We start from the raw sequence: 70,728 nt of genomic DNA on the forward strand, positions 1-70,728 counted from the left end.
CCCCAGACCTGCCAACAACAAATCGAAACTATCCAAGGTGAGTTTTCCACAAAATATAGAAAAGTCTGAATCATCCATCTTCCAGGTAGAAACACTTCGCCAAGCTGCTCAATACATTCGCCAACTTCAAGGCCAACTTGGAATCATGCCAACGGGAACTCCAGTGGATTTTCCAACACCAGAACATTCACCAATCTTTCCATCAGTCATGTATCCAATGATGGCCCAGACGCCATCTCCAACCTACCTCTCTCCATACTATCCACAGCCGACTCCCATCACTTTCGAAATGAATCCATACTACCTTGCTGAGAGCTGCTCGTCGGTTTCTCCAGCTGCATCTGGATCTGGAGACAACAGCTTCTATTCGCACGCCGATATTAATTAAATGGTAATTTCCGCATTTTAAATTTCTCTTTAAAGTCGCTTTTATCCCATACGGGTTCCCTCAAATACTTACCGTTTTTCGTTACTAGGTTCCTATGGTTTACACATCTTTATTTCTTTAATTCGCTTTTTGTAGCCGTCCGATCTCGTTTATTTATAATTGTCAAATATATAAAGTTAAATATGCACAAATAAACCTCCTTTGTATAGTTTCCATATTCTCTTTTCTCAAGTAATCGGTCCTCGCAACCTAATCCTTCTGTTTCCTTCCCTTTTCGGCATCAGCTAGAAACTGTAAAGTCTCAATTTACACCCCTTGACCTCATCTAACCCATCGCACACGATTCGCACAAAAAAAGGGCTGCTCGGAAAAAATGTGGGTCAGTAGGGGAAAATGGACACTCAATCAAATGCAAATCCAAGAAACGGCTTTTTTCCTTTTTTTTGTCGTTTCGTTCGACTGGTCCGTCGCTGGTCTTCTGTGTCCATGTTCTCCTTTTTTGCGAATTTCTAATTGACACCCGCAAAAGGGCATGAAAGCACTACAACGTGCTCATTAGTCAAGCAGTCCGTTGGCGAAAAATGGAAATAGTATTGAGAAGCGAGAGAGAAATAGAGATTGACGAATTGCATGGTAAATGCGGAAAAAAAAAACAGTTGAAGGGGCCTGAAGAGATCTGCCATGTCTTGATACAGGTGTCAATTTGAAGTGGAACATAAGAATTGTGGAAGGATCATCATCAATTGATACCGTAACGCATAATCCAAGTTGCATCATTGGCTTGTTGGGAATTAGGAATCATGTTATTTTTTGGGAGGATACCTTTGGGATGTTCGAATGGCTAATTCGCTCAACAGAAGGCTTCAAAAAACCTGGGAGGAAGTTTGCAATAAACAATGCTGACCATAAATTTATGAAAAACGTGTTTTTCAGTTTATTTTTACCATTTCAGAAGTCTGGAGCTCGGCTGTCAAGTGACGGATCACTTTGGAAATTCTGGAGGTTATAAAACAGATATAGATTGAAAACTTTTCCTTCACAGAATTTTTTGAAAATTCCTAGTTTTTCAGTTATTTGCCGATTCCTGAAGAGCACCTGCTTTTTTCACGTCTTCAATAAGGAAAAGGCTGTCCTTCAAAAATCGGAATATAACTAGGATTTTTCAAAAAAAATCTATAAATGCAAAGTTTTCAATATAGGTCTATTTTATAACCTCCCAATTTTTCAACGTGGTCCGCCACTTGACAGAATACTAGAACTAATTGTAAATAAACTATCTCGAAACCCTTTGTATACCATCTGTGGACCTAAGAAACAAGCCTGAATGAATACATAAGTGTAGAGCAATTTTCAAATCATTGTTCATTTGCTACATCTCTCCTCCCTTCCCTCCGAATCTCGCATAAATTAATCAAATAGCAGGTGTGGACCGTATTGTATGTTCATGTACACGTGCGGGCTTCCCGTATGATTTTTTGAGGGTTCTCCTCCCCCCATACAGCTTCCGTTCGGTTCCATATGCACATTAGGGAGGAAATGAACGAAGCAGATAGAGAGTTGCACAACACCAATTAGTGGGTTGGACCACACATACACACACTCATACGCTCTTTTGCATTCTAGAAGCGGATTTCGGGATTTACCGGAGATGGAATTGTGCGAGTGCAGGCACATACACACACGTTGAAAGGTATAATTTTGATAGGGAAGGAATATAGAAAAAGTAGTCATAAAAGCATAGGATTAGTTGTAGACTAGGAGAGATGGGGGGAGGTATGTTGAGAAAACAAAAATGTTTTGACTTGAGGAAAAGACAAGGTCGTTAGATGGGAGGTATATGTTTTGGGAATGTTTGTAAAAAACAAAAAAGTTGTTTTTGGAGAGGCTATGAGAATAATAAAGCTTTCGTGGAAATTTAGGGGAGATGGAGATGATGATGATACGGCTTGGAGAGCTTTACAACCTCTAATAAGAATCAACCAGCATTTGAATCAATAACCGGATGCGGGCCGACACTTACTGTAATAGACATGCCCCAACACTGCCAATTTTAAGTTCAATTTTCTCGATTCCTATACTAAATATCAAAAATTTTCTAACTGATAAAATGTTTGTGAAATTATGATAAACAATTTATTAGTTGACAACTTTTTTATAACTTTAACAGGAACCGAGATATATAGACTTAAAGTTGGAAGTGAGGGGCCCTACTATTACAGGATTTACGGAAGCCGGACAAAAATCGTCGGCTCGGACCAAAATGCCGTTTACAAGACCGGTCGATTGTTATTGGAGATTGTTTTGCTTTTCGAGCTCTATCTTCTAGTATGATGTTTTGCTCATAATTTCAATTTTAAAGCGAGTTATCAGCAGGCTCGGACCGTCGACAAGTATGATTCCAGCCCTTTCGTATTCGAAAGTACGTTGATTTTTTAAAAAATTCTTCTGATTGAGTCCTTCTTTTTCTCGAAACCCAACTTCCAGATTCTCAAATTGTCAAATATTTCTTGACTTCTCCCCATCTTGACTCCATTCTTCCAACACCTCACACCAACATCTATAATTACAGTGTCCACTTGACTCATCGCAATCATCAAACTTCTATTGAATTGAGCATCTTTTCCATCGCCTCCCAATTGTATATTCCTAAACCTCAAGTGATCACTTCCTCTCTATTTCTCTTCACAATAAGTTGATTATCTATTGTTTTCTCTCTAATTGCTAGTTTCAAATCGTCGCACTTTCCGTTGTTGCAGGTGTGAGTCTATGAAAAGAGACACTAACAAAAAGAGAAGAGAGAGAGAGAGAGAGACTATAATGGCTGTGTAGATGAACAAAGTTTTTTTCGCGTTCTACGAATAGAAAAACGACACTACTAGCAGATAGAGAGGAGAGCACCAAATGGACATCTATTACCATTTCATTAGAAATCTCGCGGAATAAGGTCACGAACGGATTAGGCACAGGCAAGGAGGAGGAGAACATAAAATTTTTTCTTGTCTCGAATGTAAAAGAAAAGCATAAATCATGCTCTCTCGGGTGCTTTATATGTTATAATTAGAAGTAGATGAATAATTACTCAGATTTCTGGATAGCTGGTGGTAGCGGTGCAGATCAAAGTGTGCCGACTGTCACACGAAAGAGAGGGGGATAACATCATAACGAGAAGGAGATTATCCGGCAGAAGAAAGAGGTTGGAGACAATAGAAAAAAAAATGTTAGAATGTGTAGACAATTTACTGTTCAAATTTTGAATTGTATTCCGATTGTCGGAAGGGCTTCAATATACCGATAATTTTTCCGTTTGAAAAAAAAACTGGAAGTAGTTAGAATCCGGTGGATTTATGTCAATTTCCAGACACGATCTTCTGCGGAGATCTCAGTTTACTAAGAACGTTACCAAGACTCTCAAAATAAAAAGTTGTGTTTGGAATCCAAACTATGGACCGTGTTTGTGTCTATAAAAATAGAAATACCGTATATCCCGTATTAGAATCCTTTAAACAGTAGGACCCCTCTAATAGTAGGGGCACATAATTTGGAGGGTACAAAAATTAGTGGGTAAAGTTATTTAGGGGTACAAAACCCACAATTCGGAGGTAAAAAACTACAATTTTTCAGATATTTCCCATTTTTAGGTATTATTTTGGTTTACCCCAAAATCGATTTGTACCCTAATGGCCCCAAAAGTTTTCGCACCCTCCGTATTATTTGCCTTTGAAGTGCCTTTCGGAGAAATATTGAAACAATAAAATGGCCTGCCCTTCTAATAGGGGTTTTTTGGTAGTCTTCTCAAGTATAGGAGAAACATCTGAAGTCCTCATTCAAGCCTCATTTTGTATTTTCAAAGAATTTAAACGAAGGCCAATCTAAACAAAAACGCGGGGGCTACTAGCTTGTTTTTCTTCAAACTTTTAGTGTCAAGCATTGTCGGATTAGTGCCTAATTATGTGATTGATGATGATGAAGAACTAATATTCTTCGTCCCCGCAAAGTTGACCTAACCTTATACTTGACTTGCTTCTATGCAAACAACCAAAACGACTCATGCCAGTACATTTGAATCGACTATCCATTATGAATAGGTAATAAGGGATTGGTTGTTCAGATAACATGAATTTAAAACAAATGATTGAAATGAAAACTATTTATTCCAAACACAACTGGTTAATTGATTTTGATTTTTCTCGAACTCAAATCTTCGGACTAGCAGAAGTTGATCCACAGATTTTGCACGTTTTTGGGCATTGTCTGAAATCATAAGATATACTATTGAAACTATCATCCAATTCTTACTCGGCAATGTTTTCATCGTGGCACTGCGGAGCATAGTTTGGACAGAATCCAAGTTTATCTTCGCATACGAATGGAGTATCAGTGACACAGACTCCGCAGGTTTTTGGACATCCTCTGAAATTTTGAGGTATTTTTGAATGAACTCATCATAAACAAACCTTCTAACATCAGCTTGATTACATGAATCTTTGACGGATGGACAAGTAGGTCTGGTATCCTGACAGGATTCAGAAGCAACGAATGCAACAAGAACAACAGTGATAAAAACGAGACCACGCATCTTGAAGTCTTGCTTCTTGGAGTCTGTAGCCAAGTTTATATATAGAGTTCTTATCTAGAAAGACCAAATAATTAAATACTAATTTCAGATAAAGACCGATGTGGGTGTGTATGATATCACTCGCGTTTCATGGACAGTCGCAGTGCAAAATGCTCTGAAAATGTCAAAGATTATTTTTTCGCTTATGAGATTTCTGGAAAAAAATTTTGTCGACGAAAAATTGTTTACGACAAGGAATCAATGTGAGGGCAGACGTCAGAGTTTCAAGATACAGTATGCCAAAAAATAGTTCGGACAGTTCATAAAGTACCTAAACCTGGAATTTCTTCACTGTTATGCATTCTTCATTCAACCAAATTTTGGTTTTATGGTGCATTTCCGATTTGTCATTCTGGAACATAAAGTTCATATCACGCATTAGAAAGGTGTTCATCTACGAGAGTTGCAGATTTGCCGCCAAGTGTGACTTGAGTGGCTCAGTGAATCGAACGAACGGAGAAGGTCTCGAAGACAATGGACAAACAAATCGGGGCCATGTTTGGAGGTATTTGTACTATCCGACAGTCTTTTCTCTCCCGCAATACCTGACCGTCACATTATGCTGTACCTTGAAACTTTTTTCAATCAATTCTATTCGTTATTTCAGCTATTCAACTTTCTTGTTTTTTTTTCTATTTTTTTTCTTTTTCGGTAAATTCAGCTGAAAATGAAAATGCCCGAATGATCTCAAGTCGCTTGAAATCCTGGTAGCATTTTCTCCATTTCTCTCTCAATCTGTACTCACTAGTCCGAAGTCATTCATATTAAATTTCCTACCCCAATAGTCGACAAATTTTCCACTCAAAAAACATCAACATCCTTCGGGAGAAGTAAATCACACTATTACCCACAATACCCAAAGTCTACTAGTCATATTATTAGCTTATATCGTGAAGAATTGCATAACAGATAATCTGATTGTTCAATTATCTAATGGTAGTTTCCAATTTTTTCTCTGTTCAGCAGTTTCTGGAAAGTCTTACTATTAGATCTGTGAGTTTCAATATAAAATTACTTCACAGTGAAACCGGAGTTCAATTTTCTTCTACACAGCTACGTTCTTGGTTTTATCTGATCTTAGACCATACATCCGTTCGAAATTTCCAGAACCTTCGTCGCTTAGACGGAAGCTACCGTGAATACTCAATAGACGGCCTCTCAAACCGTATATCTCCATTTCTATGAAAGATAATTATGTCTTCAACTGACAAAATGTTTACCATAATATCAAAAATATTTTGTCAGGGATCACTTTCTTATATCTTTCACAGGAATCGAGATATACGTGCTCAAGGTTGGCGGTTCAGGTGGCCTTCTATTAGAGTGTTCAAGGTACCCCATTACCGCAAACCACAAAACCTATAAATGTTTCTAGCTTTGTTCCCGCTGTTTCAATTTAGTTGCACTCTGTCTTCTGAGTATCTTTTTATCATCCCACCTGTTCACCTTGTGCCCTCACCTTATTCTAATCTTCCCCTTAACTTTTTCCACGCGGCAAATCTGCCGCGATTCGAATTTTCTTGAAACGAGCGGCGCGGAAGCCCCTTCTCCGTCTCGTCAAGTGTCCCCTCCCGTGAGGTTGAGGCTTTCCCCTACCGTCCATAAACTGTGCTCATGAGAGAGAAAATTTACAAAAGAAATGCTCCAGGAGCCTCAACTCATTTTTCAATAATAACAAGCAAATAGACATGCTCAAACACGCATTTGCACCCATCCAGGAGACACCGAGAGAGAGACTGTTATTAAAATGTATGGGAAGCCTTCAGTGTTGAAATGACAAAAAAGAGTGAAGAGAGAAAGGGTAAATCTAGTCAACAAGAACACTTGTCGCCGTCGTTTTCCGCCATTCTAAACTGCGTCTAATCCAGCGACATGCACTTGTTCGAAACTTGAGAATAAGTCAACTGTATGGCATAACGAAAGTGACGAAAATTGGTCTAGAGGAGATTTTCACTTAATTGGAGATGTTCTTATTTTTCGAGGAACACCTTAATTTTCCCATAATGTTCCCTATTCTTCATGTTTCGTTTTCTTTGTCGTCTTAGATTTTGTTCTGCTCTTCGACCTCTTTTCGCCCTGTGTTCTGTGTTTGCATTCCCGATTATTTTTGATGAATTAACTGAACTATTTGATGAGTTGTGTGGAAGAGAGAAGAAACGAAAGTGAAAGAAAAAAAGATAGGAAGAGCAGGAATTGATCATTCGGCTGGTTCCATCTGTGTTTTTTTCCTCATACAAACTCCCACGAACAGCTGATTTGATATTGTTTCCGGTCGCAGTTGACATGAAAAGCTCAAGCTGGAATCGTTTTTTTTTTTGATAAAAAGGAATCTAGACAGTTGGTGGATTTAAAAATAGCTAATCTGTGTCTTGATTCCATTTTATCAAGACACAGAGATATAAGAAAGACCTTGGGAAAAATCCAAAGTTTGTTTCGATATATAAAGTACGGAAACCGTAAAACCTGTAATAGAAGGGCTCCCTAACTTTAAACTTTGAGCTCAATCATCTCGGTTCTTGTCAAAGATATGAGAAAGTAATCAATTAATACATTTTTTATCATAATGTCATCAATATTTCATTAGTGTAAAGATTTTTGATATCTCTTATAGCAACTGACAAGGGAAGGCTTTTTAGACAACGGTTGAGAATTTTGGTTGATTACGACTGTTGATTTTCACATTTCTCAACTTCCGATTTGCAGAATTTGAAAAGTTAGAAAAGATTGAAAAATAAGGTAAGCTGTATTTGAAGTTTACATTCTTACTGTAGTTTCTATAATTGCCCACTGCTCAGTAAAACTCCAGTTTTCAAGATTTCAACTTGTTATCCATGTTCCGATCTCCATCTTTCTGCCTTCTGAATTTTCACATTCCTTTCCCCTGTTAAGTAAGAAATCATGCGAAAAAATAATTATGCGTCGAAAAAAGTGTTTATGAAAAACAAACGGCTTGTTGCAAAACGCTTCTCAAAACGCTTCTCCTTCTTCTGGCAATTGATACCCAAAGTGCAGATAGTCATCTTCTTTTTTCGCTTCCGACAGTTGGATTCTGATGTCTTTCTTCCGACAATTCACCGGTTATCTCGGTCTCCACATCGGAATTCGACGTACGCCCTTCACAGCTTTTTGCTTCCGAATCGCGGCTTCTTCTCTTTCCACACTCAATTCATATTCGGTTTTTCAAGTTTTGACCTTTCTCTATTCCTATTTTCCAATTCGCTTTCTGATTCATTACTATTCTCGTTCCTACTATAATTTTCTCGTTCCGATACAGGCGTCGACAGTTACCTTTTAACTCACATTTATCTTCTTTTTTTCTTCTACTTCTTCCCCTCATATATTCAATTGAATTCAATACCGACCATTAGACCTCCCGGTTAAAGAATGAGTAGGCAAGGCCGCAAAACTATTTGGGTCACGGTTCTTTTTTGGTCCTCCATTTTCTCTTTTTCTCGAACTGTAGTCGTTCTCCTTCTTATTTCTCTTCTTCCCTCTTTTCGTCGTCGTCTTTCTTTTTTAAGACCTGAAAATATTTTTCTCCTTCTTCTGATTTCTATGGATTGTTTCTTTTTCCGTCCTCTATGTTTCTGATGACGCACAAAGCTTGATGATGCTTCATCTATTTCTTGTATTTTTTCGAGGAGAAGAAGCCAATGCTTTTACAGTCAAATCGATTCGAGAATTCTGAAACTGTGCAGTTGCTATGGGGGAATTTTTATTCTCTCAAAGTCTCTGCGCTCATCAGAATCTGATTCATTTTTTACAGTGACCCAATTACCGTAAAACCTGTAAAAGAAAAACCTCCTAACTTTGAAATTTGAACCAATTTTTCTGGGTTCCCGTTTAAGATACTGAAACGCTGTCCACTGATAAATTGTTAATCAATATATCAGAAATTTTTTGTCAGTTAAAACATTTCTGAAATCTTGTATAGGCATTGAGGTAATTGAGCTCGGACTTGGCTATGTGGGGGTTCTTCTATTACAGGTTTTACAGTATATCGTTCAAGAATCGGTATCTACCGTATTTCCTTTAATAGAAGTCCACCCAAAGCGTCAACTTTGAGCTCAATTATCTTGATTCCTGTGAAAGGTATCATCATTTTGTTAACTGATAAAATATCGGTGATATTTTGATAAAAAATTTACAAGTTGACAAGTTTTTGATATCTTTCACAGGAATCGAGATAATTGAGCTCAAAGTTGACGGTTAGGTATGATTCTCTCATCACCATTCACTTCTTTCTATCGCAACTTCCGATCTTCTCAGCTGATATCTCTGAAACTGACCTTCTCTGACAAGGCGGATAGTCTCTCAATTTTCGAAGTAAAAAACGTGCGGTGTAAACAGTGCGGAGGAGTGAATCTCTCTCCTCCCGTACATATGTAAATATGCTTCTTCAGCTGCTTCTTTTTTTTCTCCTCCACCTCCTATCTTCGCAATTACCGGTTGCGTTATTTGCGCCTCGAGAAACAGCAAAAAATGACTTTTCACATTTCGACCCATTTTTTTTCAAAAATCTTTTTTCCTTTCTGTTTTTGCTGGAAGAAGAAAACCTAAATGAAGTGATCACTTCTGAGAGTGTGGGAGGATCTTCTTGATTAGAGAGAGAGAGAAATATCTCTAGAACACCTGTTCAGGTCAGGAGGTTATATGATTTTTGATTTCGAGAGAAAAAGGTGGAGTGACGACAGGATGGGATCTCTTGTTGTCTCTGACGATAGGTTTTTGTGACAAGCTCATCGAGCTATTTATCTGTTTTCTCTAGCTTTTGACTTGGTTGTTTTTCCAAATCATTTCATTGGTTGATCTAGTTTTGTGTGTGGGAGTGCAGCTCGGGTTTTGGAATGTTTTATTAGTTCAATTTTCTTGCTCCTGGTATTTGAGTTTTGTTTCTATTTACCGTGAAACCTGTAATAGAAGGGCCTCAACATTTTTAAGTTTGAGCTGAATTATATCGATTATGCAAGATATCAAAAATGTGTCAACTAACAAAACACTTCTGTTTCATCAGTGAACAGATTTTATGCCTCTGCTAGGAACCGAAAAAAATTGGCTCAAAGTTGAAAATTAGAGGGCCCTTCTATTACAGGTTTTACGGTAACTTGATCCTATAAGATTTGAAGGTTCTCAGGCTTCACTTGTGCTGATGATCTAGGACTAGTGGCACTGAATTGTGAACTGCGATCTATCTGGGTTTCGGAAACATTTTTTAATAATTTGATTGCAAACTTTATTCAGTTGTTAATTTTTTCCGGTCTGTTACTTTGGAAAAAATAGAGCTCTGAAAGGAGAAATCTAATGAATGGCATACTTGTCAAATTCTGGGCCGACCCGTGTAGCTAATTTTTGAAAATTCTTGAAAAATCTTTCTTGAAAAGTTATTAAACTTAACATCAAAGACATTTTCCTGAGATATTCCACCCTTACAAAAACATCGAAACTTTGAAAATTTTCGAATACCTCCAATTTTTTAAGTTTGAGAATCTGACCCGGGCTGACAGAGCCTGCCGGGCTAGACCAGAGAGTTTTCATTTTGGTTCGGCCCGGTCTGTGACAAATATGGTGAATGGTAATTGCTCACGATCTGAAACTAACATTACCTTTGATAATTGGTTAGAAGATATTTCAAGATCGTTCGACCTTGCAAACATCATTGTTAAATCTGTACCTCCTCTGCACCCATCTTCCGCTATCAGAGCAGCATATTTATGCTCCATGTTCTTCAACGAAAATAGCGTTTGCTCCTCCTAATCTGCTCGGTGGGGGTATTCCCCCCAATACTGTCAAAATGAGTCACTCTCTTCTCCCTCTCTACAACACTCTTTCTCCCTCTCTTTTTTCAACACCTGATACGTACACATATCGGGGGGCCAGGACGAGGTGTCATTCATACATACCTGTTGACTGATTCATCCATTTTTCGCCCCCTTTTCCACAGCATCATGTAATATTTCTTTTTTGTCTGTATATTATTTTTAATTCCCATTGTTTTTTTTCTGTTGAAAACAATTGGAAAGCACTGCTATTGCTGCCATCAGGCATCACACCCGAACCGGTCGAATTCCGACAAAAAATTCGGCGCACCATTTATGATAATCTGTTCGCATTTTTGGGTTTCGTTTCCAAATAAACCGTCTCTCTGTTGAAAAAAAAGAGAGAGACTGGTCACTATGTGAGAGAAATAGAAGTGAGGAGATTACGGTAGAGGCGGTTGGACTGAAGTAATGCGATCCTTCCCTTCTTTCTTCAAGTCAAGTGCCCTTTCAAGCTCTCGCCTGGCACAACCAGTTGGAATCTTTCAGAGTAAATCGTCTCATCTAATAATGTTATTTTCTTTTTCTTCTTTTTCTTCAATACTTTTTATTTTCCTCTACTTGATCCTTTCTTTTCTTTATGAACACATGTTGCCGGCGCGGCTGGCGGGTCGCCTGCTGATAACGGGGCGCACTGGTGTCTTCTTCGGAGGATCCCTTCTTCTTTTTCTTCTTCTTATTCTACTTTCTTTCATTATCATGTTTCTTGTACAATCCCGCATTTACTATCATCCCGTGTTCGTGTGTTCCTTCGATTACGTAACTCTTCTTTTTCAGATAGTTCCCCCCTATTTGGGTCTCAAATATTGTTCGTTTACGGTCTTATTCTATTTGCTCAAGAAGGCGAGGAAAAACGGTGAGTTTTTTGCTTTTTTTGGTTTGCAGAAAAATGTTAGTATTTCAATATTTTACCATTCAATCTAGAGCTGATAACCTTTCAAAGAGTTTCCTATTCTCTTATTTGTTTTTTGCATCACTTCTTCTTCTCTTGATAGAAAAGTTCTTCCAAACAGCTGTAAAAAAAGACGACAAGAAAAAGCGTATATTGGAATCAGAAGAATGTGACATTCGGATCAGAAAGAGATAAAGCAAGAGAAAGAGGCATCTGGTGTAGAAAAAAAAGAAACGTCACATTGAAAATAGGATCAGGCTTTACGATGCACCTGGGAACAGTTCCAAACAAATGTTTTGAAATTTAGGATTTGAAATAGGTCAAATTTCAAAATTTTTTAAATTGGTTTGGAGCTTAGATCCAGCTTTCTCTGTGAAAACCCAAACCGAAAATAACGTAGATCCTCTAATTGAAACGCCACCCGAACCGGCAACTTTGAGCTCAATTATCTCGATTCCTGTGAAAAATGTGAAAAACTTGTCAACTGATCAGTTATTTATCATAATGTCACAAATATTTTCTCAGTTGATCTCTTTTTGATATTTCTCATAAGAACATAGATATTGGGCTCAAAGTAGACGGTTTGCGTGGGCTTATATTAGATGGTTTCGTTAATTTAAAGCATAACTTTTCTAGTTGCCTTCAAACATTATTTTGAAAATCTGTCACAAAGACTACCGTAATCCATTCAAACCATTTCCAGAAGCTTCCTATCTTCTCTTCTCTTTTTTGCTCCTTTCAATATGACATAATACGAAACTCCTCCCTTTTTTCCAATGACTCAATTTCTATTTTGATAAAAACAAACTTCTTCTTTCCATATTTCATTTTTCAGTCATTTTTTTCCTTTTTTTCCATTTCGAAACTTCTGGTTAAAACTGTCACTCTCTATTTTGTCGGAATTCTAGTTGTTTGCTCTATTTTCGAAGTAATCCTGAATAATTTGAGTCTGCGTCTTCTTTTCAATGCCTTTCGCTCGGTGTTTCAACATGATCGCTGGAAAAAAACCCCCAAAAATTGTCTGTATACTGTACTCGAAACTGTTGACGCTATTGTTTTTTATTCATCTCTCCTCAAATCGCTCCTTTTCGGGATTTCTTCCATTTTCTAATTGCCATATCTTCAACTCAATTACCTAACTTTGACACGTGCCAGGTGAATTCATGGAGGGTCGGCGACCTCGTCGGAATTCCGTAATTACTCTCTCCTTCCTTCTTCTTCTGCTTCCTTCAGAATAATTTTCTCTTCTTCTTCTTCCAACCTGCTTTTCCATCATTCCTACAAGGACACCCATGGAAGCCAATTTCACAATGTTCTTTAATAATAAGAGAGATTTAGTGAAGAAGGAAAATGAGCGACGATGGTATGCATGCGCGCATATATACAGTCGAGTGGAAGGCACTCTTTTCTTCCGTCTGCCATTCAAATTATATGGAGAAGGCGTTGGGAAAATAAGGAAGAAGGAGAAGCCTACAGAATGACTATTTTTGTACTTTTTCCGGAGACCGGACAGTCGAAATTATAGGAATTTACGATTTTAGTACTGTATAATCGGAAGCTTCTAGGAGTCTAGTTCTAGGAGGTGTGGTTTTGAAAACATCTAGATACCAACTTGGCATTGCCAAGTACCAAACTCAGTGTCTAGGATGATGCTTCTAAGAGCCAAGACTTCTGAAACTTTTTCTTTTTCATCTCTCTTCGAATTTCTATTTTTTTTATAAGACCAGATGACGATGGTGCAACATGTAGAAACATTTCAAACAATCGTTTACCGAAACGAACTGCAACATGGACAAAAAATTGGTGAAGCGATTTGATGACTGACTTGTCTAGTTTTTTGGAGAAATAGGGTGGAGATTCGTCTCAATTCGGCAGGCAAACAGTATACCATCCCGACCCGTACAGGAGTACATGTTTGTTCTCCGAACACCGCCTCTCTGAAAGAGAGAAATAGAGAGGTCATGCCACTTGGATGGGATTCCTTCCGGGAGAAGGAGAGAGACACTTCATTTAAATTACTTTGTTCTTTTCTTACCTTTACACCCAATTCTCACATCTGTACAGTGTTCGACACCTTCTTTTTCTGGAATTCTTTTTGTTTCCAAATCGTTTCCTGATAGGAATGGCTTATTGTTCAGAGTTCCAATAAATTTTCTCTGCAATTGTTTCTTTTGGCATGAGTTGGGTTTTGTATTTCTTTGACTCTAAAACTTAATAAAAGAGAATAGAATGCTTTAATTACGAGAAACCCTGTGTTCAAAAACCACATTTTTAGCAAATAGGTACTCTTATAGCTCTTGTAGCTTACCGTGAACACTTGAATAGAAGGCCGCTCTATACTTGCACTCTGAGCTTAATTATCTCAATTACCATAAGAGATAACAAAAATCTGTATATTATCAGTTGACTATTTTCTGATACCTTTTACCGGAATTGAGATAAATCGGCTCAAAGTTGACAGTCATGGAGCCGCCGACGGCCCGTCGTTCAAGCTTCTCTGCTCCCTCCCTTTATGGCGAGAAACTTGGGCGGCGACCTCACACAACTCCACATATCTCAATTCCTGTAGAAGATATCAAAAAGTGATAAACTGACAAAATATTAATTATAATATTACCAGCATTTTACCAGTTGATACATTTTTAATATCTCTTTTAAAAATTCAGATAATTGGCCTCGAAGTGCAAGAATAGGGTGACCTTCTATTACAGTGTTTCCAGTAATTTCCTTTCCCAAAATCCACTATCCATGTGTTTATGATTTCACTTTCTCTATCGAAAATGTCAACTCCTAATGTTTAGGCCCTAAATAAAACTTTTTGTTTACCCTGACCTGCCATGATGTATCTAAATCAGCGCTGCTCCATTCACAAGAATCTAGATTTTCCGCATGTGTGTGTGGTTAGGTTCAACTTCATGGATCTACTAGTTGACGGGCGGTACGAACATACACGAACACAGAGTCATTCGGTAAACAGATGAGAACTTACTTATCTTAACAGTCCTGGAAGAGTTCTTCTTCTCTCCACTCGTTCCTGATTCTATCGACATTGGATTAGATTTCCATTCAAATCTCGCATTTATGTCTTAAGAAGAATTCTTCTAAAAACATGTGTCGAAGAAAAAGAAGTAGAAGTTGTGAAGAAATGCAAAAGCCAATCTATAAATCAACGGTATATCACTTTCACTCAACTGCCAGTCGACCGTTGCCTCTACCAATTATCAAAGCACTCCCCCTTTTCGTCGTTTTTTTCCATCAGACATCTCCCTCCTCAATTTCTCCGAACACGAAGAACGCTTATGACCAGAATCAATCATAGTTATGGTCGTTTTGGTGACCTACCTTTCCGGTCACAATTGGGGTCCCTTTGGGGCTTTTCAGTTTCTTCAACACTTTTTTTCTCACTTCACTTTACACTGTCCATCTTTTTTTCTTCTTCGATCCGTTGACTCTTTTTCATTCGGCGCCACGAGTGTCTATGAGTGCTCAAAACGAGAGAAGAAGAGCAACAAGATGGAGAAAGAAAAAGATCAGCTCCCGTGAGAGTGAATCTAAAGAAAAGAAAGAGCGCATCACTTTTGATATTATATCCATCTCCTTTCATATATTCAATGGACTTTTTTACGCACCTTTTTCTCTTTTTATTAGGGTTTCCATTTGGGGGGCGATTCACCCGCCCGCACCCGCCCGGGGGGCTCACCCCCCCGCGGCCCCCCGTTGGCCCCCCGCGATTATTTACGTGAAGAAAATTTTATCTTTTTCGCTGTTTTTTGATTTCAGAAACTCTTTATTCTTGGATAATACGTGATTATCATTAAATATTAAATAAAAATTCACACGCAAATAATCGCGGGGGGCCTCGGGGGGCCGTGGGCGGTAGCCCCCCGGCGTGTGGCGGGTGGCTCTTTTTTCAACCCGCCCAAAAGGAAACCCTACTTTTTATATAGTTCCTTAATTTCAACCTCCCGAAGGAACTAAAGTAAACACATAATAATAATGGAACACCTTTTTGCTATTTAACAAGCAACTTTTCTTCAATTTCTCGAACAAATACCATGCGTAACATTTATGAAAAGAGGAGAAAAAGAGACCCCCGCCCCACTCAAATTGAGTCACTCAGGGAGAGATTCATGTAAGGGAAAACAGAAGAAGAAGAAGAAGAAGTTTCTTGATTTATTCCGAATTTTGTAATTTCTTGGATTTGAACTTTCTATTCCTCCTTGAAGCGTACTAAAAATCTTTTTAGTTTATTCTATAAAATCCAGAAAATCCTCACATTGCAAGATTACTGCAAAACCTGTAATAGAAGTCCCCCTTAACTTTTAACTTTGAATCATTTTATCTCGGTTTCTGTAAAAGATATGAAGTAGTTGTCAACTGATAAATTGTTTATTATAATACCAGTAATACTTTATCAGTCGACACATTTTTGATGTCTTGCACAGGAACCGAGATAAATTGGCTCAAGCTTGACAGTGTGCGGTCCATTTTATTATATTAGGTTGGCGGGAAAGTCTTTGTCACTCTGTTTGTTTAATCACTGTTCTCGTATATGGAGGCTGTGTATGATATCGACTCTAGTGAATAACAAGGTGATAAGAACCTTCCATATAAACAAGTCCCCATCTCCTTCCCTGCTCCTCATCTGTAATTGAAACGATATGTTTGTTCCCACTGCTATTCACATCAGACATGTTTTGATTTACCTCTTCCTATCTCACACCACGATGAAGGATTCGGAAACTTTCTTGAAGAATGTGTACAACACACATGCCCCTCACTACAATACTATTCGCAATTGGTTCCATCGTTTCGAAAAAGATGACTTCTCGCTCGATGAAAAGGATCGCTCTGGGAGACCCCGTGAGTTGGATTTGGACAAGCTGAAGCACGCATTGCAATCGGATCCATTTCAATCTAGCCGTGAACTAGCTGTCACATTCGGAGTTCACCATAGCACAGTCCTTGAAGGTTTGAAGTCTCTTGGAATGAGAAAACTTTTTGGTCGATTCATACCTCATCACCTGACTCAAGCCAACCTTGACCGCCGAGTCGACGATTCGATTACTCTTCTCACTCTCCACGCGGGCGATCGATGGCTGGACCGGCTAATAACCGGAGATGAGAAGTGGGTCTTCTACGATAATCACCACAGGAAATCCCAGTGGGTTGGAGAAGGAGAGAGCCCACAGGATGTCCCAAAACCCGACCTTCATCCGAAAAAAGTTATGCTCTCTGTGTGGTGGGGAGTGGACGGCCCCATCTACTGGGAACTTCTGCCCGAGGGCAAAACAATAACTGGAGACCTCTACACTACTCAACTACGAAACCTCAAGAAAGCAGTCGACCGTTCGGCCCTGAAAGACAAGAAAGTGTACTATCAACATGATAACGCTCGCCCACATGTTTCGAAACAAGTGAAGCAGGAGCTGATGGGATATGGATGGAATGTTCTCCCTCACCCCCCGTATTCTCCTGATCTTGCTCCTTCCGACTATTGGTTATTTGGCGATATGACACGTGCCTTCGAAGGAAGAAGCTTCAATTCCCGTGGAGCGGTCGAAGCGGCACTCAAACAATACGTTGCCTCACGCCCGGCTGGATTCTACCGCAATGGAATCCATAAATTGAGGGAACGTTGGAGACATGTTGTTGATAATGATGGACAATATAATTAATTATTCGGTTATTTTTTCTTTGAGAAATAAACTATTGAAAAAGTGACAAAGACTTTCCCGCAACCTAATAGGTTCTACGGTATTCAAAGTTTGAGTTATCTGGAGGTCCGAATACAATTTTTTTTTTCTTTATCCAACCACTAGTTTGCCTTATCTCATTTCATATCACCAACCTTCAGATTCATCCATCCACACTTTTTTTCGAATTCTCCTTGTCAGATCTTTATCTGGTGTCTGAATTGTTTCAATCACACTGACCTAGAAAACGACTGATTCGATATCAGAATACGATATCAGAGTATCCGAACAGTTTTTTGTTCTTTCTCTTCATTCCAGCAACATAGACACAACAGAAACAATAAACTTCCTATTCTCCTTCTTTCCTCCTAATCACAGAAATTCCTTCATTACGCAACTCGTTTGTTTCATTCAATTCATTTCCAGCCAGCTAGTAGTTTTTTTTCCGATGATCATGATATGATAGTCTCTCTAAAGTGTAAGCAAGCTTTTTTCTTTTTCTGTTTGTATGTGTTACACCCTCAGCTTTGATTCATTATCAGCGAACGAAGGTCGTATCTCCCTCCCGATTCATAAGTTAGAAGGTAGACAGGTTTCATGGGGGAGAGTAATTTTTCGATTTGTCCCTCCATCTGATCCCCTGATCCAATTAGCTGAGCACGATATTTATGTGTATGTTTTTTTTTGTCTCCTGAAGCTTCACGATGTGTAACAATCTTCTTTTCCTCTCAGACTATTTCTTGCTGTCTCGTTTCAAAATGAAAATCAATTTTCCGTCTTGTTTTCATGATCCATCATAATTCTGTCTCTTTTTTCCAGGAACTTCGATCTATTGGCCGGGAGCCGACGAGCCAAGAAGTCGAGAAGTAAACCATGTTTTCAGGACACCCCATTCTTGATGTGAGTTTTTGACGACTGTTTTTGGAAACTCTAAAAAGATGAAGATTTCTTGGAAATTTGAATTTCCAAATGAATTTAAAGATTAAATGTGATTTACCGTAAAACCAATAGAAATAGAAGAACAAAAAAAATAGAAGGACCTCCACACTGTCAACTTTGACCGCAATTATCTCGGCTCCTATAAGAGATATGAAAAATGTATCAACTGATAAAATGTTTCTGATATTATGATAAAAATTTTGTCAATTGACAATTTTCGGATATCTTTTACAGGAACCGAGATATAAATTGTTTCAAATTTTACGATTTGGGTAACTTTCTATTAGAGTGTTTAATTCTTCAAATTTTTTTTTAACTTTTTGCAACAATTTTGATTAGAGCATGACTCACTACTTGTTATCACTGAATGTTTCAAACTAGTAAAATTTATCCTACGACACCGAAAGTAGAGGATTTTTTTTCTTTCTGTAAAACCTGTAATAGAAGGGCCTCCACACTGCCAAGTTTGGGCTCGATTATCTCAATTCCAATGCAAGATATCAAAAAGTTGTCAACTGTTAAAATATTGGTGACATTATGATAAACAATTCAGTTGACAAATTTTTTCTATCATTGATAGGGACCGAGATAAATTGGTTCAAAGTTGAAAGTTGTGGAGGCCCTTCTATTAGAGTGTTTACGGTATTCAATGAGATTGAAAATAGAGGATTTTTCATATTTTCTGATTTTATATCGATTTTGCAGTTCCTTATTTTAACTAACAAATACATTCCATTCAAATTATTGGATCGTTCCTTATTGACTTTAAAAAGTTTCAAAACTGATTTTCCTCATTTCCCCCATTCTTTTTGATTTATTTTTACTGAACCATGTTTTTTTAGGAGATCAAGAAGGGGTTCAAACTTCGGCCAACCAAAACTGTCGACAAATCAAAACCGTTTATTGTGGCAGAAGGAGAAGATGAAACCGAGATTGCCGTGACAAAGCAAGCACCCGCATCCGGAATCCTTCCACCAGGACAGGCGATTCCGAAACCATCATTCATCCCTCCTCCGATTCCAAATGGTTTTATACCTCCACCGTTTGAGGGTGGAATCCCTCCACCACCTCCAATGTTTTCTGGCGGTATTCCTCCTCCACCACCCATGATGGGAGGGGTTCCACCACCTCCTCCGATGTTCGGAGCACCACCTCCACCTCCACCACCATCGGGATTAGGAATTTCTCCACAACCTCCACGACCCAAAACTCCAATAAATCCTGCACTGGCTAAACTGGGAGGAAAAACACCCGGAACAGTGGATCGAGGTGAATTCCTAAAAGGCATCCAAGGTGGATTCAAACTCAAGAAAACGGTTACAAACGATAAATCAGGATTATTTGTTGATGAAGAAATGAGAGAAAAGAGTGTCACACTTGTTGAGGCTGCACCTTCTTCGTATGTTTTATTCTTAGTTATTAAATCAAGATTAAAAGCCAGTTTGAAAAAAAGACACCTCCAACATCAACTGATATTGGATGTTCAAAAATATTTCATTTCGTCTCTTAAAATTTCATTTGTTTTTTAGGTATATAGCACCGGATCGTGGAAGAAGCCCTGCACGCCCACACTCTTCTCTTGGCTTTGGTTCCGATGACAACCGATTCCGAACTCCCGAACCTCGAGACGACTCACCTGAACAACTTCTTGGACAACGACGACCGATTGTGATGAGACAGAAAGGAGCTCCACCACCGCCGCCAGCTGAATTTGGTTTTGATTCAGAGAAGCAGAAAGTGACTTCAGAAGATATCGAAAAAGAGATTAAGAAAGGATCAGTTGCATCAAAAATGGCTGCATTGATGGGCAATATGGGATACTCGGCTGGTTAGTTTTTCTTTTTTTATGAATCAAAATTTTTTTTCAGAAAAATGCGAACAAATCGGAACTGGAACATTACCCCGAGCCACATTCAGAAGAAGTCCCCTGAGAAGTTCAATGATGTCGTCATCTTCTGAAGTGAACAACAACCACGACAACGATACTCCAAAACCGAAACCCGTGTCCAAGTGGCATGTTGACACAAACTATGGATTGAAATCTGCATCCAGATGTAGGAAGCATACTTTTATTACTTATCTATCAATGTGTTTTCAGCTAATGTCCCAATTGAGAAAGAAGAACGTGCTTCGTCAGTGATGAGAGATCGTAGCTCTTCTTGGTTGGATCTGACGAGACCACCAGTGGAAAGAGCAAGAACACAATCCCCAATTCCACTGTGTGAGCGCCTAGAGCTGGATGATCTGGACTTTGATCAGGTTTTTTCATTCGTTTTGAACTTTAGTTGTAATTTTTCAAAAAACTTTCAGCTTGTTGATGAAGTGGCAGCTCAAGAAGCAGCAAAAGCGGCACGCGGGGAGAAACCACCTCAAAAGAAAACGACAACAACAGGGAAAAAGAAGACAAAACAACTCCCTGAGCCGATTAGTGTGACGACAGATTTCTGCACAACTGGAGCCAGAAGGCCGTCGACGACACCACAAATCCAAGAGACTCCTCCAACTCCTGCTCAGAAAAAGACTTATGGATATCAGCAACCAGCACCATCAGTACCAGCATCTACAAATAATTCTAGAGGAACAAATACATGGAGGTAAGCTTTTTTGAGTTCTGAAGAACTTCCTGAATACGTATTAGAAATAATTGTCAAATTTCCTTTAATTGAAGCCTTCCTGATAGTAAGCCGTCAACTTTTAATTTAAATACCGTATTTCCTCTAATATAATTCCTCCCAAACCGTTAACATGGAGCTCAATTATCTCGCTTCCTGTAAAAGATATCAAAACTTTTTCAACTGATAAAATGAAGGGGATATTATGATAAAAAATTTGTCAGTTAACAAATTTTTGATATCTTTAACAGGAATCAAGATAATTGAGCTCAAAGTTGACGGTTTGATTGACCTTCTATTAGAGGAAATACGGTATCTTTAAAATTTAAAATTTTCATTTAACAACAGTTCTGCAGAATTCTAGTGTAAAAGACTAAAAAGGTCTGAAAAAAATTTAAAAACCTTCCGAATCGACCTAGTTCACTTACCATTTCCACTGATTCCTATCTTCACTCTAACCCATTTTCTCCCAGAGCGACCAGTCCATCATCAGCTGTCGAACCATCCGGAGGAACGTCTCCAATCTCTTCTTCAGTGTCTTCTGCTTCTGCTCCTTCTCCATCGTCGCTCTCAGCTGGATCAGTGTCTCCAGATTCCACCCCGAAGAAGAGAATTGGAGCGAATCCAAACTTTGAAAAGGTAAGCATTTTATGAGAAGATTTGGTCATTGACTGGAGTGAACTTTTGAGTTAAAGTAGATGAAGAAATGAAAAATTTCAAAAGTTTTCAAACCGGAAACTAACAAAGATTTTTTTACCGAATCAATTTTCCCCTGTTCATGTTGTAAAACGATCCCCTTTTCTATTCAGGCAAAAGAAAAATGGGGAGCCGTTCCGAAAGCGGAAGACACACCACCGATATCTCGTGGATACTTGATGCGTGAGAGCAAAACACCAACACGAGAAGAAACGACTCCAATTCGAGAGAAGACACCGGTGAAGATAGAAGAGCCGAAAACCAAAAAGGTGACTCCTTCTTCATTAAACAAAACAAAGGAGAAAGAGAAAAGCCCTCCATGCTTCGCCGTGACTGCTGCCGAAGCGAAAGGTGCTGCGGCGGTTGCGAAGGCGAAGAGTCGGAAGAAGTCGTTGAAGTCATCAGCCCCTTCTGTTCCTGCTACCAACACCACCGTCAGCCCCACCACCACCACTTCCACAACTAACAAACCTACTAGCACTTCCTCAAACAAGCCAAACACCACCTCGTCCACCGAGCATTCCCCTTCCCCGAATGCAACATCAGCTTCTTCCCAAAAACGAGACAGTATTGGCAATGCTGATATTAAGAAGAAGACTCCATATGGACAACCGATGATTGGAACTGTTGCTGATCGTGCCAGTCGATTCAAACAGCAGCTGCAGGCGGATGAGGACAAAGGAAAGAAACCGTGGCAGGTAAGCCTTGTGGTGTGAAGAGGATGGAGCGATGGTATGCAATATCCATCGCATTGTGACGTCATTTTAGTCAATATGGCACGAATAGTCCATAATCACGTCATCTAGGCCATCTCCCCTACCTCTACACACATTCACATACACTCCAAAACGTACTTAATGGTTGTTGGGCAGATGTTTAGAGGACCTGGTAAGACCAGGATCGAACAGACAACTCCCCAACAACCATAGTGCTTAATCACCCTAAAACCACCCAAACAACCATCACACTCTATGTTCATTTAGAAGGGAGAAACTAAGAACTACTGATCCATCCAAATCCGTCGCTCTCCAGGGAAAAGGTACCTAGAATGCGGGTGGTCTGCTGTCTGTTCTTCTACTTCTCTCTGCTTACCATAATTCTTTCCCCAATGTCCCTCTAACATTAAATGCACCTGTTCCATATCCTTCTGTTCATTTCTGTGTGTATCTATTATACTTATCGGGTGTCATTGGCCTAATACGCAGGGTTTGGATTCTTGGAGTGAGACTTTTTGAAAAACGAATGGAATTTGGGTTGAATATGTGAAAAGAAATATAATATACTGCTACCTGTGTGTACATCCTTTTTCCCTAACGTATGTCTTCAGAATCCCTTCATGTCTTCTACACCACCACCGACGTCTTCTCGTTCTGCTCGAGAACAGCTTTTCTCTTCGTCTCCCCGTCCTAGTCAACACGTGATTAACGTGCCAATCAGTGCTCCATGGTATTCGTGTGATCCGATTGTCAACCCGGAGCCACCAACTGTGCGGAGATCCGTACCACGTCTGTCGAACGCGTCCAAATACTCTCCCAACTCATACCGGGTATCGTTTATTTGTCTCTTTTTCTCAATTTCTGTCTCAACAATCCCCTTTGTCGGCGTCGCGACGATCATTGACAGTGGGAACCTGTCGGCATGCGAGTGTTTGATACGGTTCACTTTGAATGAGTGTTTCGAGTGGTTATTGAACAGTTTCAAAATTGGTGGAAATGTGGAAAAGAGAATCATTTTGGAGCATTAGTTTCAGATAGGAACATTTCAAAGAGAAGTGCTCCAAAACTGTCTTTCTTATTTCCAAGTTTCTACAAAGACCATGTGTGAAAATAACCGAATATCTCAATTATATAATTTACAGATCTCGTTCGACGAATTCACGGTACCCCATCCATCACAAATGCGCGACCATATCCACTTCAACATTGATTTGTCTCATGATATGCCGCTCTTCGTTTCTCGTCGCTAGTCCATCACATCTTCTACTTTCTCAGTGTGCTACTAGTTCATATTCTACTTCTAATTTCTCTCAATTTTCCTGTTTGTAAATACGCTCGGGTTCCCGTCTCCAACTGTCCCCCTAACTTTCTGTTTCAAAAATACTCCATTTTTCGGAGTACTTTTGCCCCAGTTTCGGAACAGGACCGCCGAAATTCGCCCACACCACAATTCGTGATTTGCTTTCGGTGCTTCAACTATTCTTTCCCTTTTTTCATCGTGCCTTTTATGTATTTTCAGTTCAATGCTTTCATTTCATTCGTTTCTCAGAACATCCTCATCTTCTTCTCCGTCTCTCCCCTTTCCTCTCAAAAGGTTTCCTAGTCGCATCGTTTTCATGTTTATATTTTATTATTTTCCCTTGCGTAGATTTATGTATTTTTCGAGAAACGCAATTTGATACAAGTTGTTCTTCTCCAACCTTTTTGTTCCTCTACTCTTTTTTTCTCATAAAGAATTGCTAATACGTACCGTAATCCGTCAACAAACAAGCATCTGCTCACCCCCACTAGGAGAATACAACAGTTGGCGAGCAAATACGTCATGTTGGATAGAATGGTGCGGGTGGATGATGCAACTCTTTTTTATTAGCATGTGTCTGATGAATGGGGTGGAGAATACTGTAGGTGACGTAATCTTAATCGGGATTACGGAATGCACCGCGAACATTTTCTATGATGTTAGAATCGGTAGAACACCTCATTGAGATCGAATTATTTGGTTCATTTTATAAGAGAGTTATCATCAGACTGAAGGTTGAAATTTCAGAATTATCTTCAGAATCTCTTCTTTTTCAGAGCCGGATTACGGTAAACATCGAATCATACGCGCATTGTGTAAGTTGACGTACTCGTGTTATGCACACAAAAAATCGTATTCTGCGCGGGAAGTTTTTGAAATTTTTTTTCACTTTTTTTTCTAATTTTCAGCCTTTTTCTCTAGTGTTTCAGTATGAATTTTGAAGAAAGAACTGTATCAATCTTTCCTTCAATCAGTTTTCCATAGCCGTTCCACTATCTGACAAATATTTATTGCGAAAAGGGCATGCTAGGACTATATATAGGCTTATACCTTTTTCGTGCTCTGTTGTTTTGCATTTCGCCAGTTAGTCCAGTTCCGTTTTTTTAATCGGCCACCCAATTTTTCGCTCCTTGGTCAGATCGAAAACAACAGAACAACACCGCGCGCCTCGACCGACGAACAGTCGCACTTTTTGGCACGCAGCCAATGTTTAAACGAGTGCGGCCTTGGGTCAACGAAAGACTCCACCCATTTTATATGTGAATCAAATGAATCAGCGGATTTCGACTTTAGCCTAGATAACACCTTCTTTTTCGTTTTTCAGTCTCCCGGCTTTTAGAGGTTAGGTTCAAATAGAAGTCAATGATTTTTGTAATCTCTAGGTCGACCGCATCGAAAATCGGAAGTACCTCTTCCTCGACGAACGTGTTCATATTTCACTTCATCATCTTCCAATTTCTTTCATCCTTGCTTCAGGCAATAGGCACTCACTGGAGAGTATTCCTTCGTGAGCGATTTTCGAAGTCACTCACTAACTCTCTCACTAACAAATACACTCACACAACACAAGCGTGCTGTGGTGGCCTGGTCGTCTTCTTTGCCGCCTCGAGTAACAGCAGTTGTGTGAGTGTGTGCGTGTGTAGGGTGGCCCAGCGTTTTTCTCTGCTCTCTTGGCACCGTGCCAAGTGTTCTTTTTTCAGCTTCAGAACCGTAGCACTGCTCCCTAGTCCCAAGAAATCGGTTTGCTTGCGTGAATTATCATGAGGATATGCATTTGAATCATTCTCTGACAAAGAGGTACGGTAGACTCCACTTTTTGCAAAGATAGCATGCGAGACGAAGAGACGCAGAGTAAGGAGGCGGGCGCCGGGTGGGCAGGCACGCAGAGTAATCGCTGGCCACACTGAGACTCCGCCTCCACGCGCGCCGAAATGGGGAGCTCGGCAACCCCTCTTCGCTTAGTTCTACCCCAGGCCAGCCGATGAGAAAGGACCTTAGTTTTCATATTCCATATTCTACCCAATCCCTTTGATCCAGCCCTTTATATAACCGTTTTTGTTATCGTCTAGTAAGGTGACCAGGCGTGTTTTTTTTTCTCTGTGTAACATAGCCAACGAAGAGTATTTTGAAAGCGTCTCGAGTCGCATCGCCTCTAGTGATGCTCACCAAGTCACCCGACTTTCTTATAAGATCTACGACTTCGCGGTGTATCATCTCTAAGCTGTTTAACTGATCACAAACAACTGGTAGAGTCCTCGGTAGATTCGCCCCTGTTTGAATTTCGCGGGCGAAATTGTGACGCTCTGTCTATCTCTCCCCCCCCCCTTTCCTTCTTCTTGGCCCGCTGCCAAGTTAACACTGAACCTTCGCTCCTATGACTAGCCCTCCTCTTCATATGTTAACTTCTTCGTTTTTAATTCTCTAGATGCATTCTATTTGAATTTTTATTTATACTTCCTGAATTTCAGAGTTTATATCTCCAAAAACACTATCATTATGTCGGCCGTTGAAGAGAGACAAGCCGAGAAAAGAACTCTCGATAAGGGAGACGAGAACGATGACGTCGTGCCAACTAAAGAAGCCAAGATCGACAACGGAAAGGCCGAGGTGAGTAAAACTATCATAGATGTGGTTGGCGACATGAAGATTCCGTTTCTCTCATGCCTACAACAACCATCTTCTAATAACACTCTAAATTTCATTTTTGCAGGACGAGGCAACGGAGAAGGTCGTCAAAGGTCAGTATAGGTTCTTGAACCATCGAACTTCGGACTGAAATCTAATTGAGCATCCTCACTTGCGATTTTTCATCTGATTTACTCGTTTCTCATCTTTCGGTAGTGTGTTAGTAGACGCGTGTATATGTTTGAAGGTGGTGGTGGTGGAAGTGCTGCGAGGCCGTCAACCGACGACCGACCTAGGTCGAGATAGCGTTCGTAAGACATTCAGAGCGACGACGAGGCGAGGAGTCGAGCGCACGCATCGCGTCGACCGCGACGCGCCAAGATAACAGTCGTGCTTGGCTGCCTGGCCTGGCTGCTGTGTGCGTGTCAGTGAGCGATAGAATGAGCGAGTGAGTGTGGTCTGTGTGTGCGCGTTTGAATGAGGAGGTCGGTCGAGGCAAGAGAAAGCGCTCAGTGGGGAAAGAAGAAGGGCTGCTAGCTGCTGCTGACTCGCGAATTTGTATGGGCTGTGCGTTTTGTGTGAGTTGTGGAGGCTGCGACGCGACATCGTCGTCGCCGTCGTTTGCGAATGACAGCCTTTCCCACAGCTGCGGATTGATTTGCGCTGTGTGATGTGAGACACAGGAATAAGAAAAAAGTAGAAGGCCGGCGACGTAAAGAGATTTGGAAGAAACCAATGAGCCTGCTGTTGAAATGCGCACATACATGGATTAATCAAGAGAGACTGCTCGAATAATGATAAGGACTAGTCTAGATAACAACTAAATCGTTCTGATTCCAAAGGTAATGGTTTGTATTTTTTAGAGGACGCTGAAGGAGAGGAGGAAGGAGATGAAGAGGATGCTGACGACGAGGAGGAGGATGTGAACGACGAGGACTCTTCTGAGGGAGAAGGCGAGGGATCTGACGGTGGAGAAGAGAAGAAGAGGAAGGATCTGGTGATGACGAGGAAGGAGATGATGCTGAAGGAGGAGAGGAGAGCGACTGAGCTGTGTAACAACCTGGGGAAGAAGCTTCGTCATGCACGCCAAATCCCACATCCACAGAAATCACAATTCTTTAAATCGAAATCTCTAAAAATTCATTTTTTGGGGATAGATCTCAACTCCTCAGTAATTTACCCGAAACTTTTCAACTTTAAACTTTTTCGATGCTGGCCCACTTCTTCACCCTAAAAAACAACTGTCACAAAATTAAGTAACCTCCCCCTCCTCAAAATTGTTGAACATCCTATGTACCTGTTTCCTGAAAGTAATTGTTTCTTGTCCCCCTTTCTTGGTGTCCATCACCCTAATTTTCTCTTAAACCTTTCACGATTCTCTCGCCCATGAACTATTTTTGGGAGAGAGCTGTCTGTAAAGTCATAAGTTATTTTCCCCTTCTCTCGGTATACTTTTATCTCGGCATCGGCCGATTTGACTGTACTATCCCATTTTATTCAAACTCAATAAATTTTGAAATTCAAAAAAGAAGTTATTAAAATGAATGTCCAAGTTTACAGCATGATTCAGGGGATTTGCCACAAAACTTGGAGTCAGTTGAAAGGAGTTGACAATTACCGGGTTATATTGGTGGTGGAGAAAGGGGAGAAGATGAAGATCCGAATAAACTCGAAACTCCTCAAAAATGTAAAAATTGGAAAATTTCAGAAGCAGTGAAATGATAAAAATAAGCATCCAACAGTGGATGTGAAACTAAATAGCGTACGAGAAGACGCTTCTCTACTAGAGAGGATCTTTAGCACATTATGAAATTGAACTGTGAAAATTGGGTGCTCCGGAATTAACAACAACTAAACATAATAAAGAAAGAAGAACATTTTGAGAACTTGGTGAAGAAACTACTAGAAACTTGAATTGTTTCGTCTGCAATGTGCTTCGTAAATAGTTCTAGATTTTTTGACCATCAGATCCTTTAGAACATCATCTTAATGAAGTGATTTATATTTAGCTAACCATAATTTTGTTGGTTTATTCAGAAAGACAAAACAAAAATTTAGTGTATCTTCAGTTTTTATGTCATTTTAAAAAGCACGCGACTTTAAAAAAATGAATTCTTGTGATAATAGCTCTTCAAGCCATAAAAAATTGAAATTAATTTTGGTATTTTCTTTGAATATGAGGTCGGTATTGAAGAGAATGGAAGACGTATTTCCGGTGTCTTGGAATTGTTTTTTTCTAATGGTTCGAATACGTTTTCCGAAGTTATAATAGTCATTTTCAGTCCAGATATCACGAATTCACACACAAAAAAAGGTTTAAGACTTTCAGAAAATCGTTTTTCAGGCATCGGAAAATAATCTTCCACGTTTGTTGCTCGTTTGTTTTCTGGTTGTCCGAATACAAACACTTTTCGAAGCGATATTAGTCTTTTTCAAGCCAGACATTACGAAGTCACACCCAAAAATTTTTTAGACATTCAGAAAATCCTTTTTTAAACATAGGAAAACGTTTCTCTACTTTCTTGCTCTCTTTTGATGTCGTGAATAGCGCCTATCAGCGCGAAAACGAAAGAAACCCCGGAAAGTCCGGGGTCTCAAACGAAAAATTTAGGCGCAAGCAAGCTCGCCCCGCCGCACTACGTTTGATACTCAGTCAAGAAGCGTCGGCAGCGAAATAGGCCATTTTCCTTCTTTTTTTGGGACTTCTCAACGGTTTTTCGATTTTTTCAAGCGTTTTGATGGATTTTCGACTATTTTTTGCTCAAATTTTGAAGAAAAACATCAAATTTATGGACTGAAGCTCTTTGCAGCTGAAAATCACTAGTATTTTTCGAGCAATTAATGTTTTTTCGCAAGTTTTTTTTGTGTGGATTCCGTTCGTTCATTTGTGAATTCCTTTCGTAAATTTAACATATAATCTCTTTAAACACCATTTTTCACACTTTCGATGCTTAATGCTTAATTTTTTCGGGTAAAATGGTGCACGTTTCCGGAACCAACGTCAAGGTCGTCAAGAAGAAGCTCACCAAGTTCAAGAGACATGAATCGGACAGGTAAAAACAGTTTCCCCTATGTTCTTCACTAATATTGCTTTTTTTCCAGATACCGCCGCGTCGCCCCAAGCTGGCGCAAACCAAAGGGAATCGATAACCGTGTCCGCAGACGTTTCCGCGGTATGCGTGCCATGCCAACCATCGGATTCGGATCCGACAGAAGAACCCGCTTCGTACTCCCAAGTGGATACAAGAAGGTTCTTGTCCAAAACGTCAAGGTAAAAGAGTTTATATTTCTAAATAATTTATTTTTGAAAATATTTAGGACTTGGACATGCTCCTGATGCAATCCTACAAGTACATCGGAGAGATCGGACATGGAGTCTCCGCCAAGAGCCGCAAGGGAATCGTCGAGCGCGCCGCTCAGCTTAACATCAAGTTGACGAACGGAAACGCTCGTCTTCGTACTGAAGAGTCGGAGTAAATTTGTTGATCTTGTTATAAACCTGTTTTGAAAATTCATGTTTATTCTTCAAAGAGTAAATCAGATCACACATTGAGATGATAATTTTACTAGACAGCTTGTCTCAATTTTGCTAGACGTTGTTCCAATTGGTCTTCTTCCGGAGTGACCTCTTTGTCGAATAGACCGAATCTGTTTGTGGGGGCTTCGGGCAAGTGCATGGAATCATCTCTCTGAAATAACATCGTGAGAATAAGGACATGATAAAGAGTTTACCTTGCTTTCGCTGAGCAAGTCATCCAACTCTCTTTCCAACTCAGTATCGTTGAGACTGCTAGCGCCGGCAAATGGTGAAGAAATTGCTTCTTCAATTTCTCTGTATTCGTCGATAGAATTCACGACATCGTCCATGGTCTCATGAATCTTGTCTGGGGACAATCCTTGCCTTGCCAATGTAGCCTTGAAAGCTGCAGTACCCGATTGATATGCTTTCAGAACATCCTTGTTGTTTTTGGCAGCGGAAATTTGATGAAGCATTGTTAGAAGCTTTTGATATTGCATATCCTTGTCCGCCACATCCTTTTCAGCCCGTTTTTTCTGTCGCAAAAAATTTTGTGCACGACCTTTATCTCCTGCTCTCAAACAGGATCTGCACTGTTCATCGTACTTCTTAACTTTTTGCTCGAGTTGTTGGATTTCGCGATCTAATTTAGTCATTGCCTTACGGATATCAACAACGCTAGCATCCGCTTCGGTGAACTTTACAGGGTCCTCGCTGCCATGGTCTTTGAACTTAAGAACTTTCTCGCCATTTTTTGTGTTTCCCACCGTTACTTCCCCGGTGTCAGACAAGTGATCCAAGACAATGTCGAACGTTTCCGATGTCGATATGATATGTTTCGCTCTTTCGAACATCTCCTTATAGGTAACCACTTCGCCAGTGCAATCTACTTCTGAGCGTAACTCGTCGTTATAAATAGTGAGAAGCTCCTGGCCCAAGGTCTTGACAGTTGGAAGATGAAGAAGTTGCTCATAGTCAGAAGAACCACCGAACATCCATCCTCGCGTTTTGGAGATTCCCCATCCAACCCATCCGGAGTGACGATCTCGCCATTCTCCAACAGTGATCACATCACCTTGCCTGAAAATTAACATTTGTCATGTTTTGAAAATTGTGATAGACTCACTTCTTCAAATTGTCCAGCACAACATTCAAACTCGCCGGAATTTTATCCTTCCGACGAAATCGTTTCTTCAGTGTTAGAATATCGAAGACTGCATTTTTCTCACCAATACAACTGGACCTAATGGTATCCGTCCAGAATCGCATCTTTCTGTCGTAATCGGCTTTGTTCACAATTCTTTCCTGAAATATAGTTGTGTTTTGAAACTCGTGTGAGATTCTAACCTTCATAACGGACATTAACCCGTTCATTTTTACGTCGTCTACCCATTCTTCCGGAAGATATGATGCCATTCTTTAAGAAAAAAGATTGGAGATGATCGGCTGTTAAAAAGACAGCTTTATAACACAAAACGAGTGAAAGAAACAAGAGAACAACTAAAAACGAAGAAGAGGTGGCTTGAGTTGCGTCTGATTTTGAATTAATCAATATCGAATATGTACACCGCCACCAAAAAAACCTAAACCAAAAGATTTAACAAAGTACGGCTCCTGTACATTTTTCTATTTCATATTTCGAAGGATTTTCATGGATAAATCGCTATTTACATTCATTCTTTCAATAAGAACGAACATGAAAAACTTCAAGAAAAAAGTCGGAACTGTGAGAAATAGAAACATTTTCTGAGAGAATAAATATCAGGACTTTGTAATTTGCGCGCTCTCTCTCTGCCTCTCATAGCCTATAATGAGAATCCTAGTCCCTTGGAGTGAACAGCTTCGATTCGTGTGCAACTGCGCGTCGCGGTGTTCGCGGTGTCTACGTACCAAGAAAATTTTTTCGTCTCAAAAACTGTCTGTCTTTCTACATTAGCCGTTTTTCTCATGATAGGCTGATTGCCAATTGAATAGGTGATTAAAACCATAAAACCAAGTATCAACCAATTGTGTTTCCTCAATAGTATCGAAAAAACTCCGCGACAGAGTCGATGAGGACCAAGTTTTTTGATTTTACTTTTTTTCTAGTGAATATCATCGTTGCAATATCATCGTTGCAACGCGTTGAAGAAAACAAGAACTACTTCTATATTCCATGCCTGCGGTATTCTTTGAAGGGACAAATATACTTTTAGACGAAAGAAAAATCTGAGTTTTTTTGAAATTTGATAAATACAGTAATTTATTGACATGCAGTGTAAAAAATTTGAAACAAATTATGTTGTTTTGAGGTATTTATAAGTGAATAACTCAATTTTCGAAGTCATTCGTCTATTTATGATCTGTCGGCAGAGTTTCTTGATAAACTGTATTGCAGCTTGATTTCGTGGGCTCCGGCTCAAAAGATGAAATCGAAGAATTTTGAATTATTGATTTTTTTGCTCGATTTGCTTATATTGAAAAAATCTCCTTAACTCTCTTCGAACCATCTCACTTATCTTTTTGCTTCAATGCAACCTAATCTAAAAATGTTCTTTTTTCTGTTTCCCATTATCATTATTATTGATAGTTGAAAAAGTTTCAGTCTTCATAGAACGCAATTTTCTAACTTTTCGTTTTATTAAACTGCCAGTCTGCACCAGAAACACATTCCATGTGTAAAACATAATCGCTCGTTGCCTACTTCGATTGAGCTAATCTTCTACTGCTCGTCTCTGTCATCTCTCAATCCACCCACCACACTATTAAAGCATTCAATACTTTCAGAAATTACACAGAGTGGCACAATTGTGACATTGATCGCCGCCACGCTGCAATCATTCTAGACAAAAACGGGTTGGAATCGGACAGGGGCGACACTGCCCACAGTCCAATGTCTCCAGGTATCGCAATTTATTCAACACTATTTACGTTCACAACCCTTTTAGCTTCAGAAGGCGAATCTGTGGACCTTGATATGCCGGTCGGTGAATCAGCGAGCTCGCCGCTGGACGGTGACACTGCTCCTCTCAACGTCTCTAACAACGAATCTGGCGATGAGGGGCCTAGAAAGAGATCCGCTAGCCCAACAGCAAACCAGTCAACATGGGGAGATAATCCGGCTAAGGTTGGTTGTCATAGAAACGTGCGAGGCTGAGCAGAACGGCGGTTTTTGTTGGTTGTCTTGCAAAAAAAACAACCAAAACATCAGAAAACATGACAAAACCACTGTTTTCATGATCAGTTTAGAAACAAAACAGAGATATAGGAATTAGAGATTATCACATGTTGCTCAAATAAATTCATTATTATTATTATTATTAGACGGATAATGTACAAAGGGGGCAAAAGACTGCAACGGTTGTTTTTTTATCTTCCTCGAAAAAACAATAATTTATTGGACCAATCGCTAAGATAAAACGCCTGAAATGCCCTTATATTTATGTTTAACATCTGCGTGCTTCAGAAAATCTGCACGGAGGGAATCGACCTGTGGGTTCAATCAACGAGTGAGGCGACAGCTCCCGATGTGTCACAGACGTATCAAGAAAACCATGATATGCTTGTCTCAATGGGGTTTGTCTATCCCACTCTAGTCGTGTTCCGAACATTATGTTTGCAGCTTTAATTCGGATGAAATCGACACAGCTTTAAGAATGTCAAACAACGAGGTTGAAAAAGCAATTCAGTACTTAACTCGAGAGATAACTGGTTTGGATGCTGCTTCGAAACCGTCATCATCTGTAGATAAGCCGCAGAAACAATGTTATCCTTTAAACGAAATGCTGAGAAGTCAATTTGTGGAAAGTGACGAAGAGGATCTGGCTGATGATATGAAATTAGTCTGGGACGAAGAATCATTTCATAGACTCCGAGTGATTCTTGACAACAACCATCGCTATGTGATATTCCGGCAAAACGGCACATTACATCGAAGAATGATGGTAATCATAGTTGTGGTAATAATGCGATCGAAAACACAATTTTCAGGTAGCAACCAATATCTTGCGAGCGAAGAAAAACGAAAAGATGGCGGAAGTTATTCATTTCGTCGATGAAATTTTGTACTTCGTCATTGGAAGACATGTGAATTGCAGCGACGTCAGACCTGGATTTGAGTTACTCCGACAGCTTCTCGAACTGCAGCCGCCATATATTGGTGAAAGTGATGCACATATTATCGAGCAGTTTTACATTGCCATAACTCCTCTTCTATGTGCTCGGCTCATGGTTCCGCCGAGCAGCGTGAAAACTGTATTGGCTATCGATGAAATGTTCAACTACCGTAACAAATTCTTCATTCAAGGGGTGCAATTCATCGATCTTGAGTAAGATTTCAGAATCGAATATTTAAAATTGAACACAAAAATTATAGGGATCGTGAATATCCTCCACTGAAATACATGGACATCGATAAACTGGAGAGGATTGAGCACAAACGCATCTATGCATATCTCACAGATGTGTTTGTGGAGGCTCTAGTTCCCATGATGGACGACAGATTTGAAGTAGAAAGTGACGAAGAATTCTTTGAAGTTACGCTGCTAGATCTCCAATGCATTCTCAGGACTTTAAATATCTTCAGTAACTATATGTGCCGAAATAATGATTTGTTCCTTTGCAAGTTAGAAACTTGGATCGAGAAAGCTCTTGATCGCTACAGAATCGTTAATGACAAGGAAATTCGTGATGCACTTATACGCAGACAAGGACTGGATCTCCTTCAAGAAATTGTTGTGCTCTGTGAACGATTCAATTTAGATGTTGCTACAACGACACAACGAGCAAGACTAGATTATCTCCGCAAATGGATCAAATGTCCACAGATGGAAAGCATATTGCATGCTCTAGAAGAACTCGGAACAATAGCTGATCGGTTTCACAGATCGGGAGGAATGACTATCACTCGTCCGAAGGCTAGCGTGAAGGAGGAATTTTTCAAGAAATGGCTCGAGGAAAACAAGGTTCTACAGATTGTTTTGACTGGAAATATGGATCATGTAGTATACGTGGAGCGCATTCAACCCATTCTACAATATATGACTCCTGAGTTGACTCTGGATGATATGAGTGAGTGAGGAAGCACATTTTCTCAAGTTGAACATTTTATTTTCAGAGTTTATTTGGTCGCTCAGAAAAGGAAGGATGGGTGTTAGTGTGGAAAATTTTAATAAGATCATGGAGTTCATCTCAAAGTCTGTAACCGACGAGCAAATCGAATGGCTTATCGAACTTTTCAAGAAGAGTTTTCGAAGTCGTGAAACGCGTCTTTACGAGCCTATTTTCAACTTCGCCTATATTATCGCCATTCAAAAAGAGCGGGACGATGAGTGCAAGTTGAAGATCTCCAAAATAATGTGGGAGCTGATTTTCATTGCGAGAGGCCCACCAAGATGTATGTCGTTCAAATCGATCGAGCACGGAATGAGGAAACATTGTGATCTAATGAATCTTATGTTTGACAAATCTGAAAGAGACGCCTTCTTGGGAAAAGTCCTGGACTGTTTGGAGTCAGATGAGCAATTCAACGAGATCATTGTCACATACATGTACATCATGCTTGAGAAGTTAAAACGGCAGTTTGGCTCGAAGAGACACATCGGCACCGGTAATCTTGAAGTCATATTATTGTTGTCCGAAAAAATTGAAGTTGAGACGCAGACAGTTAATCGAAATATTTCTCTGCGTCTCCACCGACTATGCGCTATTTAGGCTTGTCGCTTCGAGGTGCCTAACGTATTCAGACTGCAAAAAATACTCTCTCGCTCCAATTTTCTCGCACAACAATAATAGTGAAATTTGTTTTCATTCAAACTAAGTTTCAGCAGATGACGGATCGGCTAGAGCGAATGAGCTGAGAGCTCAACTTCGTGAACGGCGTATAGGTGACTCCATGCTGAGTCGTTTAGAACACATTCGTCGAGTGGCACATGAGCAGTTCGATGCGTTGCAGCAAGTCAGTCAAGATTCACAGTCCAACGCAGTATTCGAGTGTGAGTTGTATTTAGGTCAATTTAGTTTATATTGATCGAAATTTCAGCCACCAATGACATGTTTGGAGGGCATCATTTAGAAAACGTTCTTTCTACGCCTATCTATGGATGCACTGACTACGCATTCATCCTTCAACACTCTCTTCGTCTTCTAAAATGGCTCCATGATGCGGATGCAACTATTGTTGATGTCGAATATGTAGAAAGACTGTTTGATATCTTCATTAAGCGCCCTGATTCATCATCTCAAGAAAGAACTGAAATCTTCGGATTTCTTCTCGAGGTTAAGTTGTTGATGGTGAGACCTGAAACATCACGATCAATCATCACTCATTTGTGTGACATGGACATGTTCACATTGCAAATCACTGGGTTGCGTTGCTTCTGCAAATATTGGGAAGAGCTGCCGATCTTGAGCAACGAAGAGAAAGAACCCATTGAATCCTTCATCTTTAAGGTTTGTTTTTAGTTTAAGTGAGAACGTGCAAGAAATTCGAACAGCTTCAGAAAGATAATGAATGTAAGTTGTTTGTTTGGAAACTGATTCTTTTTAATCAGTTCGATGACGTCGTCGCTAAATGCATGGAGACGTTCTGTGAACGAGGTGAGCAGCGTGTTGTGATGTTTGGTAATTAATTTTGTACAGATTTAGTTCTGGTCGATTCCCCGTATTCCGTTCGTCATCATACATACAGTTTCCTGGCGGTGTTCAGTTTTTATGTGGAGAAGCTGAAAAGGTATGACTGAGTTTCTATTTCAAATTACGCAGTCCCTTTTTACAGTGAGCTTTACCAAAGAAATGGCATGCCGAACACCGAAATCAAATATGAAACGGAGGAGCTTGCGCTCAGCGACGAGGAAATTGAGCAATACTATGTTCCTCTCGATGACATGCTCACCGAAACTATCGTGAGAGCTTTAAACAGACTTGTTCGGTTCATGACTCGTTTTGTTGAACTTGGAAATGAGAAGAATCATGTGAGGCGATCTAAATAATTGCATTGTTATTCTAACAAGGGACTTACAGATGATAAGGGAGTTACCGAGTCATGGATCATCGGTATCAGGTCATCCGGTCACCCTCAACATTGAACTGAAAAACGACGATGATGACATCGATGTAAGCGAATATTCACCATGAATTGAACAATGTTTCACAAATCAGTATATTTTTAGTGCGGTCTGAATGCTTGGAAAACATTGGTTTGTGATTCGAGCACCACTATCGGAGAGCTCAAATTCCGTCTAGCAAAACGACTTCTGTTCCACGAAGGGATGACTGATTTCACAGTTCACAAAAGAGAAGATGATATCACGATGGGAGAAGCTAATCTTCGATATGATTTCTTGACGCTACAAAATGTTAAGGTTGCTACTGAAACTGATTCCATTTTTCTTTCGGAAAAGATTCGCATTCTAGTGAAACCAAAGTAAGTACATCGTTTCTAGTTCTGTCATTCGAGAAGTTCGTTAAGGAAATCATCAAGTCGCAGATCAGATAGTCAGATCTATCAAGTGAACCAAAAGAAAGCTCTCAGGGAGGATTTTCTTCCAATCACTATGATTTCTAAGTGCAATTTTTACGATCTTCTCCACGAACTATCATCTATTGGCGATAAGCACATTCGAGCCTCCGTGCGCAAACTGATGCTTCTACTGCCCACTCAACCGTCTCTTCTAATGCAACTAACATTCGTAAGCTGACTAATATCATTCTTATTCAATATTTACTATTTTAAAGAGCGATACAAACACGGAGGAGCAAAATGCTAAAATCACAGAAATGTACGAGCAATACATCAACCCTGCAGATCCAGGCCGAATGCTATATGCACTTGAAGCAATCAGTTCTATTATTGCTCCCACGAGAATGACATATACAGCAATGACAAAGGCTTCTGAACTGATAAATGCTCTTCAAATTAAAGAAAGCTTCGTGATCAAAAAGCTGGTTTACGAGATTCTCGCGAAACCGCATGTTATTCCACTCAACAAATGCTCGTCTGGCGATCGTCACTCAATTTTTGAAAGAATTTTGCAAATCGTCAGAACCAGTTTCACTGGACGGAACGCTTTCATCAAGACTGTCAAAAACGAGTTACGAGTTCGTGATGAAATGAAGAAGACATGTGATCGAATGATTCAAAGTCGGCAGAATCCACGACCAATAGATCCGCCAATGGAATTCGCATTGATAAGACAACAAATCGTGCCACCTGTAGGTATTGATCATCAGCGGTGCCCCTATTTGAACACTGAACTCGATGTTTTCGAGTTCAAAATGTAGGTTATATAAAATAAATATATAAAACGAATATATTCTTTAAGGTCTTTCGGTACGTACATGGCTACCATCAAAGCTTCTCTAAATGCATGGGAGCTGGCTGATTTGATCCCATTCTTCGAGAGAATCCGCGATTTTCAATGGATTCACGTGGCTACAGAGAGTCTCGTTGTCAAGCAGATTGATCCATTCCGAGAGAAGGGTGCACCGCAAGATCCACTGTCAGAAACTGCTAGTGATTTGATCAGATCAGTCACGCGAGGAGAACGATGTAATTAGTTTAGCTCTTAGAAACAATGTAACAATCATAATTTTCAGGGGGTGATGAGTGCCGTCTCATAATCGTTAAGAAAGCATTCGCTCTCGTCCGGCACATTGTCATCAGTTGGACTGAGAAAAGAAACGGTGCTGCAATGCCACTTCTCGACACAATCTTTCTAGAAAAAACTTGGGTGGAATTTTATCAGGATGTTCTTGTCAACTCTCAACAAGAAGCTTATCGGAAGTACTTACAAGAAAACATCGTTAAAATGGGAAAAGACAACTATGATATCACAACACGTGCTTTGAGAATGCTGATCGATATGTTCATGATCCTTCCGCTACACAAAGGTTACACATCAGATCTTGACGAGCTTCAAAAAAGACAACGGCATCACTGTGACGGAATTGTGCAGACTGTAGTCGAAATTTTCTTTTATGAAACTTCAAGGAGATGTCGGGACGATCAGAAAGACCTTGATTGGACGAAAATAGGTCATAACCCTATCGAAATCGTTCGTGATCAAATTCAAAGCGTATTGAAGTACAAACCGCGGTTCAGTACAACGAACAATGACATCGCACTGACGGAAAATGTCTACGCTGCAGCTAAGATGAGAATGATTAATTGTCTTCTGCCGTATTGTAGTCAAGATGATATTGAAAATTGCTCAGGACATTTCTTGAGTGCTATCATCAACGATTTTCTGTTTCCGGAGCTTCCAGATATTGAAGATAGTATGTTCGAAGAAGAGTCTATTCGTTGGGAATACCAAGCAAGAGAAGTTGCCATTCAAACGATCAACGCCTTCTGTGAACGAAGCTACATAAACTCATATAATCTTCTTCGGCATTGGAACAAGTTCCCGATTGCACAAAAGGTATATGATCCATCATACCGCCCAATCACGCGTCCCAAAGCATTCGATAAAGTTGGAATGAAAAACGATGGAGGTACATGCTACATGAACGCAATGATTCAACAACTCGTCCATGTTCCGGGTCTTTGCAAAGATTTGATTTCGCTTCAGAATATTGACCCAACTTTGAAATGGGGAGACAACTCTGCGTAAGTTTTGAAATTTAATCACATCTGCTTTATGAGTTTTCGTTTTTTGCTTTATTCTAACCTACAGTATTTCAGTGCACTGCTCTATGAGTTACAAAGAGTTTTCGCTCAACTCAACTTCGCTCAGTCTCAAGCAATCGTTCCAATTGGTTTGTGGAGAGAGTTCCGATTCGAACCTGACATGCCACTCAATACTAAACAACACCACGATGCGATTGACTTCTACAGTATCCTGCTCGACAAATGCGATAATGTTCTGAAGAAGTTGGAGCTACCTCCATTGTTCCAGAACAGGTTTTTCGGAAAATACAGTTATGAAAAGATTTGCTATGGATGCTGGCATCGTTACAAGAGTCCGGATGAGGAGTTCAACTGTATCTCGTTGGCGCTCAGTGGAGACAATCTCGGAGAGGCCCTAGAAAACTTTTTGGCGCCTCATGTAATGGAAGGGGAAAATGCGTATCATTGTGAGAAGTGTAATGAGAAGAAGACCACTTTGAATAGATCATCATTCCTCGAGCTGCCAAGTACAATGACCATTCAGTTGAAGAGATTCACATATGACCTTGTGAACAATATGATCAGGAAGGACAACCAGTTCTTCAGTTTTCCATTCGAAATCGATATGACACCATATATGACAACTTCTAGACATGTTCCAGACGAACACGTGCAAGATCTATTCGATGAGATGCTCTATGGAAACGGTGAGAATGATGAGCCAGCTTCTCCGCAACCGAACAAAGGAGCAACTGAAAAGTGCAATCTTGGCTCTGGCTCCGCAAGTACGCCTTCGCTCGAGTCCCAACAGAAAAAGTTATTCCGTCGTCATCGATCTTCCACTATGCGTCTGTCTCAATCTTTCGCCAACACGACAGGATTCGATACACCAACGCAACAACAACCTATGATCTATGAACTGGTTGGTGTTTTGGCTCATTCTGGAATAGCAACCGCGGGACATTACTACTCGTTCATCAAAGAGCGTCGAGATGAATACAAAGATTCGCCAACGTACGGAAAGTGGTATCAATTAAACGACTTGAGTGTATCTCCAATGCATCATAACAACATCGAAGATATTTGGTACGGAGGAACGTTCACACAGGAAGGTGTATTTATTGGTCTCGATGAGCGGATAAGACACTGGAACGCGTATGTTTTGTTCTATGAGAAGAAACAAGATAGACCGAGCTTAGCAATTCCTCGTCACATAATTGATAATCAAGCCGATGTAAAACCCAAAGTCACATTCGATGTTACTGATGAGCAAATGGATGATGGAGAGGATCGAGTGAAAGAAGCGGAGGAGGCACATGAAGTGGAGATGACAGAAGCGAGAAGGTTGCGTATTCGCATGTTCAATTCTCTCGATCCAGCCCTGAAGAAGTTTTTGAACGATGACTATTGCAAATTCCTCGAAGATCGCGACTTTTTCTCCTTCGATTTGTATCATATCTATATCAACTCGTTGCTTCCATTGATGAGAAGGGAGGAAACGGTGGAATATAATGTCACCGAAATCGGAAGACCAGAGTTCTTCAAGCTTGCGTTCGAACACACCGCGTCCTACATCATTCGTGTCGCATGGATGATGTTCGATGATATCAGACCCAAAACTTTCCCACGTTCAGCTACTGAACTGATAAAGTCTCTTCTTGTTCGTCACCCAGACAACAAGTTATTCTTTTTCCGGTCATTGGAAGCGAATAATTCGGAAATGCTGAATAGGTTGGTAGAAACAACTGAACATGATATTCGGATTTCATTTTGGCAATGCATGAGAGTTGCTCTACGTTTGTGGGTGATCGAAAACGGAAACAAGGACGAAAACATCATGGAACCAAGCCCTGATTCTACTGATATAGATGAAGAAGAGGAAGATGAAGACGAGGATGATGACGATGACGACTTGGAAGATGAGGACTCAGAAACGGAGGAGATGATGCGACCGGACCTAATGCGCCCTAACCCAATGGCAATCGTCAATCAGTTGGTAATGAATCAAGCACGGCCACCGCAATTGAAACCCATGTTACCTGTCGATCTATCGAAGGCACGTAACCAACGTGTGAGTGTGATTGACCCAATCCATTTCATAAACAGTAATTTCCAGCTGAACATCGTCAAGAGGATTGTGCAAGTTTTACCGTAAGTTTCTAATATGACAGTCTACTCATCGGCGAAATTGTCAGTTTCAGCTTCCGTATTCATCGTATGGAGGGCTCTGGCCGGCATTATTCAAGAAGCTTGGTAGATATTTTATACATGATCTCAAGGCTCAATGATTTTGGAAGAAATGTTCTTCAACTTTGTCAAGCTCTGCCCATTGTTGCGGAGTTTCTCTGGGAAGATTATTCAACGGTTTGTGTAACCATTGTATTATCGAATATGATCTTTGATTTTCAGGTTTTCTGTCGACTCCGGTTCTCGGAAGATCGTTTGAAGGGCGTTGGACTTTGGCCAATATTGCCTGGGCTCTACTTCGAGCTCCTTCTCGATACAATGAACAAAAGCTTGCAACATATTATTGATCCTCATATGCATTTCCGGCATGCTGTGTAAGTACTAAATCAGATGTAGCCTCTCACTGTCTTTATAGTTCTTCCAGTATGACAACTCAAGGAAAGTTTGTGAATGAAACACTTGTTCTTTATTGCGCTTCTCGGGAAGAATATGAAACGACGGAAGGGAAATCAGTGAACGACGAGAAGGCTTTGCACAACCGAATTCTACTCTGCTATGTTCGCCAAATTCAGCTAATTGCGAGATCGGAGCAGCCGGAAGCAGTGTGCGATTACATTTTCAATGTTTGCCAGATTCTTCTGAAGGCATTCTTAAAAGAATATATGTACATGTTCACAAGTGTCGAGCATTGGAGTCATGTTGTTGAATTCTTTGCTGATGTAAGTCAATGCAAGTGAATATTCTTTGAAAGTAGTTTTTGCAGCTTGCTTTGCGTTTAGCTTGTGCGGATCTTGCACCGTACGGAATCGAGGTTCTGAAAAACTTTTTATGGCTTGGAGTTGCTGAGGATGACGATGCGGTTCAGCATGGCGTTGTCCCATTGATGGCTAAATGGCAAGATGAAGATCCTCATAAGTACCGCAAAATGAAGGAAGCTCTTTTTAACATTCGACTTATAAAGCACACTGGGTAAGCTTCAAATCATCCTGATTAGTAGCTGATAATAAAATGATATATTCTCAGATTACGTCCTTTCCTAGACGAAGTTATAAGACGATACCCCAACGTTATTGACTCGGACGGCTTTCAAAGATCTTCAAGTGACGAACCAATGGACGAAGACCAAGATATAATCGGACCAAAGTTGCTGAAACAAAGACCTAAAAACTCGGCTTCTTCGAATACGTGAGTTAATGAATCTCATTCTACCCTCACAACTAAATGAGGTTCCCAATAGAACGTTATCAATTCAAGTATATAATTCAGAGAGGAAAAAACAGACGCGGTAGCAACAGCGAGAGTCACCGAAACAAAAGAAATTAATCTTGAAGAGGATTTGAAAAATGACGAGCAAGCACCAACGCTCTTGATTGAACAGCCTTCATTAGAAGAAGTTATTGATGTAGATTCTGCTGAAGAAGAAAATTTCAATAACGTGACGATGGAAGATCTTACAAATGGAGGACACGAGAACTGACTCCATCATGAACGTTTTGCTTCTGATCATCCTTTTTTTTCACTACTCCCCTTCAGATATTTCACCCGTTTCTCATATATTTCGTGTTTTAGATCTCAAAACAGCGTTTCATCATTCCTGTTGTCTTTTCTTTTGACCCATATTATCTCAATTTCATTTGTTTCGTGGAGTCCGTCTAGCGGATGGAATGACATATTGTAAATATTCATATCGATAAAACCGTTTTATAAACCTATCCATCACTCCATTAATTTTATCCACTTTCCCTAAGTTTTCCCCAATTATTCAGAGTTCTATTCAATGTCTTATTCTCATTGTGTCGTACACACATTCATTTCCCTACATAGTTTTTTCCACGTCGCATTGTTCTGTTTACATAGGGCACATCAGATTGCACGCATGCTGTAGACCTAATGAACAACCCACATTTTATCGACCCGCAAAATGTATGTAATTCTAGTTTCCTGTAATATCCTAAAAACCGGCTTCACCGCTGGCTCTAGCCCGATGTCCAGATTCATCCACCGATAGTTTCGATGTCATTCATTTTCTCCCATGTCCCATATATACTTTTTTGTTGTTTTCTTCCATAATTTATTTGCCATCTCTAACCATAATTTTTTTTTCTTAAATTCTGTACCCTCTATCGTCACCATCATTCCTGTCATCACCGAGTTTTCAAAACTTCTCTCTCACTCACGAAACTAAGTGTTAACTTATTTTTTGCTTTTTTTCGTTAATATTTGTGTGTCCCACTCTTTGCCCATACGTTTGTCCCTGGCCTTTTTCTTAGCCATCAAACCCGGCCGGGATGCCTCCAATCGTTCTCTCTTTCACTGACTTTATATTTCCTTGGATATTCAAATGAACTGTATTTATTCGCTATTGTTAAATTTGCCATCATTTCCATCAAAAATAGCTTCGGTCAATATACCACCAGTACTTGTAATCTTGACGTGTTTTCTCGCAGTTTCAAGGTGGTAAGAATGCAGTTTGTTATTTTTTAGCACTAATTTTAAATTTGACAATTTTTATCACTCCAAAAAGAGACAGTCTTACTGTACTTCTTTGAGAATTGAACATGAGAAGAACACAATAATTTCTTGCAGATGCTAGATGTAGCGGGGATCTGTGTGGCAGCGGTTAGAGCCGTTTATTGGTTGGTGATGCTCGTTTGTAACTTCCTCGGTTATTCTCCGCTATGGGCACAGATTGCCATGAAGAATAGAAAGATGGAAAACGTTAAAATCCGAATACCAGCTCATTTAGCTGTTTGTTTCACTGAAAGTAGACTGATCGATTTGGTTGGTAGACGGGAAGGAATTGAGTAACCATTTCAAACTATTTCCAGACAGAAGTTATACAAATCATGGATAGTTGTGTAGCAGCTGGAATCAGGCAACTGTCCCTATATGACCCATTTGGCGAACTAGTATCTCAAATCGGACAAATAGAGCAAGCCTGTCGTCTATTTACGGTGAGACATCAAATAGAAAAATAGAAATGCAAGTTTTCAGCGTGCCGATCTTTTCTGTGATGGTAAACGGTTGCACTCCAGTGGTCTCACCAATTTACAAGTGAACGTTTTGTCGAGAAAGATGGGAAAGAGTGCACTTGTAGAAGCATGCAAAATGGTAGGTTGCTAAATAAAACTCGCTCACAAGCAGTGTGTCCTTTCGAAACGACTTCGAGGAATTCCTCGAGGAATTTTTCGAGAAATTTTTCGAAAAATTTCCGAAGAATTTTTCGAGACGATTTCATTTTGAACACTACTAATGCCGCCACCCTTTCGTCACATATGAGTTACTTGGTGTCCTGTGGTGGAAGCCACCTCGGCAGATTTTTTGGAGGTTCTTACACGGCTTAATTTTGAAAAGCTTGCTCGGCAGTTAGGCGTATTATACGTAGAATCATGAGAGGAATCGAATGGTATCGGTTGCCGAGCAAGAAAACTAACACAGAAAAAGTTATTTTTGGAGCAGAAAAAACCATACTTGCTAAATCCCGGCCCAGCCCGAGCCCGGGCTGACCCGCCGATCCAGAGACCGAAAACTTCAAAATTTTTCTGTTGAGTTTTGATATACTTTTGTCAAATCATTTTAAAACCCGCCTACTATATGTGCTAAAGTGGCTTTCATTGTGTTAAGCTTAAAGAGAGCGTTCGAATGGTGGAAAGATGAACTTTCTAGCATAAAAATGAACCAAGTTGAGACCCCGCAAATTCCGGGGAAAGAAAAAATCGGGGAAAAAAACCGGGGAAAGTGGGCGGAGTCGAGAAAAACCGTGCCAGGGTTGCAATTTAGGCTCCGCCCCCTCATGACCGTGTCCAAATGTGCAGAAAAACCGTGCGGCAAAACCGTGCCAGGGTTGCATTTTAGGCTCCTCAAGGAATTTCTCGAAAAAAATTTCTCGACAAAATTTTTTCGAGGAATTCCTCGAGGAATATTTTTCGAGAAATTTTTTTCGAGAAATTTTTGTCGAAAATTCCTCGAAAATTTCTCGAAAAAGGCATTTCTCGAGAAATTTTTTTCGAAAAGACACACTGCTCACAAGAGCATTTTATGTTTCCAGCTATGCCGTGAAGAGGACGAAATAACAGTAGATCGGGTCTCGAAAACATTAGAAGACAAATTCCACCTTAGTGATCCAGATTTTCTACTTCAAGTTGGCAACGTTCCAACGCTCTGCGGGTATCCTCCATGGAATCTTCGAATCACTGAATTCCTCCAGACGCCACGTCTTCCATGCTCGCGGAGAGCACTCGACTGTTGTGTGGAAGCCTTCAGCCAAAGAGATATTCGCGTTGGAAAGTAACATCAGTCACACCCATCTCACTTGCCTTCTCCTTCTATTATCTTCATTTCAACCTTGTCTATTATAGTTTTCGATGTCGACTGTTTTAATCTAGTTAATAGTTTCTCTTCCCACCTTATATTCATTATTTTTGTTTTGGTCCACTAGCTTTAACTTGTCGTTAAGTTTTCCTTTTTACGTTTTTCATGTTCCTCTTTCTCTTGTCCCAGTTATTTTTTGCGTTGTTGCGACATATCTTCTGTGATATTCGATGTTCGAATCAACATGTGATTATTATATATCTTTATACATATATATATATTTTGGTATTTGAATGAAATTCGATTTTTGCCAATTTTGATATTCTTACAACCAAAGTGCGCATCAGCTTGTCTACTATTTCTGAATTCATAAGTTTCGACCCCAGAGTAAACTGAAATCTCGAATTTCCATCCCGCGCGAAAAGCACCCAAAGCTCAAAACCTTCTCTTCTCGCTCTTCTTCCTGTTCTCCCGATTGGGTATTGTCTCTTATCAACCACTTAGTTCCGTCCTAATCGTCCAAATATTGATCCCCTCGCTCGTGTTTCCTTCATTTCTTTATTTGTCGTCTGTTTTGTCTTCACTCCGGTCTCTTTTCCACCCATTTTTTTATGTTTCGCTTCTCTTTATCACATGAAATGGGTCCAATCTCTATTTTTAAATAGTGCGGCTAATATTCGGGGATACATTTCATCTGTATTTATGATGACAAATATGAGAAAATTCGTCATTTCGTCGAGAACAAAAATGCTGACAAATATTGAGAAGCCAGTGTGAGACGAAGAGACGCAGGCATCGAGAGACATTACATAAATTGAAGAAGCTTGTAGGAAAGGGTGCAGAGTTACCATGGGAGAAAGGAGCACGTTTTGGCAAAAGCACACTTTTATCCACAGCCATTTTCCGAAATAATGTCTTTTCGCAGATCAGGGTTTGCAAAATTTTGAGATTTTTATGACCAATATCCTACTGGTCACAGTTATTTGTGTCTTGAGTCTCTCATTGTGAGCTTATTGGGACCTGTTCTTCTGTTTCGAAATATTCAAACCAACATCAATTTTAACCATTCATTTCATCGAAAAATTCGGCGGATTCTAGTTGCTTTCTCATTTTTCCAAGAACATCTGGGAGCATACTTGTAAAATTCCGGGCCGGCCCGGAAGGCCCGGTGTCAAAAATTCTGTATTTTTGAGCTCTCAATATAATTTTTTCCATTTTTTTTCGTATTTCGGATTGTTTGTCTGTCTGACCAAAAAAGATCGAAGGGCCTCCGAAATTCCGGAAAAAGCCCGGCCCGGCCCGTTACAAGTATGTCTGGGAGGGTCCTTTTAATAGAGGGGTACCTCTATTAAAGGTGCCCTTCTACAGGTTTTTACGGTATCTGAATAGTTCGGTCTGTATTTCCTACTGTAACTCATATTCATTGAGATTACTACTTCTAATGATGAATTCAAATAAAAAAAATAAATTCTATCAAATCGCGACCAAACTCTAATGAATCAAAATACATTTTTGTGTTCCCACTTTCGATATTTAATTTCAAAAAATCAGGTCTTATCATCATTCTCGGTCTTTTTTATAACAATTTAAGCTGTTTCCTGTCACTAAGACAGCAAATCTCCAATACCATCTTCTTCAGTATTTCTTTTTCCTTGAAGGTGTGCCATTCACATAAAATAAAACTGACGTAACTTTGTCTCTCGATATCTCATTTTCTTGCAATTTCTCCTTGTTTTTGCAGAATGGGTCTTCTAACAAAAGGTAGTCCGTTGACTTGGGCGGAAACGATTCAACACATTGATTATATAAAGGTACGATTTAAAAAATCTGAAAAGTTTCATCGAACTTTTCTATCAGGAGCATGGAATCAAACAGTTTATCAATCTTTATCACCGTTTGAAATCGAGACATGGTGACCAGTTGAAATGGGGAGATGAAATCGAATACACAATTATCAAGTTTGATCATGAAAACAAGAAAGTTCGAGTTTCATGCCGTGCTGAAGAGTTGTTGAATCGACTACAAGCCGAGGAGCAAATGAATGCAATGCTTGGTACTGCGAATAAGTTCCTCTGGAGGCCTGAATTTGGAGCATACATGATTGAAGGCACCCCTGGAATGCCATACGGAGGTACGTGCACACTTAGAATTGGTCTCACTCGTTTCGTTACACGAAAAACATAAAACAGATTGTAAATGGATCGTTTTAGGACTGATCGCGTGCTTTAACATCGTAGAGGCAAACATGAAATTGCGCAGAGAGGTTGTCAAAAAGCTATTGAAGAAGGTGAGATAAAACGGAAAGATTGCGGTTTACAAAAAGTTAATTACAGGACGAAACTTGCCTATCTATCTCTTTCCCATCTCTCGGAGTTCCTGGATTCACTTTCCCTGAAGTGCCTGCTGATAGAGGCAACGCTGATGCGGCTAATAGTATCTTCTGGCCAGAACAAGCTGTGTTTCTGGGTCATCCTAGATTCAAGAATCTCACAAAGAACATTAAGGGTCGTCGAGGAAGTAAAGTAGCAATAAATGTACCAATATTCAAGGATAAGAACACTCCAAGACCTTACGTGGAAGATCTTACAGCTTTTGGAGGGCCAGATGACACTCGTGACGCAAAACCCGACCACATTTACATGGATCATATGGGTTTTGGAATGGGATGTTGTTGTCTTCAAGTCACTTTTCAAGCAGTTAATGTCGATGAAGCTAGATGGCTTTACGATCAACTGACACCAATCACACCAATTCTATTAGCACTGTCAGCTGCAACTCCAATCTTCCGTGGAAAACTTTCAAATGTGGATTCTAGATGGGATATTATTTCCGCAAGTGTTGATGATCGTACTCGTGAAGAAAGAGGCCTTGAGCCATTGAAAAATTCAAAATGGGTCATTGATAAAAGTGTAAGTCAGAATACATAATTTCTCATAATTTTTTTATCCTTCAGCGATACGATTCCACGGATTGCTATATTTATCCTTGCTCGGTTGGCTACAACGACATTCCACTTCAGTACGATGAAAAAATTTATCAACAATTGATTGACGGAAATATCGATGAACCATTGGCAAAACACATTGCTCACATGTTCATTCGAGACCCGCATCAAGTTTTCCGCGAGAGAATAGAACAGGACGATGAGAAGAGCAGCGAGCATTTCGAAACGATTCAATCTTCGAACTGGATGAATATGCGATTCAAACCACCACCACCAGATGCACCGGAAATTGGATGGAGAGTTGAATTCCGTCCAACCGAAGTTCAATTGACCGATTTTGAAAATGCCGCATATTGTTGCTTCGTCGTACTGCTCACCAGAATGATAATTTCTTTCCGGTTGACCTATTTGATGCCGATATCCATGGTTACTGAAAATATGAAAAGAGCTCAACAGAAGGATGCCGTTCTTAGTCAGAAGTTCCTTTTCAGAAAAGGACTTGCTGAGTGCAAATCTGCTCCAGAGAACCTGAAAGGATCTGAGAAGTGTGGACCACCAAGTCAGGATATTGAAGAAATGTCGATTGATGAAATCATGAATGGAAAGAAAAATGGCTTCCCCGGACTCATCTCGCTGATCCGTCAGTTCTTGGATTCTGCTGATGTGGATGTAGATACCAGATGCACAATTTCTCAATACCTTAATTTTATTTCGGTTGGTTCTATTTAGTTGTTGACAAAGTCTTATCATTATTTTCTTTCAGAAAAGAGCAACTGGAGAAATCAGTACTTTGGCTCACTGGACTCGAGAATTTGTTCAATCTCACCCGGCTTACAAACATGATAGTGATGTTAACGACACCATTGTTTACGATCTTATGAAGAAGGTTTGAAACTGCAGTAACCTGGTTCGAAACTATCAAGCTACTTTTCAGATGGACGCCATCTCAAGTGGTGAAGATCACTGCGACAAACTCCTCGGATGCTATCGTTCTAAAACTGATCATGCGATCTCTGCAGCTGTTCGGAAAGCAGAAGAACACATGATTGTATCTAGCCAGAAGCGTGCTCACTAGGCGATAATTGTCTATCTGTGATTTAATTTATTCTTCGAGCCATGTTCTTGTTTCATTCCTATTTAGGCCGACCATACAAAACTTTTGTTTCGGTAATACTTTTTTTTCGAATCTAGAAAATTCGAATGTTTTTTGTTAGTAGCTGTTTCTCTTCTTTTCAAATATCCCAGCTATTCAAAACTGAGAATTTTACTGAAACAAATAAACTTTTTTTCCCTAAAATCTTTCACAACTACCGTAAAACCTGTATTAGAAGGGCCCGTTTAATAGAAGGGATCCCCTAATAGAAGAGCCTAATAGAATAGAATAGAGAGATAGATAGAGATAATAGAGATAGATAGAAAATGTGTTGTTTGAAGTTAAAAATTTCCGTAAATTTTCAGTGAAAAACATTCCAGAAATTCCACAATTTTAAAGAAATTGGCTGAAACACTTTTTTGCTCAAAAACTGGCTTAGTTATTGTTTAAATTGACAGATTTTATTGAATTTTGAACGGGAATTCCAATATTTTTTAAATGAAATTTTTGAAAAAAATGACCGGAAAAAAACAGAAGATTCCCTCTAATTGAAGGACTCTATAATAGAAGAGCCCTCCGGAGGTAGTTTGGAACAAAAGAAGGGCCGGATCTTCTAATACTGGTTTACTATGTTAAAATCGATTTGATATTTGCATTTTTGTAGTCTGAAGACAAGATGAAGTTCGTTGCGATGAAGCATTATGATGAACTGAAAACTAGAGAAAATAGACGGACGACTTCTTACCAAGAACAAAAGAAATTAAAAAGCGGAGGTCACACTTATTGCGCGACAATGCTTTTATTAGGGCAGAAGCTTCATGCCTCATTCAGTCACTTCTGTCCGCTCACGGACAACAGCTTTCATCTCCTACCACCATTTTCTGATGCAATCCTCCTTCTCTTCATTCACTTTTTCATTTGCTTTTTGCTTAGAAAGAAAAACGAACACTTTTGGTTTCCTTTCACACATCCTCTGCGATTTCCCTTTCCTATACATGTCATCTTGATGGATTACAATTATCCTGAATCTTTTAAGACAGTGTTGGCTTTATCATTATTAGTTTCTGAACTCTATGGAATCTTCTAGAATCCAAGTGTTCACATTTCCTGTTCCCTATTAGTTCTCAGAATCAAATACATTAGCAAGATGATGACAAAACTTTCGATGACTCGAGTCAGACAGAATCTTTCCAACTTTTTCCTTTTTCTTCTTTTTTACATTCTAGTTTCTTTTTTACATTCTAGTTTTTTTTAAAAATTTAATTCAAAAGGAACACTGAAAAGTTGATTATATGATTTTCCAAGAAAAAAATACTGTCTTTTCTTTAATAGAAGCCAAACTTTGAGCTCAATTATCTCGATTCCTGTAAAAGATATGGAAAATGTGTCCACTGATAAAATTTTGGTGATATTATGATAAACAATTTATTAGTTGAACAATTTTTTGATATCTTTGACAGGAATCTAGATAATTGAGCTCAAAGTTGACGGCTTGGTCTATGAGAGGAAATACGGTATTTCACTTTTTTTGAAAATTTGTCCTATTCTCAGTCTCAACACTTCTTTCTTGCTCTTCTCAGAATGTTCGATGATTTTCCTCCCACTGTCTAATATTTTTCTGAAGTTACACGGGTTCAGGTATCACTCGACAATTGCTCATTTGTTCTAGACACCATTTGAATGAAATATTAATTTAAAAATGTTTCTTTCTTATGATCAGAAGTTGGATATCTTGGGAAGACGCCCTTCTGTATTCATCATTTTTAACAGTAGTACTTTTTCGTTAAATTTGGAATCTCAGTAGACTAATGAGTTTAGGAGTCATTTCTAAATTCACAAACTGGTTTCAGGTTTTTAAACGAATCAAAACTATCTTCCTTATAGTAGATCCCCTTAACTTTTAACTTTGATTCAATTTTTCCTGGTTCCTGTGAAAGATATCGAATAGTTGTTCACTGATGAATTATTTACCACAGAATTGAAAATGTTTTGCCAGTTGACGCATTTTTGATATCTTTTATAGGAACAGAGATAAGTGAGCTCAAACTTGACCGTAAGCGAGCTCTGTTACACTCGTCTGTCAGTCCCGGTGTCAGTTTTTCAACTTTTAAAAAGCTTATGAAAATGTTATGAGCGGAGTGACGAACAATTTGAGAAAATAGATTGAGTCGCGCCAAAGGTCCACTAGCCAGCTTTAAAGAAACTGCGAAGAGTTTTTTTCAACCAGAATATCCAACCATACAGTACCGGTCATTAAAATATACAAAAATATTTTTTATTGATTTCCGGCCATTTTGACTGACTTTGATTTGGAGGATGTTCCACAGACCTAGATTGAAAATTTTGCATTCAAAAAACTAGAAATTAAAAAAAATGCTGTGAATGCAAAGTTTTCCATCTAGGCCTGTTTTACACCATCCAAAATGTCCAAAATAATCGCGAACCTGACAGCTCCAGACTCCTGAAAATGGTCAAAATCAACTGGAAAACAAGGTTTTTATGCAAAGTAAAATTTATTAAAAATAACAAGTTTCAATAGTGTACTGATTAGCCAGACTTTCGTCTGTTGATCCCTTTCGCCACGTAGAAGCTCAGTACATGAAAGGGAAACAAGGTTTGTTTGCCAATGGGATCACCATCTAAAACCCATCGGAGGCGGGGGGAGGGGTCCCACACCTCCTAACAAAAAAACAACAATAAGTCAGCCGAAAAACCCCTCTTTTCGGAGACCATTGTTGGTTAATTTTCAAAAGCTCCTTCTCCCTGATAAGAAGACATTGCATACTGCTTTTCGTTATTGCCTCAATTTTTTAATCTTTGATAAAATCTCTTGCTACTGGGGGTCGTTCAATGATAAAACACCTAGCCATGAACCCCGGAACATGGCGACCCTTAGGGCCTTTTAGTACTTTTTCACATTTGACCAATCGACAGAAAAAAGCAAAAGAAACAACAACAACAAGTAGCGTAATGCAAAGAGCTTCTTACCAGGAAAAAGGGCTTGTGAAATTTATCCAACAATAAAGTTCAAAGAGTCTGATTTCACAGAGAACTGATTTTTTTTTGCAATACATTTCTTCAATGTGGACAGAACGGGGCATGACCTAGTATTGATCGATTTATTGATTTACTGCGTTACGTGAATGAACTTTTTTTTTTGAAAAGCTTGAATATAATTTGAAGATCAATTTGACGTGAGGAACGAACATAAAATTAAATAGGTTAAATCGCTCCGAAAGCGCTCCAGTCAGCTGTTGGAAGCGCTTGAGACTGGTATACCATAAAACCTGTAATAAAGGGCCTCTCGAATTTTAACTTTAGGTCAATTTATCTCCGTTCGTGTCAACAATATAAGAAAGTTGGCAACTGCTGAAGTGTTTGTGATGATAAAATGAACGATTTATTGGTTGACAACTTTTTTATATCTTGGACAGGTCGAAAGACCCTTCTATTACAGGTTTTATGGTAGTGAGGGTTTGGGAGGTTCCAGAGAATTATTTACCGAAAGTTTCATTGTTAGATTCACGAAATTTGTAAATTCTTTGAAAATTATCCTTTCACTATAGCTTCCGAACCTTGTCGATGATATCATTTCTACAAACACGGGTTCATTTCTTGTTTCTTATTTTATATTACTCACCGAATTTCCGTTCGAAGTGAATCATCTAGATTCTAGAACCTTCAATTGTTTCCTCAGAAAACTTTCAAAATTTGTCCCATTTTTAATAATTCAAAAATGTCCATACCAACGAATCCTTCAATCTGGGGTCCATACAATCTTCAGATATCATGGTCATTATAGCATTCAAATCATCTTAAATTCCTTATATGAAAGGAATCTGGAGATTCAACAATTTCCCATCATTACTGACTCATGTGATTTTTACAATCACCTATCATTAAAAAAATCGTCAAATCTCTCCTGGAAATCCGATATATCCAATTAATTAACCACTCATTTTTACTTGTTTTATATTCTTCCGCTGCTGTATGCGTGTGTGCTTCCGTCTATCCGTCAAACCTTCTTCCGACGTCTTCTTTTTTTCGCACGTGATTTATCTGCGTCGTCGTCCTCGCTTCCCCCGATGAATGCAAAAAGAAAGAAAAAAGAGGGTATCAGTGAGAATCAGCAAAGAGAAACGGCCAATGAAACTGCTGTCCACTTCATCGCGATTCTGCAAAGCGACGGTTTGAATTGACTATCAAAGGTACGAGCTTCCGATGGAAAAGGGGGGGGGGGGGGAACGCCGGAAGTGATGAAAGAAGAAGAAGAGGATAGCCATGATGCGGAGAGACAAGATTGATAGGGATGAGATTAGGTTGCAGAATGAGATGAATATGAAAAAGAGTGAACTTCTGAAGACGTTTCGTAATCTGGTTTCAAAAGGTCAACGTCGAAGAACGATTACAGTCTCAAGGTTCTTCAGACCCAGGTGTCGCATATACCGTGAAACCTTTAATAGAAGGGCTCCTGAACTTTCAAGTTAAAGCCATTTTATCTCGGTTCCTGTAAAAGATATAAAAAATTGTAAACTGATAAACTGTTTATCGTGATGTGATCAACGTTTCATCAGTTGACACATTGTTCATGTCATGCATAGGAGTCAAGATAAATTAGCTCAAAGTTGACAAGATGTGGTCTCTTCTTTTACAAGTTGTACGGCACAGCTCTATTATTAGGATTGCTGTAGGCTTGGAATTCTGATTATGCTAAAAAGGGAGCGTTGGATTATCTTCTCTGAAAAAGCATCCATCTGATTCCGGTTCTCGAAACCCTGAAGATCTGGAATAAGAATGAACATCAAAGCAAAAAATCAATCAGCCGTGAAAATAGCTTCTTAAGGTTCAATGAAAATAGCTTCTTAAAGGTGGGGGGACAGGAGATTTTACGGGGGATTTTTGGGGCCAGAGTATGCATTCTACCGTAACGGTGTACAACGCTTAATGTCACTCTGCGTACAGCTGTCGTCCTCGCCTTTATGTATGCAATGGAGCGGACGCTTTCCCGGGATTTCGAGAAATTTATTTTTTTTATGTCCCCCCACCTTTAAGGTTCCACAACGACATCTACCGTATTTTCATTTTCAGGATTTATTTTTTCGATCTTCGTGCGTTTTCAGTCAATTTTTCTTCTGTAAAAATTTTTTTTGGCGACTTTTCTGAAGGAGAATAACAGAAAACCTGACCGAAACAGTAAAAAGCGAGAAAATGAATCTTGAAAGCAAATATATTTTTTGGTTTCGGTAGTCGTCGTTGTGGGACCTTTGGCCACTGCCACCGGGGTTTCTCTTCCACAGTTCCCATTGTTTTGAACCAGAAAAATTGAACTGTTCGGTTTTAGTTGTACTAGTCTCTGATAGACTTCGAATTTCTATTTACATCGAATCCAAAATATATGAAGTCCCCAAATTGCTCCCAATAATCTTCAAATATTCTTTTTGTTCTTTCCCACGACACGACCTTGATAAGAAGCATTAGTATGGGTGGGATCAAGTTGGAAAAAGAAAAGTGTCCTATGTCCATTTATCTGCCTTCTCGTAAAACTTGGCGCCAGTCGGACGGCCAGAGGACAAAGACTACTGTCCGGATGACTGATGAAGAATATAGGGGATTTATAGAGGAAGATATCAAATACAAACAAAACTTTTCTAAACCGTAAATCCTTATCTTCTATATCTTCTATTTCTCATGCCTTCTGTTATTTTATGACTTCTTCTCTCTATCTTTTTCTCTTTTCTCTCACTTCTTCTTTTTTATCAATTCTTCTTCTTATTCGGATTTTCAAAAGTTGCACGGACATTGTTAGTCTTTATGACCCATGTCAGGTTTAGTCTTTGTTCTCTGTTATCACTATTTATCCTAATTTATTGAATCTGTTTTTGGTTTTCCAAGAGCTACAGTAGTATAGGTCTTTAATTCCTCTGTCCTTGTTTGAAATGTTTCATTGATGTTCAAAACACGGAAAAATTCACTAATTCAAATTTAGTTGTTCTTCTGATAAGATTTCGTCGTTTCGAAAGTTGCCATCTTTCCCTAGTTTCCATTGTAAAAACTTACAAAACCATTTCCTTTTCTCCCTTCCTCTTTTCTTCTTTTTCATGTCGAATGACCTACTAAAACATTATTTCATTGGCCATTCTCTTCTCTTCTTTTCTCTCTGTAAAATAGAAAAAAGTACATAAACTGCTAGACAGAATACACCTCAACTTCCATTTCTTTCTCTCACTTTTTAATGCATTTATCTCTGGATGCCATGTTCCACATCACCTACTTTTCTGTTCTAAAAATGCCCTTTTTCTCTTTTTTTTCGATGTTTTTGATCCCAGATTCTTGGTGCCTGACTGTCTTCTTCGATATTTCTTTTTTTTTGCTGGCGTTGATACCTTGTCTTGCTAATCGAATCATAGTTTTCAAACTGAATCCTCGTTCGAGAGAAGATCGTTGATTAATACAATGAAACCCATATTTCCTACGTCAAGATTCTGAAACACATCGTCGTATCAATCCTCTAAACTCGTGGTCATTCTTCATAAACGTCTTCTTTTTTCTCTTCTAATTCTACTAATACTTCTCCTTCTTCTTCTTCTTCTTCTTCTTCTTCTTCTTCTTCTTCTTTTTCTTTTTCTATGTCTTCCATTCATTTTTGCGTTCTTTTCTGCCAATCTATCATCATCGCCCCACACTGGCTGATTACAATCGAATTTCCGACGGATGGACACTCCTTTCCCCATCTACTGTCTCTCCTTATCCCTCATTCGTGGTTTTGTCAAGTCCACAAACCCATTTTTCTTTTTCTGAAAAAAAACGTTTTATGGGATTGATACTGTAGAAAGATGAAGAAGAAGATGATGATGATGGGATGAGTGAGAGATAACGATATTCGTGATACAGGATACATCATTAATTCTGTGAATTATTACCTCATTAAGATAAGACGAATTAATGGGTTTCGCCTTCCACTGTTTGTTTCAACATTTTCTGTAGGAAAAAAATCGGTTTAGAGGAAGAGGAAATCGTCAAATCATTCGCTCTCTTTTTCTCTAATACTTACCGTAATCCTTTTGAGTGATAACAGAAAATAGTCATGGAAACCATTACTTTTATGTCTTTCAAGAGAAGAACTTTGGACACTCTTCTACAGTACCTTGGAACTGCTACGCCGATAGAAGATTTTTTTCTTTATCGAAGTCTTCCTGAGCTATTTATGTTTTAGTCTACTTGTAAAGGAAAATTAAACGAAGCAACACTGTATTCGAGATTTCGTCAAGGCGAACTGTCGTTTTTGAAAAGCCAGGAGCCGAAATGAGTTTCGTCCAAGTTGTGGTATGGTACCTGGAATTGGGATAAGAAATACTTGATCATTGTAATTCGAAACAAAAATTGAAAAATCCTTTTATATATGAAATTAGAGCAGTTTTAGAAAAATGGGGTTTTCAGATTCTTCTTCAGGGGGTACAAGTTAAACATGTCTCATTTATTAGAACATTTTCAATTTCGACTTCTCCCTGACTATAAGATGTCCAGATATATATATATATATATATAGACATATATTTTTTTTAATATTTGACATCAATTTTCATTAATTATTTTGTTGATAATTTAATTGGCTTAGCAATCGTGATGTTTAGTTAAGTATTGGCACCCACAGCTGAGTAAGTCCTCGACTTGCATACCGTAAACACTCGAGTTGAACGCTGGTCCAAAAATATGATTTAGTTTCCCAAAAATTCAAACATGATTCTCAGTTTTTCTGAATTTCATGAAATCTTTCCCTACAAAAAATTTCAAACTGTCAACATACAAACGTTACAAATTTGGCGATTGTTGATATTAATGATCAAAAACTCCCTTTATCAGAGAAAACAGATTCAATTCCCACTTGAAATGCAGTCACCTTATAATTTCGTTCATTAGAAAACCATAATCTTATCTTCGTTCGTAGATTCTATCTTTTTCAGTCAACGAAATTCTTAAACAACCAAGATACTCATTTTTCTCTCATGTGATGGGGTTAGCTAAAGTTATCACCGGAAAGTAAAAGTTGAACGGTTTGTAGGAAAAAAAGTAAAAGTTGAGCGGTTTGTAAGAAAAATGGTAAATATATATTGACAAACTTTTCAAGAAGAACTATCTAGAAGATAAGATCGTAAGGAAAACTAGATCCCGGGTAGATGTGTAAGGCTCTAAAACACATTGAAGGTGGAACCTAGATCTGAACGTTTATCGTCATTTAATCCCATTCAAGATATCTTTTCATTGTCAGTTTGAACTTATATCATCACACTCCTTTCTCTCTGAAACTCTTTATTCTTGAGTGATCTTTGTAGTCGACTGACCCATACCGGTTTGTTCCGGGGGGACGAAACAGATACGTATTCACTCCGCCCATTGTCCGTCCCTTGTCCGGCGGGTCTACCATTCTCAGTCTTCTTCTACCATTTGGGCCCCAAAGCCTCCTCACCTAGTTTTCTCTTTTTTTCCCGCCCCAATTGTCCAGCTCCTCCCCCTTTTCACCTTCTTATCATATTGGTCATGACAACTGAGGAGGAATAAACGGCGGAGAAAAAAAGAAGAAGGCATCAGAAGTAACGGACAAAACAAAAGACAATTGAACAATTACAATTACATGGTATGTTCATCTACCCGTACATCTTCTTCTTCTGCCCCATAGCTTCTTCTGCTTCTACTTCTCGTCGTCATTACATCAGAAGAAAAAGAAGAAGAAGAAGAAGCTGTGGGCGACTTGTGTAAATCAATCAGCAGGCGAATCGTGTCGTTTTTCTTGTACTATGTCGAACCGCCTCTCTCTCCTCACTTCTTCCACCTCTCAACTATTATCGTTATCTCTTCGCTTTTTTCCTTTTTTCTGCTTCAATCGATCCCTTACCATTGTCATCTTTTAAATTTCAGAACATGCCTTCCGAAATTTCAAGGATCTTGCTCTCATTGATCCTAGTGCTCGTTGCACTTCTGTCGAGTACGAATTCGGCTCCAGCTTTTTGTAGGGCGTGTAATAAGAACTGTTTTATGCCAGTCAACGGAACAGAAGAAGTCAACAGGTAAGAGATAGATTGAGGTGGCCTTGACAGTTTGACCTTGAGGTCATTAGGGTACAGGATTGGAAGCGAGAAGCTTATAGAAGCTGTAAACAATCTCTGTCATCTAGCTAGCATTAAGCTAGCGGAAAAAATGAATATGATCTAGTCTAGTGCAATATTTTGATTAAAAAGGGGGATTTTCGGAGTTTCTTTGGAGTTACGATATGCATTCTAACGTGACGGTGTACAATGCTTTTAGTCCCAGCTGGCTCAGTCGTTACTGTCAAGTTTTAGCTCAATTATCCCGGTTCCTATGGAAGATATCAAAAGTGTGCCGACTGATAAAATTTTTGTGATATTATCAAAAACAATTTATCTGTTAACAATTTTCTTATATCTTTTAGAGGGGCCGAGATGAATGGGCTCAAAGTTGAGCCGGGACCCTTCTATTACAGATTTGACGGTAATCCTAATTGGTCTACGATTTCTTTGCTGCATTAAGATAGTTCCACACATAATAATTATTCCGAGAGTTCTCTAAAACTCCTGAGCTCCCTGATTGTGAGCGAAGACCTTCCATTGCTCACGATGCTTCTAAACCTTCCTTCTGATCTCTTGACCTCCAAACTCTTATCACCCAGTCATTTTTCTTTCCGTCTCTATCGCAACCATTTCCGCTATGAATTTTACCACCGGAAACCCCCATAACGTCTTCTCGAGACGCAAAGGATTTAGGGGGTTTAGTTGTGAGATAAGCGATAAATGGGTTTTGCAGAAAAGTGACCTTTGCCAAAACAGGCTTTGATATCCGGTGTCTCTATGTAAAGTTGGAGGAGTTTGTGAATGGAAAATGATAACGAATTATCAACTTTTTTTGCTATGATAAAGGATGTAATTTATCTTCATTCGAGAATCTTCTATAGGAAGTCAGAATATTGACGCGCTAAGTTCTGGTAGACTTTTGACTAGACATCCAGACTTATAAAAAGTTTTTTCAAGTTAGATGACGTCACATTGATATCCAGATAAGTACAAATAGTACTCTGCTCATTCCCGATCTTTCTACTTCGTTCTCTAATCTAACCATCCCCACGTGACTCCGATCTTTTCATGTCTCACTTTTTGGGTACAGTCCCAATTTTGAAATCATTGAAATCAATTCAAAATAAATCACCTTATTGTGAGCGAGACGTGAAAAGAGACAAAATTTTGGGGTGACAGCGGGACGGTTGATTTACGAGCGAAACCCTTTAGCACTGAGAAACTTTAGGTGATATCGAGAGATAGAGAGAACGTTCTCGTCGTCTTATCAAAACTTTTGAAGAAGATTTCGCGCGATGCGCGTCGTCTCGTTTCCGAAGGGTCTCTGGCTTTTGGCCGATTTTGGGTGATTAAAATGATTGATAAGTTAATGGGATTTTTATGGGAATGATAATAACCAAAAACTTTTTAAAATCTGTTTTCTCATTTCAGCACAGCAATTGACGTTGATCTACTTCACGAAATCGAAATTGAAGACAATGCAGTCAGATCAGAAACAAAAAGGACGAAAAGAGAAGTGGAGTTCCGTGCTTGCTCTCGATTCCAGATTGAGATGCTTTTGATTCCATTGGCCATTGCTATGATCCCATTGGTCCTCTGTGCTCTCTTCGTTTGTACTTGCTGGTGTGGACCAAAAGAATCCCGGGGAAAACTGCCAGCTGAATTCCTAGCAGCTCTTCCGATGTCCAAGAAAAGGATTGCATCAGAAGAGATTGAGCTGGAATGGGGAGATGGATATGTGGCAAGAAAGGATTCTACGAAAACCAAATTCTCGACGACAGTTTCCTATATTGAGGCTAGAAGGGAGAGTATCTGGTCTATGGCTAGTGTTGCTAGTGATACGGTAAGACAAAAAAAATGAACAAATTGAGTAATATTTGGGTTTCAGGCTGCGGAAAACTTGAAACATGAATCAGCAAAATGCGAAGCTCAATTAGCGGCGTCTTTATCTTCGGCTCCAAAGCTCACGAAAGCGATATCCTGTGACTCCATCAAACGAACACGATTCTCCGATACAGTATCCGTGATTTCACTGGATAGCCGACGATGATTGTCCGAATCTTCTCAAATAGGTTTATTTCTAGAATCTATCCCATTTGTTACTTTACTATTGCTCTCCCACTGCCACGTCACATTCTAGTCATCCAATGTCATTTTGCTGGGTACATGTCGTCGTCAATGTATTGGATTTGTCTTTTGAAGACGAAGATGTTCGACACCTTCTCCATTTCTTTTGCTTCCTTCCTTTCCTTCCTTAGTTATCCACTTTCTGAGTTGCGGGTATCGCTGATATTTAGCGAAATCTGTCTAGGAGCCCCTTGGATTGTTCCCTTACCTTTTGGGAATCAAAGAACACTCTATGCTTTAATTTATCACCCGATGCCTTCTATTGTGCTGACGAGTCAAAAAACCGAACCATCGCCAACTTCCCCCCAATTGAATCTGTAAATATGTGAAGAACCAATAAAGTTATTTTCAATTAATTTTGTTTTGAGTATGTTTTGGATAATTGGATGTCCTAAAAGAAGAAAAAATGAACACTTAAAAAAACACTAGACCTTTTACTTAACCAAATCTGAATACATATATTACAATTACAAATCTTCTGTTAGATGGTTGTGGTGTGCACTGTACACTGTTCGTACTAAAATCTTGGAACCTTATGATCTGGGATGTTCGGAATGCCGAATATTCCAAGTTTCAAAATTTCAGAATTTCAGAATATTATGAAAAATCGGACCTGTGGAAGAGAAAAGCTTGTGGGCGTGGCCAACTGTTCCCGTAACGAAAACTACAGTAACCTAATATTTCTGGTCTTTTTTCTCGATAATTATTGTTTTTCGACAACTTTTTTGCTGAAAACCTCCAGAAAAGTCGGAAGTCTACATTTTTCTAAATCAAAGAAATAGCCGAAAAACGGACGAAAATCGAGAAAAAAAATATATCGAAGTAAAACATTTTTGCTAACTACGGTAATTAGGCCATGGTCGCGCAGAGTCAATTTTCTCTTCAACAGCTCCGATTGTTGAAAAAAAGCCTGATATTCCGATCGGAATTTGATTCCCAACAGAGCTTCATAGTTTTTGGAAAAAAAGTTTTTGGAAACCCAGCAGTATCATTTTTAGGAAGTTACAAGATTACTCATATTATGTGTCATAGACTGTATGCAAGCTCTCAATATGATTCATAAAGGTGTATCTGAAAACGATTTTGAGATTCCTTTTCTCAAACAATGTTTTCCCACTGTATGGTTCAAAAAACTTCCATTTTCTAATTCAAAAGTGCACATTTTTTATAAAACAAAACTTCCTCCCATCCAACAATCTCCCGACTTCACCAAACCACACTACTAATTATGCATCGGTTTATTTTCGTCCTTGAACATTCCGCCCCTCTCCGCCTTCTCCTTGTTCATGGAGCACCTTCGGCTCTCTACTCACACCGCCTCACATTATAACAGTGTCCTGTCAAGTGTGTACATACCCATACACACGGGGGACCAATTTGGCGGTCACTCTCACAGGTCAGAACCCCTTTTTATTCCTCTCATTAGAGACGGTCCGATTTCTCATTCTTCCGCATGTTTTCCTTCTCATTTATTTATCGTTTATCTAACGAAAGATAAAAAGTCATATCTAATCCGAGCTAAAAATCACTATTGCCAATCACGGGGGTGTGTCTTCACAGTTTTCCGGCGGTTTCGATCTTATCAAGTGTTTAAACTAATTAGATGGATTGTGTTGGGTATGGTATAGTATTAGGAGTGGCATGGTAACCCTGATTCTAATCGGCGATTTAGATTTGCAATCAGAATCAGGCAATTATCATTTTGAAAACTCGAAACTACAGTTTCAAATATTTTGACCGACTAATTAGAACTTACCGTAGTTTTCGTTATAAAAGCCAACCCAAAACGCCTTTGAACTCTTTTATCTCGATTTCTGTAAAAGATATCAAAAATTTGTCAACTGAAAAAATGTGGGTAAAGGTAATTTTACCAACAATATTTTATCAATTGACAGATTCTTGATATCTTTCACAAGAATCGAGATAATTGAGATCAAAATTAAGTGGGTTTCTATTAGAGAAAACACGATAGTGAAATAGTGAACATTTCGGGAATTCTAATATTTTTTGGATTGGACCTAGTGACTGAAAACTTTCATCCCGAAGCAGAGATTTCCTGAATTCTCTAAAAATTCTACTTTACAGATTTTGCCAGTTTTGATGAACGTTACTAAGAAACACAAACGCAAATTTCAGAAATTAAAATTCTTGAAATGGTATTTTTCAAGGAATTCCCCCTCAACCTTCTTTTGAAGATTCTGAAGACTGTTCCCAAGAAAATTGAATTTTCTTCCCTAGGTTTCCGCATTAACGCCCCCCCCCCCGCGTCCAATTTTTTATATTTCAAGTTCCCAGATTTCAATCTCCCATCTGTTTCCAACCCGATGACTTTTCAACAGTTTCCTCATTTTTTTTGTCTCATTTGCGTGCTTTTTGTTTTCCGCAACAACTCGTCGTGCGGCGAGAAACCCGACACCTCTCGCACAATCTTGGCCAATTAGTCGCGCGAATCGTCCATTTCTTTTTCCCGCGATCACCTCCTCCTCCCATCCCTGGATAGTGTGTTTTTTAATGGCGCCTTCTCATCCTTCTCATTCTTCATCTTTCCAACCAACATATTTGTTTTCTCCAACCTTCTCTCTCTCCCAAAAAGCACCGCCTTACAATGGAGATGGACTCCAAAAAAGGGGGCAACTAGTGAGGGAAATCTTCTCCGGAGGCTCGCGGAGCACTGCTTTACGATGCTCAGCAATCGCCAAACATTGCGGACAATACCCGAGTCGACTGGCCTCCCAGAGCAGTCCACTTTTGCCTGTCTTCTTCTTCATCTTCTTATGTGTTTGTCTGATTGTGTCTCTAATCCCTCGCAGCTCATTTGAGTGGGAATCTTCGCTCCCCATCCTTACCATCCAACTACTTTTCTGATTAAACCATTTTTTAAAATCCCATCTCAATTCATCTATTGTCTCAAGAGGCTCTCGTCATAAAAATTTGCGACTAACTGCCACTTGAATAGGCGCGCGTGGGGGAACTTGGACAGTAATCCGATACTCTTTTTTTTATTCGATTGTACGGATTTCATTCTCTTGTGACCTTTTCTGGATCTGAACCAGACTAGACAATTTTCGGAGTTTTCAGGAGATTGAAAACAAGATTTCTGTACTTTTAAATTTTATAGTTGGTCACTTTTAAAAAGCTGGAGGTACAGTACCTGTCAATAAGACTAACAATAACGTATGTTTCAGTTGATTTTTGGCAACTTTGACACGGAGGGTGTGAAACAGACATTTTTCAAAAAAAACTTTTTGGCCCTTTTTTGTACTGAAAATGTGATATTTTAGAAATCGGAAAACAGCTGAAAAATTAGGAATTTTCAAAAAAAATCTGCGAATGCAAAGTTTTTAATCTAGGAATATTTTACACCCTCTAAAAATTTCAAAGTGATCGGAATCTTGACAGTCGTGCTCCAGACTTCTGAAAATGGTCAAAATGTCCGAAAATCAACTGAAAATCCGTTTTTGTATGTTTTATTGAACTGTACTGTACATTAAAAAATCGTAATACATTGTTGTTTCATTAGTCGTCGTAATGTGTTGAACAAAAGTTCCTGATTCTTCTGAAGTCGTCGTCTTCCAGTCGTATTCTATCGTTTTTCTCAAGTGTCACTTTTTTTTTCAATGAATTGCCATCCGAATTCTTTCTGCTTCTTCTTCCTTTTCATCTGTATTCCGTGTCCGGTCCATTCACACATCATCCGTCGTCGCAAATCACGCGTGTCTTTCGTTTCCACTTGATGTCCTCCTCTGTATCCCGTCGATATTCCGAGTCGTCTCTCCAGAAGATCCCCTTCTTCCCAACCCACTAGATTCTGGAAATATATTTCCAAAAAAGGGTCAGTTCCGTTTTCCGTAGGGATGAGGCATTTGACATGACACACACCCATACAGTGGCTTCTTCCGATCACTCTTCAGAGCAACCGGTTTCAACGGAGAACCATGTGTGTGCCAATTTCCAAAAAGCTATGTTTATTTGTTTTGTCATTTTTGAAACTTTTTTCACGCGGGGAGGTTATTATGTGGGGATCATCCTGAAGTGTTTTCCGGAAGCATCAAGCTAGACAAATTTTTTAGAGAGTCGTTGATTTTTCATCTTTTGTAATAACTTTTTTTGAACCTCTTTGATCGATTTTATTTTGGAAGAGTCTGATTCTCACCATTAATTCTATCCTTAGTCATGGAGGATCCTGAAACCGAATTTTCGGAATTCCAATTTTTTCTTGTGACAACTTTCGATTAAAAAAATCTGGAAAAAAATATGTGAAAACTTATTCATATCAATCTCTCCCAGATTCTCCCAGAAAAGAAATACAAACTGCAAATTCATCTACCACAAAAAAAAATTTGGTACGAAGCATAATTTTAAATCTGGAGCGAAATTTCAGCATTTTTCATCTGATTTTGTAAGGATTCAAGATGATTCAAATGTGTTTTTGAAAAATTAAGAAGTGAACCAAGAATCCTGTATGTTCCTCTTTTCAATTCCAGACTTTAAAAGAATTTGTATAGCTCAGAAGAACCACAATAATTTTCTCTTCATTTTTTACATTAAAAAATTTCGAATTTGACACATCAATCTTTTTTTAGATATAAAAACCTCACGAACTCGCATTTTTATAAGTTGAACTACTTTTTAATAGTCCTTCCAAATTCAAAATCACAGAGACTATAGATCTAATTTGAAACTCTCCAGTTCAAACTCATCTTCCTAATAACATCTGTGGGAATCCTTTAATCTATTCCTCTTTGTAACCGTCGTCTTGCGATTTCCATCCTTCTGATAATGTCTTTCTTTATGTCAAAAACACCATCTGGAGGAAGACCTGGGGACTTCATAAGACGAAGCCGACACCTTTTTTCCCAAAACGAACGCCTAACAATTAGGTCATTCTGGAGAATCCAGTCTTCTTCCTCATCCTTTTTCCTTTCTTCCCCTGATTAGGTTGTGACCTGAATGAAAACGAAAACGGCAATCGTAATCCCTATTGTTTCATTTTCTTGTCTTCTCTCTTGTTTTCATGCGCGCTCAGCCGCTTGCTTCTGTTTGAACTTTTCCTAATCAATTTCAAATCAAGTTGCTCTTTTCTCTCATTCCCCCGTTCGTTCGTACCGAAATATGTGTTTGTATATTTATTTGTCTCTGTTCTATTTGAATATAGTGGACAGACTGGGGGAAATTGTATATAGATCGAGAGAAACGCAGACAATTCTCACAAACACTTTACGAGCACCGACCACCCACCTGAAGCCCAGGGAACAGAGACACAATAAGAATATGAAGAATACCATCACCATTCAAAACTTTTCTTACATTACCCAATAATCGGCTCTCTCTCTCTCTCTCTCTCTCTCTCTCTCTCTCTCTCTCTCGTTATTTTTCTCGCTCTGTACAGTTTTCTTTTTCCATAACTTCTTATTTTTTCTTTCCCATTTTCATGAACTCTTTCAGTTTTTGAATATAATTGAAACCCTTTAGAGAGGAATACCATAAAACCTGTAATAGAAGGGCCCACTAACTTTTCAATTTGAGCCAATTTATCTCAATTCCTGAAAAAGATATCAAAAATTTGTCAACTGATACGTTGTTTATCATGTTATCACAATTGTTTTGTCAATAGACACATTTTTGATATCTTGCATAGAGATTGAGATGATAAAGATCAAACTCTACAGCGTGGGGGCTCTTCAATCACAGATTTTACGGTTCGTTAACCTAGTCTTATCATTTCCTACGACAACTAAAAATTTCAGATCCTTTTCTAGAGATAGAATTTTGAGTGATTCCCATTTCACAATGTAGTTATTCATTTGATTCTAAAGAGCATCATGTTTGATTCTTCTCTCGATTGTATAAGTTTGACTAGTCAGAATCCTAAATTTGATATTTTGTAAAATCAGGTCTAATTTCGTACATTCTGGCATCATTTCGTTTCTTATTCGATTTCTCATCCCTTCTTCCTGAATGATAATAAACTCGGAACGTTTTTCTCTCTTTCTCTCTTCCTCTCCCACAAGTGCTCTTCTCAGAGAGAGCATCCCTTTGGTCAGTGTTTTCTTTATTTGATCCAGTCACTTTTTTCCTATTTCCCCTCCTCTCTATTACTTCCTTTCTCCCAGCTAATTTTATTGTTCTGTAATAGAACTCCAGTATTATAACCACTCTCACTGTATCCAATTTTAAATTACCTCTTCTCCTTCCTTTTTGGTTTCGTTCTCTTTCACTTACTGACTAATCGTTGCTTACCGTGTCCTCCATTCCCCCGACCTCCCTTCTTCTTTTACTCATCCTTCCAGATCCTTTCCATCTCAACCTGTTTCCCATGAAGCTTCCTAATTTCCAACACGTCAATATCAATTACCGTATTTCTCTCTTGTCCTGCTGCTGTTGCCATCAAAAACATAAACACATTTCAAGTCCACCCCCACTACTCTGATCCATAATAATCCCTTTTTCTTCTGGGGTGGTATTTGTCTTAAGAAAAGGAACTATAAACTATTCACTGTGTTTATGCTGCGTTCCTCTTGCCCCCTCTATTATTATAAACAATCAGAGGAAAAGACGATGACCGGCAAGATGTTCGTAAATCTTCACCCATTTCTTTTCGGGTCATTTTCTTCCAGACGGCACTGAGCCGCCCAGAAAGCATCTCGTTTCATTTTTCGATCATATTACTTTACAAAATATCAAATTTATGGTTCTCATAAAATTCTAATATCTGAGTATCAGTATCCGCTTATTGTAAGGATCATAATTAGGCAATCATTGGCTGGGAAATTGGAAGCTTGGTGGGATTCTGAAAACTTCCTACTCTTACAAGCTGTCAGATCATTCAAACATTCTGATCTTAGTTGCTAATTAATTTTCTAAATAAACCGCAGATCTTTTAAAGCAATTTACAACCTTTTTTCTCCTTTTGTAAGCCTTCAAATAATTACCGTAAAACCTGTAATAGAAGGGCTTCCAAACTGTCAAGGTTGAGCTTAATTATCTCGGCTCCTATAAGAGATATCGAAAATGTATCAATTGACAAAATGTTTGTGATATTATGATAAGAAATTTATTAGTTAACAACTTTTTTTTATATCTTTGACAGGAACCGAGATATATTTGCTCAAAGTTAAAAGTTATAATATTTTTCTCCAATTTTTCAGAACATTCAAAGTCTGCATTTCTAATTTACTTCCAAATAAACTGCATACCTTTTATATGATCCACAACTGTGTTCTCTCTTTGTAAGCCTAGAAATAATTAACCTCACCACTCAACTTTCCAGAAGCTTGTGACCCTAATTGGTTTGGTGTCAAGTGGATTTTGAGTAATGACTCAACTTGACTACCTTTTTTCTTTCCCACCAACCAGTTGCCTTGAGAAAATGTTAATTTGCGCTTCAGTGGATCGTCGCCAACCTCTTTTCCTTCCTCTAAATCGTTTTATAACTGTAGTAGGTCAGGTCATCTTTATCCCGGATTCTGAATTTGGGGAAGAACTTATTTTCACTGTCTCACGTGCCAAGCCGTCTTGTTGTTACCTTGAAGTGGATGAATGGCAGTCACGATCCCCTGTCTTTTGAATTCCTTTTGGCGACAAGGAATACTTGACTATATGGCTGGGTGCATCTCTCCTCCTTCTGATTCTGCGTCTCTTCGACGTCCTTGACACTCGCCTCTCGGCACTGTCTTCTGGCTTTCACGCCACTCCGAAGAGAGACACCAATCCGTTTTTCCACACAAAAACCGCAGTTTTGTGTGAAGAAGAAGAGAAATCCACCCACACACAAAACGATTTGGTTCTTTCCTTGTCCTTTTTACTTCATCGTCCCCTTTTCCGGATGATTGTGATCTTCTTGGTAGATGTTTTTGGATACGATGAGTCATGTATGTTTGTTGAAATTTGAAAGTTCAAGATGTGGAAGACAGAATTCTTCCTTAGATTCTGATTGGGCAGACAGAAGGCGCTAATTGATGACGATCAGATACCACAAAAGGTTTTCTGTTGGTTTTCGACGATTAACATAAACATAGATTTGAAATGTTCGTGATTCTCCTACTACTCTTATATTTCCTACATTCTACATAGTCATGTTTCTAAAAGTTTCAGAATTTTATTAGAGTCCTCTCGTGATCAGAATCTCGTTTTTTTCTAATTTGATGATTCGTAATCCTTATTTTTTGCTGAATTCCTAACTTTATTTCTCTATGAGGAATAACTGAATTCATCTTCATTTTTTAAATTGGTTCACTAGAAATTTGGTTTTCGAAAGTTCTAAAAAGCATCTAAAACTTCATAGACCACAATTGCTTCCTTGTACCGTATTTCCTCTAAAGCCCACCTAAATCGTGAACTTTAAGCTCCATTATCTCGGTTCCTCTAAAAGATATAACAATTTGTTCAACTGATAAAATATTAATGATATTATGATAAACACTCTGTCAGTTGATGACTTTTTTGTATCTTTTACAGGAATCGAGATAATTGCGCTCAAAGTTGACTTGCCGTAAGCCCTCTAATAGAAGCCTACTGGAACCTGCAACTTTGATCTTGATTATCTCGATTCTTTTAGAAGATATCAAAAATTTGTCAAATAATAAAATATTTTTTTTATATTATGATAAACAATTTATTAGTTGACCACTTCTTGATATCTTCCGCAGAAATCGAGATAATTGAGTTCAAAATTGACGGCTAGAGGAAAATATGGTATTTGAATCCCGTCTGAATGACCGTTCAAATTTTTGCAGACCCCTAGTTCTAGATCTTTATTTGTTTTCCTTGTTTCCCCACCCAATTGTCCCAACTCATTCATCCCTTCATGTCTGTGTTGATTGTTATTTCTTCCCTCACCAAACACATTACTACCAGTTCTTCTTCTCCAACGCAAGTAGACTATTATTTTCCCCTTATTCCAGCTTTTCTTTTGTATTATACAGTAAAATCCACTTGACATCTTTTTTTGGTACCAAAGCCACTTTCTTCATTTTTTAAAAAATTTCTTTCTGATGACCCGATTTCTAATTAGGAGAGAAGCTGTTATGGGGGAGAGAGAGTGATAAAGAATCCATTCCCTGTCCATTTTCATCTTCTCTTCTTGGTCAATTCTATCACTTTCCCTCTTTCTTCTTCCGTTTTCCATCGTGTTCACCTTTTTCTTGTCATTTTGACCTTCTTTTCTTTCCGTTGCTTCATCTCTTCTATTCAATTTCCCATATCTCTTAAATTTCTGATTCTAGATCATGAAATGATACGCTGGAAGTACGGAATTCACTACCTCATATGGCTCCTTCTCGTGCTGCATTTGTCGACGTGTCAATCAGATTCCTCTCTGACGACGTCGGCCGAGCAGCACGAGTTGTTTGCCATCAAGAAGGACTCGTTGTCTCCGTGGTCTCAAATTCTTGTTTCATTACCACGGAGGCATCCTTTGTATCAGAGTTTTGCTGCCAAGATTCAAGATGTAACTGAGAATATGTGAGTGGTTTTTCTTTTATTATGAAGCTAATTAGGTTTTTTTCCAGATCGGATGATGTTAGAGACGCGAACAAAACATTCGTTTCGTCCGATGATTCTCCATATAACATCAGGATACATGCT

At 39.1% G+C, this 70,728-nt stretch overlaps 12 protein-coding genes across 12 annotated transcripts in view; 10 read left to right on the top strand and 2 right to left on the bottom strand.

The window, feature by feature from the left end:
• Positions 1–388, top strand: part of Cbr-hlh-3 — a gene marked incomplete at both ends in the record, with an annotated part of 604 nt that extends 216 nt beyond the window's left edge. Inside the window, 2 exons of the mRNA XM_002631362.1 lie at positions 1–37; positions 86–388. The exon at positions 1–37 is cut by the window's left edge and continues 35 nt beyond it. Of these exons, the coding sequence (XP_002631408.1) occupies positions 1–37; positions 86–388 (340 nt within the window). The remainder of the gene's footprint in view (positions 38–85) is intronic.
• Positions 389–4,581: 4,193 nt separating this feature from the next.
• Positions 4,582–4,964, bottom strand: CBG03259 (the record flags this gene model as incomplete). Its single annotated transcript, XM_002631361.1, has 3 exons — positions 4,582–4,639; positions 4,685–4,798; positions 4,843–4,964. 3 exons carry the CDS (start codon positions 4,962–4,964, stop codon positions 4,582–4,584), a joined length of 294 nt encoding a protein of 97 aa, XP_002631407.1.
• A 10,046-nt stretch (positions 4,965–15,010) lies between these two features.
• CBG25551 lies at positions 15,011–15,160 on the top strand (the record flags this gene model as incomplete). Its single annotated transcript, XM_045242216.1, has 1 exon — positions 15,011–15,160. One exon carries the CDS (start codon positions 15,011–15,013, stop codon positions 15,158–15,160), a length of 150 nt encoding a protein of 49 aa, XP_045098090.1.
• Positions 15,161–17,915: 2,755 nt separating this feature from the next.
• CBG03256 lies at positions 17,916–23,620 on the top strand (the record flags this gene model as incomplete). The annotated part of the gene is made up of 10 exons (XM_045242217.1): positions 17,916–17,991; positions 18,227–18,273; positions 19,189–19,745; positions 19,876–20,174; positions 20,215–20,400; positions 20,445–20,940; positions 21,432–21,597; positions 21,768–22,352; positions 22,982–23,276; positions 23,409–23,620. 10 exons carry the CDS (start codon positions 17,916–17,918, stop codon positions 23,618–23,620), a joined length of 2,919 nt encoding a protein of 972 aa, XP_045092079.1.
• Positions 23,621–26,166: 2,546 nt separating this feature from the next.
• On the top strand, positions 26,167–27,529 carry CBG03255 (the record flags this gene model as incomplete). The annotated part of the gene is made up of 3 exons (XM_002631359.1): positions 26,167–26,277; positions 26,381–26,408; positions 27,159–27,529. The coding sequence occupies 3 exons, from the start codon at positions 26,167–26,169 to the stop codon at positions 27,527–27,529; spliced, it is 510 nt and encodes a 169-aa protein (XP_002631405.1).
• A 1,742-nt stretch (positions 27,530–29,271) lies between these two features.
• On the top strand, positions 29,272–29,772 carry Cbr-rpl-32 (the record flags this gene model as incomplete). Its single annotated transcript, XM_002631358.1, has 3 exons — positions 29,272–29,348; positions 29,398–29,566; positions 29,614–29,772. The coding sequence occupies 3 exons, from the start codon at positions 29,272–29,274 to the stop codon at positions 29,770–29,772; spliced, it is 405 nt and encodes a 134-aa protein (XP_002631404.1).
• Positions 29,773–29,861: 89 nt separating this feature from the next.
• Positions 29,862–31,228, bottom strand: CBG03253 (the record flags this gene model as incomplete). The annotated part of the gene is made up of 3 exons (XM_045242218.1): positions 29,862–29,984; positions 30,028–30,892; positions 30,939–31,228. 3 exons carry the CDS (start codon positions 31,226–31,228, stop codon positions 29,862–29,864), a joined length of 1,278 nt encoding a protein of 425 aa, XP_045092080.1.
• A 635-nt stretch (positions 31,229–31,863) lies between these two features.
• On the top strand, positions 31,864–43,062 carry CBG03251 (the record flags this gene model as incomplete). Its single annotated transcript, XM_045242219.1, has 25 exons — positions 31,864–31,976; positions 32,579–32,694; positions 32,746–32,936; positions 33,258–33,367; positions 33,414–33,735; positions 33,782–34,119; positions 34,167–34,861; positions 34,908–35,399; positions 35,617–35,784; positions 35,832–36,241; positions 36,286–36,388; positions 36,431–36,521; positions 36,567–36,762; positions 36,812–36,904; positions 36,961–37,214; positions 37,248–37,479; positions 37,526–38,067; positions 38,113–38,339; positions 38,387–39,398; positions 39,474–41,549; positions 41,600–41,959; positions 42,010–42,304; positions 42,340–42,554; positions 42,609–42,770; positions 42,852–43,062. 25 exons carry the CDS (start codon positions 31,864–31,866, stop codon positions 43,060–43,062), a joined length of 9,024 nt encoding a protein of 3,007 aa, XP_045092081.1.
• Positions 43,063–44,171: 1,109 nt separating this feature from the next.
• CBG03250 lies at positions 44,172–45,876 on the top strand (the record flags this gene model as incomplete). Its single annotated transcript, XM_045242220.1, has 4 exons — positions 44,172–44,366; positions 44,414–44,539; positions 44,580–44,696; positions 45,583–45,876. The coding sequence occupies 4 exons, from the start codon at positions 44,172–44,174 to the stop codon at positions 45,874–45,876; spliced, it is 732 nt and encodes a 243-aa protein (XP_045092082.1).
• A 1,762-nt stretch (positions 45,877–47,638) lies between these two features.
• On the top strand, positions 47,639–49,915 carry Cbr-gcs-1 (the record flags this gene model as incomplete). Its single annotated transcript, XM_045242221.1, has 7 exons — positions 47,639–47,707; positions 47,754–48,027; positions 48,107–48,183; positions 48,230–48,805; positions 48,850–49,554; positions 49,604–49,726; positions 49,775–49,915. 7 exons carry the CDS (start codon positions 47,639–47,641, stop codon positions 49,913–49,915), a joined length of 1,965 nt encoding a protein of 654 aa, XP_045092083.1.
• An 8,934-nt stretch (positions 49,916–58,849) lies between these two features.
• CBG03244 lies at positions 58,850–61,066 on the top strand (the record flags this gene model as incomplete). Its single annotated transcript, XM_002631352.1, has 3 exons — positions 58,850–58,995; positions 60,448–60,859; positions 60,905–61,066. The coding sequence occupies 3 exons, from the start codon at positions 58,850–58,852 to the stop codon at positions 61,064–61,066; spliced, it is 720 nt and encodes a 239-aa protein (XP_002631398.1).
• A 9,309-nt stretch (positions 61,067–70,375) lies between these two features.
• The window catches only part of Cbr-dep-1, a gene marked incomplete at both ends in the record, with an annotated part of 12,552 nt that continues 12,199 nt past the window's right edge, over positions 70,376–70,728 (top strand). Inside the window, 2 exons of the mRNA XM_045242222.1 lie at positions 70,376–70,605; positions 70,653–70,728. The exon at positions 70,653–70,728 is cut by the window's right edge and continues 23 nt beyond it. Coding sequence (XP_045092084.1) covers positions 70,376–70,605; positions 70,653–70,728 — 306 coding nt within the window. The remainder of the gene's footprint in view (positions 70,606–70,652) is intronic.

The sequence above is a fragment of the Caenorhabditis briggsae genome (genome assembly GCF_000004555.2).
Source record: "Caenorhabditis briggsae complete genome, chrII, whole genome shotgun sequence".
Classification (NCBI taxonomy): domain Eukaryota; kingdom Metazoa; phylum Nematoda; class Chromadorea; order Rhabditida; family Rhabditidae; genus Caenorhabditis; species Caenorhabditis briggsae.